This window comes from Cynocephalus volans, chromosome 4 (assembly GCF_027409185.1).
Source record: "Cynocephalus volans isolate mCynVol1 chromosome 4, mCynVol1.pri, whole genome shotgun sequence".
Lineage (NCBI taxonomy): Eukaryota > Metazoa > Chordata > Mammalia > Dermoptera > Cynocephalidae > Cynocephalus > Cynocephalus volans.
Genome location: NC_084463.1, coordinates 106,316,402 through 106,388,490, shown reverse-complemented (window position 1 = coordinate 106,388,490; position 72,089 = coordinate 106,316,402). Strand labels below are relative to the sequence as shown.

Here is a 72,089-nt window from a genome sequence, read left to right as displayed (position 1 = left end):
GCAGGAGGAATTATACCTTCTCATCAGGTCGGTTCTAGGTCTAGGACTTCTACTCTGTCAAGTTACCCTGGTAACCCTGAGCTATGGTGTATCACATATGTTGGGAAACAACTTTCTTGACCCTAGAGGTACTTTGTTTTGTAGGCTGTAAATGGAAGTGGTTTGCTCTCTCTTATCATTTATACCATTTGCTGATGCTTGGAATGTGGATATGAAGTTGGGATCTGAAGCAGCTTTCTTTGAGAATGAGGTGGAAATGTGAATTGAAAATGGCAGAGCAATAATATGGAAGAGCTGTCTTCCTCATACTGTCTGGGCACCAACCCTGACTTGAACCTGAAACAGAAATAAATTTGTATCTGGATTGAGCCACTGTATTTTTAGAAATCTGTGTTGCAGCAGACTAACCCATAGCTTAAAATGTATAAATTTTTCATCTCAGATCTTCCAAGTGGGATATGTGTTCTTCTGCCTGAAGTTTATCTTTTAAAATTTCCTTTTGCAAACATTTGCAGTTTTTTTCCGATAGAAAAATGTCTTTATTTTACATTTTATATTATTTGCTTTAAATTTTATTCAGATTTACTGTCAGAAATTTTTTCATATTATTTTATGATTATATTTTATTTTCTACTGTGTCTGTAGTCTATTCCTATTTCATTCCTAGCATTGTTTGCTTGTGCTTTCTCCATTTTCCTTGATCGCCTATGCTAAATGTTCATCAATATATAAAAATATTTCAGTATTATACTGTAAAGACATTCAGCTAAGTGGTAGCAATAGACCTTTGAATTAACTGTTTCTTGTCTTTCATGGTGACTTACATTCCTGTACATTTTGCCACTTCAAAGATGCATTAAAAAGGACATTTCTAAAATTTTATTTCACATTTTATAATTTTTTTTTATACATTCACTCTTTTCTCTAAAGGATTAATTTTTCTGCTTGTTTAACCTGGTCCTTCATTTCTTAAATGTCTGTAGATTCTGACTGTTATCTACCTGTCCACAGATGAGGATTAATCAGTTTGGGTAGTTGGTGTCAGTTTCCTCAGAGGCAGTGAAGGTCACTTTTCCTGTGCTCCAACTGTAGGAGCCTGTAGGTCACTGTGTAGGGATTTGCTAAGAGGCATAATCCTCCTCAGGCTGTCAAGGGTAAAATGGAAAGTTGAGGTGGGTTGCCTTTTCTTTTGCTAGGATAGAGAAACTTTTATACATGGAGCCAGAGATGCTACAGTATATTTTGCTTATCTATGGAGCTGTCTTTCCATACTTTTTCTTTATTTCTAACTTGGAGAACTGAAATTACTTTGAATTGCCTCTGATTCTCTTTATCTGACCCCACTTCAATTACCTGATTTGGAGATAAAGATTCACCATCTTCATTTTATATAGGGAGCAAGTTACATTGTCACTTTGTGTGCACAGAATACTAAAGTGACCCAGCTATTCTGGCAATACGAGAATAGTTATCAATTCACTAATTTATTGCTTTCAATTTCTGTTACCATTTCTATTGATTTCAAGCTTGGAGTATTCCCTGGATCTCTTAATGAGAATATTTCCCATCTCTGCATCAAGCTTTAACTTTTCCAATTCCTCTTTCCCTAGCTAATAATTTCTGTCCTCCACATGTACATACCTAAACATTGGTTTGCAGATTTTTTTCCTTCTAGTTTTTCTATAAATCTGATCCAAAATGATTTATAAATTTCATAAATGACTCAAAGTATGTGATTCAATCTAGTACAGTATCTCTTATTCAAGTACTGATTTAGAATTATTCTTATTTTAATATTTCTCTAGCCATTTAATGAGCACTTAGAGGGAGTAAATCATGTTACAGTTCAACATCTTGAATCAGAATCATTACCATTTTAGTTTAATTTAGTGACACTGCTTGTGTTGGATACATCTTCCATACTAGACCATAGGGTCCAGGAAGGCAGGAGTCTTATGTGTTCCATATAGTTTTCAATAACAAGTGCCAGTCATACTTCCCAACACAACAATATCCTCAATGATTATTTGCGATACAGAGGTCAATGAAGATGCTAAGTTGATACCTCTGCAGCGAGTGGTTTTTTTTTCCTTTTGTAATTTTTAGTGTGATTTTCTGTGTAGGACTAGGAGGACAGATCTCCCATTCTAGAGTTAGATGATCCTCAACCTGGCAGGGACACGGCATCTCTTGAAACAAGAAAGCCCAGCAGTGCTGTTAAAGATTGAAAGTGCAAATTTCTCACTTTCTATCCCATCTATGCTTGTAGCAGTAGAGAATGCCCATAGGATCTTAGCAGGAAACAGCACAAGGAAAGGGTTTCACTGAAAGGAGTTTAATAAAGGGAATATTTATGGAGGTGTTGGCAGGGTCAAGGGAACCAGCAAGAAGCACCCAGGAACTAGTAAGAGCAGGAAGCCACTACCACCCCCAGGCCTGAAGGGGCAAGGGGAGGCAGCAATATTGCTCAAACCAGGGGAGCACTGGAGCTGTGGAAGAGAGGCCCCAGTAGGATCTCTGGTTACAGAGAAACAAAGCCACTGACAAAACTGTATCAAAGTAAAGGGTGGATGTAGAAACGAGTATCTGTGTTTTTCTGTATTTTGATCTCCTGCAGGTGTTTCCTATTGTCTGAACTGCAAGGCAGAGAGTCAGGTCAGATAGCCCAGTTGAAACACCATAAAGATAAGCACCACCCCCTGCCCCCGGGCACAGACAGGTCAAGGAAGGAAATGGATTTGTGGTCAAACAGAGAATAAACAGCACACTAGGTAGAACCCAACTATTTGCCTTCTCTATGCTTGGACCTAGGGGGTAAAGTAAAAAACAAACAAAAAATCACAGAATGAAACTGACGGTTTCACTTTGGCTTCATAATCACAAACACCAAAGAAACATTCAACAACAACGATGGCAGCAATTGTCACTCACTGAAAAAAGCAGTTCTAAATACATTGGAGAGATAAAAAGGAGGTAGATTAAGTAAGATCTTGGATTAATTAATTACATAAAAAGTTTTTATTCTACTACATTCTATGCACTGTGCTACACAACATGTTAATGGACAACAAAATTAACATGGTTCTAATCCTCATTAAAGTTACAGTCTAAGTCATTTGTAGTTTTGGGTGGTCCATATTAAGAAAGTTGGTTTTATTTTATGAACAATGGGAAGCTACTGATACTATAATGCAGTGTAATTACTGTAATGGAATCTTGATGAGGGCAGAGACCATACTACTTTCATCACCTTTTTATCCTGATCACTAAATCTAGTTGTGGACATATAGTTGATAATAACAAGGAAATGAAGGACCGACATACATAGAATAATTTACATAGAGCAAATTAGCTTCCCAAATTCATGCAGATATAAAATAGCAGAATTGAATTCAAGAGAGTATAAAAAGTAGGAAATCATGTAGTTTTGTTAAGAAATTCTAGGCCATGGGCAGCCCCCACTGCCTGGCAGAAGGCAGGAGCATGACTGGAGTCTTAGGCAGGAGCCATATGCAACACCTCCTGCCTGGCAGAAGGCAGAAAAATGCTGAAAACACCACTTCTGTGTGGGAGGTCCCATAGCCACTGCCACAGCCATTGCCACTGCAAGGGCAGATTGCCACAGTAGCAGCCACAACCATTGTGAAGGCAGCCCACCACCCACCTAATTGCATTAACACAAAGAGAATCACCAGCACAGATTAGAAAGAGGAAGTCTCTCTCCTCAAAGCCCATTCCAGAGTAATTGAAGAAGGAACTACCAGATGACCAGACATCAATATAGAGATACTAGAAATATGAAAAACCAAGAAAATATGACATCACCAAAGGAATACAATAATTCTCAAGTACCAGACTCTATAGAGAAGGAAACCCTTGAAATGACTGAAAAGGAATTCTTAGCAACAATCTTAAGGAAACTCAATGAGATGATTCAGGTAGACAACATAGTGAAATGAGAAAAAAATCCAGGATACAAAGGAGGAAATTTACAAAGAGACTGATACCTTGAAAAAGAATGTAGCAGAACTCATGGAATGAAAGGATTCATTCAACGAAATAAAAAACACAACTGAGAACTTAAGCAGCAGGTTAGAACAAGCAGAAGGAAGAATTTCTGATATTGAAGATAGACTTTTAGAAATAACCCAGGTGGACCAAAAAAAAAAAAAATTTAAAAAAGAAGAAAATCTAAGAGAGCTAGCAGACAACCTTAACCATGCAAATATCTGAATCATGGGTGTTCCAGAAAGAGAAGAGAATGGAAAAGGCATTGAGAACTTATTCAATAGAACAATAATGGAAAACTTCTCAGGTATAGGGAGAGACATGGACCTTCGGATCCAAGAAGTTCAAAGCTCCCCAAACAGATGCAACCCCAAAAAGATCCTCTCCAAGACACATTGTAGTCAAAGTGAGAAAGCTCAAACACAAAGAGAGAATCCTAAAAAGAAGCAAGAGAAAAGCATCAAGTCACCTATATGGGAGTCCCATCAGACTAACAGCAGACTTCTCAATGGAAACTCTACAGGTCAGAAGAAAATGGGATGATATAATCAAAACATTAAAAGAAAAAAACTGTCATCGAAAAATACTATAACTAGCATGGGTATCCTTCAGAAATGTGGGAGAAAAGGTGGATTTTCCAAGCAAACAAAAACTGCAGAAGATCACCACCACACAACCAGCCCAGGAAGAAATCCTCAAGGGAGTCCTCCATCCGGTATCTCAAAAATGATAATCACTACCATGAATACACAAGAAAGAACAAAACCCAGTGGTAGAACAAAAATACAAATGAGAAAGAGAAAGAAACTAAATCTTACCACCTCACGATACCAACAAACATCAAAGACAAACAATAAAAGGGAAAGAAAGGAGAAAAAGATATTCAAAACATCCAAAAGAAAACTGATTAAATGTTAAGAGTAAGACAATACCTCTTAATAACAACCCTAAATATAAATGGATTAAACTTCCCACTCAAAAGAAAGACTGACTCATTGGATGAAAAAGCTAAACCCAAATATATGCTGTCTTCAAGAGACTCACCTCACCTGTAAAGATAAACACAGACTAATAGTGAAGGGATAGAAAAAGATATACCATGCAAATGGAAGCAAATAATGAGCAAGAGTAGTTATTCTTATATCAGATAGAATACACTTTAAACCAAAAACCATAAAAACAGACAAAGAAGGCCACTATATAGTGATAAAGGGATTTATCCAACAAGAATATAGAACAATCATAAATATTTATGCACCCAACACTGGAGCACCCAGATATATCAAGCAAACACTATTAGCCCTAAAGAAAGAGCTAGAACCCTATACAGTAATAGTAAGGGACCTGAACACCCCTCTCCCAGCACTGAAATGATCATTTAGGAAAAAAATCAACAGAGGAACACAGGAGTTAAACCATACTTTAGACCAATCGCACCTGGCATTTATCTACAGAACACTTCATCTAACAACTAAGAATATACATTTTTCTCATCAGTACATGGAACATTTTCCAGGACAGACAACACATTAGCTCACAATTCAAGTCTCAACAAATTAAAAAAAAGTTCAAATCATTTCTAGCATCTCTTCAGAACACAATGGATTAAAAGTAGAAATCAATAACAAGCAAAACCCTGGAAAATGTGGAAATACATGGAAATTAAACAACATGCTCCTGAATGACCTATGGGTCCAAGAAGAAATTAAACAGGAAATCAAAAAAATTTCTGAAACTAATGAAAATAAAGAAACATCATACTAAAACCTGTGGGATACTGCACAAGCAGTACTGAGAAGTTTATTGCATCAAAACTTACATCAAAAGAATGGAAAGATTTCAAATAAACAATCTAATGCTATACATCAAATAACTAGGAAAACAAGAACAATCCAATTCCAAAATTAGGAGATGATATAATTAAGATCAGAGCAGAACTAAATTAAATAGAGACCCCCCAAAACGATATAAAAGGTGAATGAGACAAAAAGTTGGTTTTTTGAGAAGATAAACAAGATAAACAAGCCATTAGCAAGGCTAACTAAAAAATAAAGGAAGATGACCCAAGTAACAAAAGTCAGAAATGAAAAATCAGACATTACAACCAATACCATAAAAATACAAAGAATCATTAGAGGTTATTATAAACAGCTATATGCTGACAGAGTTGGAAACCTGGAGGAAATGGATCAATTTTTGGACATATACAAACTACCAAGACTGAACCAAAAAGAAACAGAAAACCTGAACAGAACAATAACAAGCAACACCACTGAAGCAGTATTCAACAGTCTTCCAACAAATAAAAGCCCAGGACCAGACGGCTTTAATGCTGAATTCTACCAAAACTTTAAAGAGGAATTAATACCAACTCTCTTCAAACTATTTGAAAAAATTGAAACAGAGTCTGTTCTCCCAAACTCATTCTATGGGGCCACATCACCTTGATATCAAAACCAGACAAAGATACAACAAAAAAAGAAAACTACAAGCCAATATCTCTGATGAACATAGAAGCAAAAACCTCAACAAAATATGAGAAATGAGAATACAGCAACACATCAAAAAAAGTATACACCACGATCAAGTGGGATTCATCCCAGGGATGCAAGGATGATTCAACATACACAAGTCAATAAATGTGATACATCACATCAACAAAATCAAGTACAAAAATCATATGATTATCTCAATAGATACAGAAAAAGCATTTGACAAAATTCAACATCCTTTCATGATAAAGACTCTCAGAAAATTAGGTATAGAAAGAAAGTATCTAAACACAATAAAAGCCATATACAACAATTCTACTGCCAATATCATCCTGAATGGGGAAAAGCTGAAAGCCTTTCCCTTAAGAACAGGAACAAGACAAGATGACCATTCTCACTACTCCTGTTTAACATGGTATTGGAAACACTACCCAGTGCAATTGGAAAAGAGAAAGAAATAAAGGTCAATCAGATTGGAAAAGATGAAATCAAATTGTCTTTTTTTGCAGATAACATGATCCTATACATAGAAAAACCTAAAGATTCTACGAAAAAACTCTTAGAGCTGATAAAGAATTTCAGTAAAGCTGCAGGATACAAAATCAACACACAAATACCAGTTGTGTTTTTATACTGCAATAACGAACTAGCAGAAAAACAAATCAAAAAGAAATTGCACTTATGATAGTCACCAAACAAATAAAATACCTAGGCATTGATTTTACCAAGAAGGTGGAAGATCTCTACAATGAGAACTAAAAATCACTGCTGAAAGAAATTAAAGAGGACACAAAAAGATGGAAAGACATTCTATGCTTGGATTTGAAGAATTACCATGTGAAAATGTCCATACTATCCAAAGTGATCTACAGATTTAATGCAATCCTCATCAAAATTCCAATGACGTTCTTCACAGAAATAGAAAAAAACAATCCCAAAATTTATATGGAACATCAAAAGACCCCAAATAGCCAAAGCAATCCTGAGCAAAAAAAAAAAAAAAAAAAAAAAAGAAAGCTGGAGGCATTACGCCACCTGACTTCAAATTATACATCAAAGTTATAGTAACCAAAACAGTATGGCACTGGCATAAAAACAGACACTCAGACCCCTGGAATAGAATAGAGAAACCAGAAATCAACCCTCATACTTATAGCCAACTGATATTTCACAAGGGCAACAGCAGCATACATTGGGGAAAGGACTGCTCTTCTATAAATGGTGCTGGGAAAACTGGACAGCCATATGCAGAGGAATGAAACTAGATTTGTACCTCTTACCATACACCAAAATCAACTCAAAATGGATTAAAGACTTATATATAAGACCCCAAACTATAAAACTTCTTAAAGAAAATAGGAGAAACACTGCAAGGAGTAAGACTGTGCAAAGACTTTATAAACAAGACCCCAAAAGCACAGGCAACAACAACAAGAAGAAGAAATGTGATTATATCAAACTAAAAAGCTTCTGCACAGCAAAAACAAACAAACAAACAAACAAACAAACAAACAACAGAAAGAAATGACAATCTACAGGATGGGAGAAATATTCACACCTTATGCATCTGCCAAGGGGTTATTATCCAGAACATACAAGGAACTCAAACAACTTAACAGTAAAAGAATAAGTAACCTGATTAAAAAATGGGCAAAGGAGCTGAACAGGCATTTCTCAAAGAATGACAAACAAATGAAAAAATGCTCAGCATCACTGAGCATCTGGGAAATGCAAATCAAAACCTCACTGAGATATCATCTCGCCCCAGCTAGACTGGCCATTATCAAAAAGATAGAGAACAACAAATGCTGGTGAGGATGCAAAGAAAGGGGAATGCTCCCACACTATTGGCAGGACTATAAATTTGTGCAGCTATTGTGGAAAATAGTGTGGAGGTTCCTCAAACAACTACGTGTAGAACTGCCATAGAATCCAGCAATCCCTCTGCTGGGTGTATACCCAAAGGGATGTAAATTATCATGTTGAAGGGATACCTGTATTCCTATGTTTATTGCAGCTCTGTTTGTGATAGCCAAAAGTTGGAACCAACCTAAATGTCCATTGATGGATAACTGGATAAGGAAAATGTGGTATATGTCCACAATGAAATATTTCTCTGCCATAAAAAGGAATGAAATTCTGCCATTCCCAGCAACATGGATGAACTTAGGTAAAATTATGTTAAGTGAGTTAGCCAAGTACAGAAAGAAATACTGCATGTTTTCACTCATAAGTGGGAGCTGAAAAAAATAAAAAGAAAAAAGAAAAAAGGATGATAGAACAATCACAATGATTCCTTGAATTTTCAAATGGAGAGAATGTACCTGAGTCCAGCAGAGGTGAGAAAGGGGGAGGATGAGCGGGGGTTAGGTAGAAATTGGTAAAGGGCCACAATGTTAACATTGTGTAATGATTAAAAAAAAAAACAGGATTAAAAAAACTATCAGTATGACATATCAGGATGTTGAAAGTAGAATAAAAGAATGTGTAACAGAATGGTCAGTGTAGTCAAGCAGATAGATACAGATTTTAGTTTCAACTCAGTTTCAAATTCTTTTACCCGCATCTCAACACTGGCATCATAAAATAAAGTACGACGGGTCCCCAAGAGATCCAGCTCATTGGTTGCCGGGTCCCAGTATCCCAAACTACTGCTGTTCCCAACTGGCTTAGAGAAGGGGGTGAGATAGTGTTAGAAATTGACTGTAGATCATAAATACCTCCAAATTTTTTAAAAAAATCAGAACTAAGGAAGCAATTCCAGCTCTGGATACTGGATGCAGGCAGCTGACTTCTTATGTGGGACCTAATTTGTTGCATCCTCTGTGAGTTCAAAGGCTAAGGGAGGGGAGCAATGCTGTGCTGGGTCAATAGTACCTGCGTCACCAGAAGACTCAGAATAGGAGACTTTCTCCTTATTTCTATACTGACTTTCCTGGAAAAGAGGAAAAAGGCCATGGGCTACGATACTGGATGCATGGTTATTGAGAAATCATGTTCCTCTTGGAAGGGACTCTTCTATAGTCTCAGCAATCTCACATCATTGAATATAAGGGATACCAGGTGTTCTGTGACTGAGAACGTCATGCAATCTATCCAGAAAATCAGTCTAAGGGTTTCAGAGAGGGAAAGGAGAGAACCAGGACAGGTACAGCGTTTTGAATTTAATACGATCCTGGGAACCCAAGTACCTGAGGCTCAGGGAAAGAGCTGGTAAGGAAATGTGGTCATTGCCGTCTCTCAGTATTAAACAGGAGAGAAATCTTCTTCTTATTAGACAGGATTCATATCCGAAGAAGCAGGCTTCCCTGTGATTTTCTTCTAATCCTAGCTTTTTTCTCTTTCCCTTTGAAGTCAGTCATGTATTTGGAAGGTATCACATAGTTAAAATAATTACACTTTCCTAAAATATTCCTCATAATCAGTTTTTAACATTCTCTATACTGGACACCTTTTTCTAGGTGGTACAGTCTCAAAAATGTTCCTTAAATCAAGGTGCACTGAATTGGACACGATATTCTAAGCATGGTTGAACTGCAGCAAAGCAGAAAAGGAGTTGTCACTTTTCTCTGATCACACTACTTCTGTTAGTACAGCGTAAAGTCTCTACTGCTTCTTAATAACTGAATATACCAAAAGATCAACTCATATTCATGTCTGCACTTTCACCTAACAATACATTCAGGTATCTAATCACTTTTTCTCTATACCTATTCCTTTTTATCCCCTCCTTTCTTATCCTTTATATTTAAAGTACACTCAGTGAAATCCAGGTAGCAGAAGGATGAGCTTAATTAGAATAGTTCCTTACAATGAGAGGAAGGAATGAAGACTGGGAGGTGAAAGAACCAGAATTGGGAATTGTGAAATATGGTCATAGATGGAGACAACACATAAGGGGCAGGAAAAAGAACAAAGAGTCAAGAAAGGGATCTTTCAGAGATAGCAGAATAAGACAGGAAAAGAGAACAGGCAGAGGGTGAGAAGTAAGACTAATGCAGGATGATGGGATATTATTTGCAATGGGGTATTGTATGTAAAGCAATTCTCTTTCATACAAGATGAGCCACCAGGTTGTTTGATGCTGGTGTATGTATGAAGGCAAAAGATCTAGTAGGTCAGAGGACCAAATCAGGGGTTTCCCACCCACCAAAGGTCAGGATTTTGGGATCACAGAGCCCTTAATGGAATGACTTGTTTAAGATCCCTAAGCTCCAACAAGAACTTCGTGCCATCACTGTCTTTAACTCTAGTCCGTAGCTCTCTCAGTTCCTATTCATCCTTTGAGCTGCTTCCTGTAGCTTGCCTTAATTTCTCCATCAGTTTTCTTGGGCCCATTGGTTAACATTTTTGCTTATATTTTCTTTATTGAATCTTTAAACTGAAATTCAAAATTCCCCAAATTAAAACATTCATCTCACAAGCATTTATTAAAAAGATGGAAAATACATTTTATGTACTTCAGATTTTTACAGTAGATCAGGGAAAGAGAGGAGAGAAAGTCAGAGTGATGTGTTTCAACGAGTATTTAAATAGTAATAGCATTTTTCCCCCCCAAGGACCTCTGCCTTTAATTATCTCCCTTTTCTCTTTATCATCAATATTTTTCTTTCTGCAGTCTTTTGCCCCTTAGTTTAAATATATTCAATTTTTTTCATTACAAAAACCCTCTCAAAACAAAATCTCTGCTTTAACTAATGCCCTCCTACCTGTGAATTCAGTGTTTCCTTCATGTAAAACTGTTTCCTGAAGCAATGGTTTCTGACAAAATAATCAGTCTTTCCTGCCTCCGTTTACTCCAGTCTTACTGGCTATTTGTTATTCTGCATTTTATTTCTTTTCCCACTGAACTGTTCTTGCTAGGATCCCCATTGATTATCTAATTGCCAAATGCAATGGATACTTTCTTTCCCAAATTATTGAAATTCTTCATGTGGACACATCTGGCAACCACATTTGATTTTCAGTTATATCTTTGGTCATTCCTTTTAGGTTTCCTTTGCAATCTCTTTACCTCTTCTGGTCCCAAGCTTAAGGGTGAGTGGTTCTTAACTGAATACTTATTTACTTAACTATATCTTTAAATTGATTAAGTTCTGTGGTTTGAATGTACACTATACGTTACTGATTTCCAATTCTCTATCTTGTGAGCTTTCAAGTGAATTCAAGCTTCTTTCTCCAACATTTCATGAAGTGTATATTTTGATAGCTAATAGATGCTATAACTTATCAAAATTGGATCCTTACTCTCTGCCTCTACAACATACATCAAATCTTTTCAAATCTTTTGTTTAGTCATCTAAGTCAGGACAGTACGATTTTAGAATTCCTACTTTCTTCTTCCATACAACTAGTCAGCCTAATCTCTGTGCCATCATATTTATACCTCTAAAAGATGCCCCTTTTCAACATCCTCAGAGTTATCTTAGAGCCATTCGTTCACATACTAATTGGACTACTGAAGCCAACAGTTATTTGTTTCTTTTTAGATGTCCTTTGCTTCTTTTTCCCTTAAATTTAGGTGTGAAAGAGGAAGAAGAAAGAGATTTAGTATATTTGCTGAAAAATGAAATCATGGTCTTTACACTAACAAAATGGGGATGTGGGATAGATGAATAAATTTGTTAAGATATGAGAGACTTGAACATTTTGAATATCCATGGGAAGGATCTAAGAAAGATTAAATTCTTTGGGAATTGACTGATAACTAATAGGTCAAAGTTCCTAAGAAGGACCTTTGTGGATAGAATCCACAGCAGAGGTGGAGGGATTGCCATTAGGAGGAGGCATAGATTCTTGACTCCACTGCATGCAAAGAGAAGAACAGGGTATAGATATCGATGGGTTTATGAGTCTATAATGGGACATTGAGGAACTTGCATCTGATCTTTCTGCTGTCTTGGTGAGGCAGTTGTAGAGGTTATCTGAGAGAGGAGGAGGGGATTTAGCATTTGAAAAGAATTTTTAAATTTTGAAAAACTGCATGAAATAGGTGGATGAATAAATTAATTAGAGAAGGTTATTGTAATGAACACATATAAGTGCTCATTTGAGATTGGTGGTTATAAATTTAAACAAAAATAGCCTGCCTTTGAGCATTAATTTCTATAGTGACATTAAATTGCTCCCGTGCAGGCTTGGATTAAGTACCGTATGTCCAGGATGGGTTGTGCCAGAAATGCAATAAGTTAGAATAATAGGTTTGGGGGATCCTTTTTATATTTAATCAATGTTTACTTTTATTTTCCTTTAATCTATGATAGAATTGGGAGTGTGTTATAAAGTTTTCCATCTTAAATTTATTTTGATGTATGACAAAAAGTGAGGAAAAACTAATTTTTTACACTATCTAACAAATTACATCAGCAACACTTACTAAAAAGACCCTATAGTTAAATATGATTTCATAATACATCAGCACCGCACTCTCCCGAGTGAGCCATGGGCCGGCCCCTGATTTCATAACACATTTGTTAATTCTAGATTACTCTGTAAACTAGTGAGTATTTCTGGACTATAAGATATAAAATTGGTCAATTTGCTGTGTCATTATCACTTGGAAAATCTTTTGTAGCTTTATAGTATGTTTTAATGATGTAATTCGTCTCATCACTTAGTCTAAACCTTTGGTCTAGTCTGTCTTATCTGTTTTCCAAATTAACTTCAGAGATAATTTGCCAAACCTTCCATCATCCGTACTCATATTGAGTGAACTTTGTCTTCATTTTGGATTGGTCTTCTATATTGCATACATTTTCTGGATGAGAAAGTTTAGCACATATTTTGACAGCTTTGTTTTCTATTTATCTAATTCCCGTGTCTTATATATAAACCCAGGTGAAATCTCCATTTAGGATTTAGCTCATGACGTTACCCAACAACTACTCCACTGCTCCAGTCACTGAATTCCTCCTCATCTGCTTCCCTAACTTCCAGAGCTGGCAGCACTGGCTGTCCCTGCCCCTCAGCCTCCTCTTCCTCCTGGCCATGGGGGCCAATGCCACCCTCCTGATCACCATACAGCTGGAGTCCTCTCTGCACCAGCCCATGTACTACCTGCTCAGCCTTCTCTCCATGCTGGACATGGTGCTGTGTCTCACTGTCATCCCCAAGGTCCTGGCCATCTTTTGGTTTAACAGCAAATCCATCAGCTTCTCTGCCTGCTTCCTCCAGATGTTCATCATGAACAGTTTCCTGACTATGGAGTCCTGCACATTCATGGTCATGGCCTATGATCGCTATGTGGCCATCTGCCACCCCCTGCAGTACTCATCCATCATCACTGACCAGTTTGTGGTCAAGGCCAGTATCTTCATTGTGACACGAAATGCTTTGCTGCTTTCACCTGTCCCCATTCTCTCTGCCCGGCTCCATTATTGTGGGAGAAATGTCATTGAGAACTGCATCTGTGCCAACCTATCTGTGTCCAGACTATCCTGTGACAATTTCACCCTTAATAGAATCTACCAATTTGTGGCTGGTTGGACCTTGCTGGGCTCGGATTTCATCCTCATCTTCCTCTCCTACACCTGCATTCTAAGAGCTGTGCTTAGGTTCAAGTCCGAGGGGGCTGCAGTGAAGGCTCTGAGCACGTGTGGCTCCCACTTCATCCTCATCCTCTTCTTCAGCACCATCCTGCTGGTTGTGGTGATGACAAATGTGGCCAGAAAGAGAGTCCCCATGGACATCCTGATTCTGTTCAATGTCCTTCATCATCTAATTCCTCCTGCCTTGAACCCCATTGTATATGGGTTTCGAACCAAAGAGTTAAAGGAGGGGTTTCAAAAGTTACTACGGAGGGGGCTTTGAGTACACAGAAGGAACTCTCTATAGAAACACCTATTACTATTTTCTCTGTTTCTATTTCAGGATGTGTTATTCCAGACAATAAACTAATATATAGGTAGTGAGTATTTCATACCCACTCTCTATCTTTCCAGTATCAGGAATTAGTATGGACCTCTTAGTACCTAACTAAAGTTCCTTTGCCTAGTTCTTATAACTAACATTCTTAGGTACCTATCTTTGTGTCTAGATATTTACATATTTAAATATTTCATCCTCACAATTCTTTAGGGTAGAATTATTATTCCACTTTCTATGTTAGAAATGAAAATTTAGGTAGAAATGCTGACAAGGTCACACCTGGTGAGTGGGGGAGTATCAGTGGCAGTACAGGTCTGTCTGACACTGGGTCCTTTTTGAGACTTGGCACTCCTTCCTCAGATGCAGTTGAAGCTCTAGCTCCGTGTTCAGGCCATGATCTCTGTGTAATTTCTGTGAATCTACTACTGACAATAGGTGTCTTCTGTCTAGACCATTCTTCAGAGTCAGAAAGAACCAAGCAGAAGCATAGAACCCAGGATGTCATCGCTATCTTTTTTTTGACCATGACTGTTCAGGGTTCTGGTACAAAGGGACGTTAATCATAATAATACTAGCCTATGCCTAGCAAAAGCCTCACACACCTTCAAACACTTTATGGAAAGGCCAGGACACTGAGGACCCAAGTGGACGTAGAGGTGAGAAATGAGAAGACCATCAGTATGGGCAGAGATAAAACTGACTGTGATGGTCGAAGAGACATTCTGTGTACTCAAAACCATGCCCCGTATGCTCTGGTGCTCAAGAGCCTTGAGTGAGGGGAGTATAAGTATGGTATATGGTTAAGCTTCTGGACATTACAATCTGATGAAAATGATTGTGGAAACATAACATATTACTAGTATTGGTAGGCAGTGATGTCATTATTTACATGGGTAGTAGGGAACTGAGGGTTCAGGCTCATCTAAGAACCTCACCCAAAGATCAGACATAATTCTTACATGCAAAATTCCATAGGGCAGAAGAAAGGGCCACTTTATTAAGAGGTCTTCAAACATTGTTTCTGGTGAGTAGACTTTAAAATTATTAAATTGAGGGCATTTAAAATGTAAAGGCTACTAATCCCTTCTTTTCATCAAATATGTTCTTTGTTCTGTAAAATATCTCTTGAATGGCAAATTGCAAATATTGGGTAAAAAATATATCTTTAATATATATGTGTGTGTGTATATATATGTATGATACCTTTAATTGGAAAAGAAACAAAAAAGTGGTTAAACATCTTTAAAGAAATTTCTTTAAAGAATGAGCAGAACTTGATTATCAGTTGGATGTGTGGAGTATGTGAGAAGGAGAGAAAGATGGCTACATCTTTAAATTTATATGTTGACACTTTTATAGGTTTTGTCAAGCTCCACTCTTTTGGATATCCAAGGAATATCAGCATAAGCTTCTCTGTTTATAAATGAAGAAGGAGATTAAGTTCCCCAGAGCTAAACACAATTGACCTGGAGGTCTGGTCATGATTCATTCTTGCTTAACCCTGTGATAAAAAGTTCTTAGTTACGTGGTCTTCCTTTAGACACTTATTTTAATTTGGGGCACACATCTGATTGTTTGCACACACAAGAAAGAAAGTTTTGGTAGACTCTTCACTTAAAAATAAATAAATGCCGTTATTAATCCTGAAGGTTCTGAATTAGTCACATCTCACTTGATTTTCCATTTCTGGACACCACTGTCCTTTCTCCCACCCTAAAATCTATTTTCTTTGACTTTTTAGATACCTTTTGGAATCCTCAAATTCCCCGGCCTCAAGTTCCCTCAGGATTTTATTCCCCTTCATTGTGGTGCAGAGTCCTCCTAAGATACTAAAGCTTCAGCTACGAAAAAGATCTCTCCTGACTGTGGGGAGGGATGAGGCTTATGCAGCCACAAATCTAACCACGAGCACAGGAACAGAGAGGAGCTGGATGGCACTTTCATCTGCTTGTACAGCATGATTTTATATACTCAAGAGGAACATTAGTTTGTCAAGATGGAGCAACAGGGATTAGATTTACCCTCTCACTTGAAACAACTAAAAAACTAAACACAATATGTGAAATAATGGTTTTCAAGGTATTGAACATCATGCAGTGGAGAACAGAGATCCCTGAGAGATAATAAACAAACAGGGTCAGTCCTATTTACTAGAGAGAGATTGTTCCAGCTCATTGGAGAGAGATTCTAGGCTATGTCAAAAAGAGGACAAAGTAAGGTGTAACCTGGCAATCTTCCTGTGTCGAGGAGAAAGAGATGAGAGTCAGGGGAGACCAAGGCAGTTCACAGGGCAGTGTTCTGGAGAACAGAGAACTGCATAGAAAGAGAATCCCAAAGATATACAGAGAACCCCCAACCCTGAGCATTTAGAAGAGTACCGATCAGCATTTACATGTGAGGAAACTATCAAAAAAACTTGAAAAAACAAGACAAAAAGGACTCACACAATACCACAGGGAGCTCTGGAAGGACCTTTTATTAGTTATCTAAATTGAGGCTGTATGCCAGACTTTTCTTCTTTTTCATCAAGTAGTCATTGAATGGGGGTTGCCCCAGGCAAGATCCCTTTTCCACGTGCAATGAACCAAGATAAACATAGCTGAAAGCTGTCAGCAGCCAGCTCTCTCACAGCTGGGAAGAGGGCCTAGGTCCTCAAGGGACTTCCTGGTTGTGTATAGTATTCACAACAGGATTTGACTTGTCATGATTCTCTCTCATAGGTTAAGAGGAAACTTATTTCATAGCATTTTTTTTTTTTTTTAAAGATAACCGGTAAGGGGATCTTAACCCTTGCCTTGGTATTGTCAGCACCAGGCTCTCCCAAGCGAGCTAACCGGCCATCCCTATATGGGATCCGAACCCGTGGCCTTGGTGTTATCAGCACCACACTCTCCCGAGTGAGCCTTGGGCCGGCCCTTATTTCATAGCATTGAAGCAATAAATATCTTAAAGAAATTAGATATCCTCTATCAAGGAAGAAATGGATAGGGATGGTGGCGAGATGGAAATGGGTGTCAGATAGACAACTAACAGGGTCTAAAAAATAAGAAAATAATAGTCATACATAATATTCTGAGCAATTTTTATGCCAATGATTTTGTAAAAATTTAAAAGTATCAGTAACTTCAAGTAATAAAGCCCCAATATACTGATAACTATTTAAAAGTTTAAATATTAATTAAAGACTCTTCCCTCCAAAAGCTCCAGTACACTATAGGTTTGCAGATGAGGTCCACTAAAATTTCAAGAAATAGATAATCTCTGTCCTGTGCACACTCTTCAAGATAAAAGAAAAAGAGGGAGATTTTTACCAACTTATTTTGCAAAGCTAGAGAGATCTTGTCTCTAAAACTAGAGAATGACAGTTCAAGAAAATATTGGTTCTTTTCATTCACAAATATTAAAATCCTAATAAAACATTCATTGATAGAATCAAAGAGAATAATCAATCAATGATACATTTTGATGAATATGTTTTAGTCTAATAAGACAGTAGTAGTTTTAACATCAGATAATTTATCAATATAATTTACAATATTAATGCACTGATGCAGACTAATTACATAATAATCTCTGACAGTGGAGAAAAATTGATAAACTGCATCACCTATTTATAATTTTAAATATTTTTGAAAATTAAGGGAAAACCCCTAACCTGGTGTGGCCATTTATCAAATACCTCATAGTTATCGTAATGAAGAAACTTCGGAGGCACGTATTTTAAGATCACGAACAATTTAAGTATGCCCAGATTACTGCTACTGTTCAAAGTAAAGGAGGACATCCTGACCAACACCGTAAGACAAGGAAGGAAAAAGTTTTAAGGATCTGAATAAAAGTGGGTAGGAGTGACATCCACAAAATGGCAGAATGAGAGATCCCTGGCTTTGGTCCCCTGCAAAGAAAATCCATCTAGCAACTATCTACAGACAAGAACATCTTTATAAAAATCCCAGAAGCTGGGGATGAGGATGAGACACCCACTTTGGACCACAAAAAACAAGAAAAACTGCATTAGAAGGATAAGGGGGACAGTTTCACTTTGACTGTGTCATACCCCTCCCTCAAGCAAGCACTGCATTAAGCTAAGAGGGTTCCCCTGGGATGGTTTCTCCAGTGGTGAAAAGATAGCCCAAGGAGGACATTCAACTTCTCTAGCATTCCGAAGTGCATCCTGGGAGTCTCACTCCTGTCTCACTGCATGAAAAACACTGGGAGAATTGGCAGTAATAGATCACCTGGGGTTTGCCAGAAACAAAAAAGGAAGAAGTAAAATGGTTCCTTTTCACAGATGATGTGATCTTAAAGACTCCACCAAAAATACTGTTAGAACTAATAAACAAATTCAGTAAAGTTTCAGAAAGCAAAGTCAACATAAAAACATCAGTTTTATTTTTATGTACTAACAATAAACTATCTGAAAAAGTAAGGACAGCAATTCCATTTACAATAGCATCAAAAACAATGAAGTACTTAGAAGTAAATCTGAGAAATAAGGTGAAAGATCTGTTTGCTGAAAACTATGAGATATTGATGAAAGAAGTTGAAGACACGAATAAATGGAAAGATATTTTGTATTTGTGAATTGGAAGACTTTATATTACTAAAATGTTCTTACTACCCAAGCTATGCCAGATTTAATAAAATCTCTATCAAAACATCAATGGAATTTTCACAGGAATTGAACAAAAATACTAAAATTTAATCAAACCTCAAAAGACCATGGATACCCCAAAAAATCTTGAGAAAGACAACAAAGATGGAAGTACTTCCTGATTTCAAATTATACTACAAAGGCATAATAATCAAACAGTATGGTGCTGGCATAACAACAGACATATAGACCAAGGAAACAGAATTGAGAGTCCAGGAGTGAACCCACACATATATGCTCAACTGATATTTGACGAGTGTGCCAAGAATATATTATGGGGAAAGGATAGTCTCTTTATTAAGCGATGTTGGGAAAACTGGATATTCACATGCCAAAGAATAAACTTGGGCTCCTATCTTGCAGAACTCACAAAAATTAACTCAAAATGGATTAGAATTAAATGTAAGACCTGAGACCATAAAACTCCTAGAAGAAAGCACAGGAAAAATGCGCCTTGACATTAGTCTTGGCAATAATTTTTTCTTGGATATGACACCAAAAGCACTAACAACAAGTGCAAAAATAAATAAATGGGACTATATCAAACTTAAAATCTTCTGCACAGCAAAAAAATAATCAACAAAATGAAAAGCCAACCTACAGAATGAGAGAAAATATTTGCAAACTTTATGTCTCATAAGAGGTTAATATCCCTTAAAAATATATAAAGAACTCATAAAACTCAACAACAGAAAACAAGAAAACAAACAAAAACAACAAATAGCCCAATTTAAAAATGGGCAAAGGACTTGAATAGACATTTTTCCAAAGAAGACATACAGATGGCCAACATGTAGATGAAAAGGTGCTCAACACCACTAATAATCAGGGAAATGCAAATCAAAACCACCGTGAGCTATCACCTCACACCAGCTAGGACACTGTTATCAAAAAAAGATAAATGTTAAAAAGGAGGAGGAGAAATGGATCACCCTGTACACTGTTGGGAATGTAAATTAGTACAGCCATTATGGAAAAGGATATGGAGTTTCTCAAAAATTAAACATATCTGTTTGACATATTTTTTAAGTTTTTGAGAAACCTCCATACATTAATTATCCTGACCCAATCATTATACAACATATATATGTATCAAAACATCAGATTGTATCCCATAAGTATGTACAATTATGATGTGTCAATTAAAATAAATAAATAAATTTAACAAAAAGCTTTTTAAAAAGTTAAAAATAGAATGATGATATTATCCAGCAATTCCAATACTGGGTATATATTTGAAGGAAAAGAAATCACCGCCTGGTAGAGATACCTGCACTTTTGTTTTAATTGCCGCATTATTCACAATGGCCAAGACATGAGAACAACCTAAGTGTCTGTCAACAAATGAATGAATAAAGAAATTTTGGTGACAGATGAATGGATAAAGAATGGATATTAATGGCACAATTTTTAAATACTTTTTTTTTTTTTTTTTTTTTTTGTCTTTTTCGTGATCGGCACTCAGCCAGTGAGTGCACCGGCCATTCCTATACAGGATCCGAACCTGCGGCGGGAGCGTTGCTGCGCTCCCAGCGCTGCACTCTCCCGAGTGTGCCACGGGCTCGGCCCTTTAAATACATTTTTCTGTCACCACAACTTCTTTATCTATTTATCTTCCAGCAGTCACTTCAGTTGTTTCCATGTCATCTCCATGTCATCTCCATGTCATGACACTTAGGTTGTTTCCATAAATATATGCATAATGGAATATTAGTCAGCCATAAAAAAGAAGAAAATCTTGCCATTAGCAACAACCTGAGTCCAAGTTTTATAATTGGTACTGCCTTGGATTGAATGTCGCCCCCCAAAATTTAATTCCCACTGTAACTTGAGGGTGGGAAATCCTATTATGGTAATTGAAAGGTGGGGCTTTGAAGAGGTAATTAAGTTGTAGGACCATGCCTAGTGAATGGATTAAAAATGGTGGTCAGGGGCATTAGGAACTCTCTCTCTGCTTTGCCACTTTCTGCAATGTGAGACCACTGAGTCAACTGTTGACACCACCAAGACCCTCATCAGATGTGTTCCCTGCACTGTGGACTTCCCGGCCTCTGAAACTATAAGCAATAAATTTCATTTTCTTATAAATTACCCAGTTCCAGGCATTTTGTTATAAGCAACAGAAATGGACTAATATGTGTACTATAGTAAGAATGAACCTGCAGTACATTATGTTAAGTTAAATAAGCCAGACACTGCATGATATCACTTTTCTGTGGAATCTAAAAAAGTCAGATTCAGAAATAGAGAGTAAAATGGTGGTTGCCAGGAAATAGGGGTGGAGGAAATTGGGCGATGTTGGTTAAAGGATACGAACTTTCAGTTATAAGATAAATAAGTTCTGTGGATGTAATGTACAGCATGGTGGCTGTAGTTAACAATACTGTATCGTATACTTGAAATTTGCTAAGAAAATAGATTTTAAATATTTTCACTACACACACACACACACACACACACACACAGACACACACACACGATAGTTAGGTGAGGTGATAGACGTGTTCGCTAACTTGATTGTAGTAATTATTTCACAATTTATAGGTATATAAAATTTTCACTTGTTACACCTTATATTTATAAAATTTATTTTCAACTGTACCTCAGTAAAGCTGGAAAAAGAGGTTAAACTATAATTATTTAAAATGATATAAGAATTAAAAATAGTAAACATTTTCAGAATTAATTACAAGTTCAGTGAGACATCTGGATATAAGATAAACTAAAAAGATCAGGTTTTTTTTATATCAGCAAAAACCATCTAAAAATACTAGATGTATTATTTACCATAGAAAGAAATATATTAATATCTAGAAATTGGCATCATCATAAGTATACAAGACCTTTTAGGGCACTATTTTAAAATTATGTTTAAAGTATGTAAGATCTGATTATATGTTAGAAATAAACCATGTACATGGAAAGGACACATTAATATTTTAAAGATGTCAATTCTTCCCAAACTAATTGATAAATTCAATGTGATTTTAAGAAACATTTCAGCAAGATTTTCAGAGGAATGTTTATTAAAGTTACTCTATAGTGTATATAGAAGGTGAAATTTTCTCCAAAATAGTTTTAAAAGAAAGATTCAAGTCACACCTTACCAGATAATAAAACATTCTACAAAACCATACAATATAGAGTGGTTGGACCTAGTGTAAAATCCTGTGATGTAATAGTTTATATCAGATCCATTTATGCAGGTGAAATTGATATAATACCATTTACCAAAAATTATATACATATTTATAACCTCAATATATACATAGAAAAGCATAGATGAAAATACTCTACAGACTGTTTATAAAAGTAGTTTCTGATAGATAGGAATTTGCTTGATGTTTAATATACGATATGATATAATTTGAATTTTGAAATGCTGATGCATTTTGTAATGAGGACAAAATTTAAAACTGCTATTGTTCAGAGTGAGAATTCAAAGGATGAATATCGGATTCACACAAATGCATCAGTGTTTGTAAGTAAACAAATATAAAAAGTCAATGAATTCATGGACACATTTAAAGGCTACCAGTTAGGATCGAACAGAAAAAATAAGAATGGGAGGGCTGGGAACTACAAAGCAGCCCTTTCACTTTATATTGGCTTGATTGTACCATGTCTTTTGAAATTTCAGTTCTGGCTATCAGTCTGTTCCGGTGCTATCTTTCCACAGCCTCTTGGGCGCCAGGTGCATACCTCCCAGCACAAGAGAATAGGGCTGTGTTACTAAGTTCCCAGCAGAAACAGCTTATGCGCTGCCTGCCCATCCAGTTAGTTATCTTTTTGTTCTCCTTACTGTATTGATGACGAATAGGCCCAATCCTCCTGCACAATAGGAACGACAGGGAGTACTGTCTAAGCAGCAGGCTGCTACAATTACGCCATTCTCAAGCAAACTTACAAAGGGTGCTGGAGAATAGGTTTCTGCCTATTTTCTAGTTCAAATACCTTCCAGGCAATAATGTCTACAGGTTTATCAGATGAGACAAGGAAATTGTATAACATAAATACCTGAAACTAGATGATTTATAAAGAAAACAAAATTTATCGCTTATAGTTTTGGAGGCTGAGAAATCCAGGGAACACATGTGGTGAGGTGACTCTACAGCAATGCAGGGTGTCACATGGTGAGAACGGCAGAGCAGAGATGGAGAGGTGCTCATGTGCTCTCCTTTAGAAGTCCTCAGAACCACATCCCAACCACCATTATTAATCCAGTCACTATGGCATGGTTCAACAATCTAATCACCTCTTCAAGGCCCCCACCTTTCAATTACCATAATAGGATTTCCCACTCTCAACAGTTACAATGGGGATTAATCTTTCATATGTGGCCTTTGGGGGACACAATTTAATTGACAGCAGAAATTAAATAAATTGCTTATTACCTAACTAAATTATTTGTCTAAAATCAATGGGAGATACTATAGGCTAAAAATTAAAATACAACTTAAGTGATTTCTTTCTTGAACATATTCTTTGAAGTCTAACTCTCCCAATTCTAAATCTCTCAGATTTGCCCTAAATTAAGTAATTATACCATATATAGCTCCTCTTATGATTATTAATTACTTCACTTATATGCATTTATTTTTCCTCAGAATGTTATTTGGTGAAATGATAATGCAGTGGGAGTCCCATCGCTGGGAAGACTGGAAATGGTTGTGTGCTTAGTTCAACCCGTATCCAAAACTTAATCTTTCTTATTTAAACTCCCAATTTTTGATTTACCTAAATTGTGTGGTTTGTCCACTTCTAAAATTTAGATTTGAAACACCCTACTCTCTCTGCTCTCTATCACCTTTTAACTTCATACTCAATTTTTCAAGTATCCTTAATACAGTCATAGTTGTTGGACATCAAGACCACTAAGACATTGACATAATCCTCTTCATCTCTTTATCTCTCCTTTGTCGTGACTTTGTTCCTTGTCTAGTTTAGATTATATGGCCCGTCGTTTAATTACTCTCTTGGAAATAACCTAATCCTTTTCTCTCCCTTCACTGTAGTTACTTGAAAACCCAAACTCTGTTTACATACAAATACCTGTCTCCTCTGTGAGAATTTGAAACTTGTTAGAAAAAAATAGTCCCATATATAAACTTATTTTTTCACATTAAACTTATCATCACAAACTTCAAATGTAAACTGAATGCTACCTGGAAAGCTTACTGTGTGATGCCATTACAGTAAATGGACCCATTTTCACCAAGTTGCGCAAGACAGAATCCTGTGAATCATCACTGGTTTCTAGATTGAATACTTTATTTCAACTTCTTATATATATGTGGGGTCTTTAAAAAGTCCATGGAAAGATTTGTATTATCTTTTTATTTTACTTTTCTACGAAAATTTTTGATGTACCCTCATACCTACTTGACTATTTTCCCAAAATGTGTCCATTCATATTCATTTCCTCTGCCACTGACCTGGTCCAGGCCATCTCTTTCTTGGACCGTATAATAATCTTCCAGCTGCTTGCTCTACTTCTACTCTTGTTTTCCCTCCTATTCATCTCTCTCTCTATTAAGGTTTTTTTGACCCACCTTATGTAAAGTAATCCTCCCATACTAATGCTCTGTAATGTAAATAACAGGATTTTGTATATTTTCTTTTGTACAATTACCAAAGCTTTCTACATTTATTTGTTTTGCCTTTTTATTTATATTATCTAAAGAATAAATTTTAAAAAAATATGCACAGGTTCAAAATTTAAGAAGTTAAAAATAGTATTCTTTAAAAGTAATTTATTGTCTGTATCAGCTAATATTATTTTTGATTACATACAAGTATAGTAGAAAATCTGGTAGTGATGATTTAAACAAATTAGAATCTTTTTCCTCCATGTAAAAGAAGTTCAGAGTTGGACATCCAGAGCTGAAAATGAAGATTCACAAGGATATCAATGCACCAGTTTCTCTCTTTCTGCTTTACTATGTTTAGAATCTGATTTTCATCCTCAGTCACTGATAATTCAAGGTGGTTGCTGGAAATCTAGGAATCATTACTGTGCCTGTCCCATATGGAAGGAGTCGGGGGCGGTGGGGCATATAACCTTAATTTCTAAGCTGAGTTAGTTCACATAAAGGGTCTTCTTGGAAGCCCTACCAAATGACATCTACTAACATTTGGAATCTGTGAAATGTTGTATTTTGGCAGTATATATGGGTACCCAAATAAAAACATCGTTTTTGTTATTAAGAAAGAATAAGCGACATTGGGTAAACAATTAGCCATCTCTAATATACCATCTATTCCTGTCAAGGGCACATTTGTCCTTCCCAGAGGCAACTACTCTTACACTTTTCTTTTGTATCCTTTGGGAAGTAATTTGATTATATATAAAAATATAAGAAAGTTTATATATATATGCACACATATTTATATGTATTGGTATATGTATATGTATGTATATATACACACTCTAGGATCTTCAAAAAATTCATGGGAAGATTCATATTCCTTGTATAGCATTACAAAATTATTTTATGTAGCATTCTATGCACTGTTTTTCCTTTTCCTTCTTATAAGAATGCCAAATGCCTCTTATTCAAATAAATACATTTAGAGATGCCTGTTTTCTTTAAATGGTAACATAATAACAATTAAATCTTCTTGAGGGCAGGACCCATGCTTGTATTATTCATCATTGTATACAGTGTCTAACAGTTTATGGAGTTTAGTAATTTCAGAGCTGGGATTTAAATCCACATGTGATTTGAATGATTTTATTCTCATGTTTTTATTCACAACTTTGATGTGATAAACTAGGTCAGCAGATTTGCCTATGTTGAATTCTCTTTGCATTCTTTAGGAGATAAATATATTTGTCAGTTTAAAAAAGGTTAATAGTTTGCTGGACTTGATTTGCTATGATTTTATTTATAATATCAATATTTATGTCACCTTTATCAGTGTAGTAGAGATAGTAGAGGAGTCATTCAGAGCACAGACACTGGAATCAGATAGATGTGGCTACGAAAGTAGGATGTGTGATTTTGGGTGAGCTTCATCTCTTTATTTGTCCCCTACACATTTGGGATAATAGTTCCTACCTCAAAGAGTTGCTCTTTCATATCTATGGGAGACAATTCAATGAGAAAAAAAATATATAAAGAACTTAAGTAATTTAGTTTGTTCAGAAAGCACTCAAAACATTGGAGTTATTATTATTATAAAGGAGGTTGCTCTACAGTCTCTTTTCCTGCATTTTCATCCATGTTTGTGTGTTAGACTTATGCCCATATCCCTGGCTTCTGGGTTCCAGGCAATTTCTTACTTCAGTTTTAAACCACTCCATCCTTCACATCTCAACTCCCTGACTGTAGGAGCTCCACGTGACAGGCTTCCCAAAGGACTCAGTTCCTCACCCTGCAAGCCTCTGCTTCCCAAGCCACCTTTTCCCATCTGGGTCTAAGAAGGGAGGTAAGAAAGGAATAAAGAGCCCACAAAACTCTCAAGATCTATTCACCAAAATTCCAGCGTGGCTACCACTACAGCAGACACGTCATAAAGGACTCATCCTTTTGCATCCTCTGTAAGTTCCAGGGAGAAGAGAAGGGAGCACAGACTGTAATGGACGTAGATAGGAAGGGTGACCAGGAGTGTAGAAGACAGGCAGGGATCCTTTTCTTACATCCGCTGAATAGGAAGAAAAATGCAATGAGATGGCAGGAAGTGTGGTGACTATGGATTCGGTGGCATCCAGATATACTGAGCACCTGGGTAAGAAGCCTCCTAGATGCTCTGTCTTCCATCTGCCTTAGTACAAGAGGGTTTCATTTCCTTGCTTGGTTAGGAGATGCAGTGCAAGTAGAGAACTGGGCTTTATCTTGCCTGACCAGAAACAGGAGGTCTATAAATCTTACAATGGGCTAAAGAGTATAGGGATAGAACAAGGCCAGGAATTCTGGGTCTAGTATCTCATTGGATGATTGGCACATGGTTTCAGAGAAAGTATTGATGAGGAAGCTGATCAATTTTCTGTCCAACTCTGTCTCAGAAGTGCAGTTTAAAATAGAAAGAAAGAACTTCACTTGGACTGTTAAAAGTGTTCTGTTATATTTAACAAAGATCAGTTTCTCTGATATCTCTCTGGTAGTCCCAGTTTTGTACTTTTCTCCCAAATAGCCATTCATATATTTTGAAATTATCACTGATATTCTTGTTGTCTGCAGGCCATACACCTACAATGTGTAAAAATGACCTCCCACAGCCAGATAGAGATCAATGCCTTTTATCATTCTGCAATTCTCTATGGCTGTGTCTCAATTTGGTGAGATATTTCCTAATACATAGTGTCCTGTATTGGATAGTATACTCCAGGAGGATTTAAACTGGAACAGAGTTGAGAAAAATTCTCAACTACTTTGCTCTTGGCACAGCACTTCTGTGAAATAAATTAGTACATGCAAAACACTTAGAAGACTGCCTGGAACATATTACACACTTAGTACATGTCAGTATCGTCAATCCAGTTTTAGAATCCATAAATTAATTTTTACTCTGTAGACCATATTATTGTCTTATTGTTCATGTATGCACTTCCATATTCCAGAACATCTAGGAGTCTACTCCCTTTTCCTTCTCTTCTGTTCCAGATTTTCCCACCCTCCACAACCGTTCTTCAATGTTAAGTACTAAAGAAATAGACTTTAATAGGTTTAGAGCCTGAGTGATAACACTAGGTGGATGAAGGTAAGTGTCCCGAGCTTGATGAACTTCAGGCAATAGACGTTTGGCCTTTCCACAAGTGAATGGCTAACACATGATGAATGGAAGAAGATAAATAGGTTGATTGATTAGCAAGTGCACTTGGTGACCATGAACAGGTATGAAAATTATATAAAACAATGCTAGAAAAGAACAAAGTGTTAAGGAGAGCATACATCAGGGATGAGAAAGTAGAATATGAGGAAGATAAAGTTCAAAGGGGAGAGGGATGACTTGTATAGGGAGATGACATTTTGCATGGATAAATTGGTAGTTATTTAGGCTGGATAAAATTTAAGAAAATTCTTACCAACATGTTAGGAGCAATGGGGTTGTTTTTTGTTTGTATCAGGACAAGGAAAAAGACACATTAAGTCAGAAACCTAGCCCAGGGTTTTACCATCAACCAAGTGGGCAGGCTCTTGGAGAGCACCTGCAAGCAGTGGCATGAATAAACCCCAAAGTTTCATCATGTATTTTGTGTCATGCCCCATCCCCCTGTAGTCCACTACACAAACCCCATTGGCTACCATTCATCCTATTAATCAGAACATTCCCTTTCCCCTCCTCGGTGCCCCCTCCAGTGAGTGCACTGAAACTCTGGTTAGTTCCCCTCTCTCTTCCCTCCTTGAAATTTACCATCCATGTATATCGCAAAGGCCCAGTTATTCAAAAATCTTTTTCAATGGACTTTTATTAAGACTCTATCAGGTGTTAGAGAATGTAGGTGTGTGTAAATGGAAAAGGGCACTTTAACTGTTCTCAGGCATTTCATGGTAGGGTGGAAGGAGATAGAGAGGTACAAAAAGTATGTGCTAAGGGTTACAGAGAAAATTCTAATAAGAGAGTTGCTTCCTCGATGAACTAACTACTTCAATTATCTTTCTTTCTGAGTCTTCAACCTTTCCCTGAGCATGTAAGCATGCTGTGGTATCTTTCATTCCTGTCTTGAGTTCTTTTCAATTACAAGGTTTTAATGGAGTTCTTTAGACACACAGTCAACCCTTCCTGTCTGCACTTCCTCACCTACTATCTCTCCAGTTCTGATTTCTATTGCCACCAGTCCAATGAATCTCTCTCGTCCAGGTCACTAATGATACGCTTATTATAAAATGTAGTGGACACTCATTTGTTTTCATGTTATTGATCTTCTGATTAACTGACAAGTTGGTCATATCCTTCTTGAAATTTTACCCTCAAGTTCTTTCTAGGGCACTACTTCTGATTTTCTCATACCTTTCCAGACTCTACATTTATGCCTCTTACCTCCTACAGTGTTGCTATTTTCTAGGGTTCCAATCTCAGGCTTATGCTATTCTGTCTCACAGGCTATGTGCTAATGCTTTCTGAGTTTATATACTATGATTACTCTAATTTGTTCAAACTCCTCAATTCCAACAGCCTAGGATAAATCTCTATCTGGAGATTATATACACCTCAGCATCGATGTAACCCAATGCACACTAACCTTACTCATTTGCCTGTGTTTCTGATCTTGGTGATCCTACTTATTTACTCCAGACAGAAAATGGGTGCCATTCTGGGATTCTCACCTATCCTCTCTTTGACAACGAATCTGTCAATAACTTCCGTTTACGTTACTCCTGGAAGATGCCTTTCTTCCCATCGTCAGTGCTTTAGCCTTTGTTCAGACACACATCCGTTGTCATTCGCACTATCACAGACTTTTCTGCTCTCTCACTTACCCAAATCTGTTTGTAACAATGTGTCCAGAGTGATCTTCCTGTACCCCATATCTAGTCGTCTCTCTCCCAATGGAGATACTTCCTTGTTTTTTCTTTATCCCTGTCATTAATTCTAAAATCCTTAGCACAGAAAAGATCCTTCACCATCTGGCTTTCTCCTTTTGCAACTCTATTTTCTGTTCTTTCTTTTGACTCCTCAACTGTTGGTTCGTCATATTAAATATTATGCAGAGTTTTCTTCCAAAGTTTCTCTTAGACTCATCTCTATGCTTTTCATAATTAATTTCCTATGCCTGAAATACACTACCCACAGTTTTAGTGCATGTCAGTCCTTCACATCCATCAAAACTCAACTAAGGCATTAGCAACTTTAGGAAGGCTTCTCTTTTCCTTTCAGTTTGAGTTAGGGAATTTTTATTTGTGCCTTTCTATCACTCTGCTCATAAACCTAATAATTAATTAACTCTACAAATAATTTTGGGCACTATTTCAGGTCAAGCACTGTGCCAATTGTTGATCATGGTCCTTATTTTCATGGTATGAAATGTCTAATTGAAGGTGTGGGGAAAGAGTATTTAAACAAATTATCATACAAATGTATAACTATAAACAATAAGGATGAGACAAAGTGCTATGAGAACATAAAATAGGAGGCCTTGATCTTGTCTGGAGGGGGTTAGAGGAAACCTTCCATAGAGGGGAGTATTTGAATTGAGATGTAAAGGATAAGTAGGAAGCAAGTGGATGTCATGTGAACGCGTAAGATGCTCAGCCTTCCAAGAGAAGTAAAGTTCGAAGTTTAAAAAGAATAAACACATTTTTTCTAGAGGAGAAAATTGACCAGGAAAAATTTTCAGAATGGAAGGGAAATACTGAGGGCCCGTTTAAAGTGGGTGATCATAAATTTATAGTAAAAAAGCCTTTTCTCTTGTTTTAGGCTTATTCTAAGAGCACTGAGATGCTCAGGCACAGGCACTGGAAAATGACTAGCTATATTCACATAGGATGAGGGTTTTAACAAAGAGCTGATCTGATCAATTTACATTCTGTTTTCTTCTAGTATACCATGACTTTGGATAAGAGCTGCAACAAAAATATCCATCCCAAATTACTTTGGTATATAGTAGAAAGTAAAGACCAAATTAAAGTTTCTTTTCTCCCCTGTCAAGTGAATAAACAATTTTCTCAAAAACACTTATTAAAGGCACTTCTTTTCACTGTTGCTTTTCTTACACTGGTACCACAGTGGCCTACTTTGTTGCACATTTTAATATGTTTTAATGTATAGTGAGGTTACTGCCTTTATTACCCTCTTTTCAAAACTTCTTAGTTTTTTTTTTACTGATTCATTTTTCTTCATGGACCATGGCATTATTTGTCAAGTCCCACTAGTCAATCTTTAGGATGCTGACTGGAATTTGCTTTACTTAGCAAGAGGATCCTACATATTATTAGTTTCTTGAACAGTAAGTGAAAGTGCTACTTTTGAAAGCAATTTAAAAATTACCTCTTGTATCTACCCATACATGTAGTCAAGAGAAGCCTACTCAGCTCAAGATTCAGCCCATGACATCACTCAGCAACTACTCCACTGCTCCAGTCTCTGAATTCCTCCTCATCTGCTTCCCTAGCTTCCAGAGCTGGCAGCACTGGCTGTCCCTGCCCCTCAGCCTCCTCTTCCTCCTGGCCATGGGGGCCAATGCCACCCTCCTGATCACCATCCGGCTGGAGGCCTCTCTGCACCAGCCCATGTACTACCTGCTCAGCCTCCTCTCCCTGCTGGACATGGTGCTGTGTCTCACCGTCATCCCCAAGGTCCTGGCCATCTTCTGGTTTAACAACAAATCCATCAGCTTCTCTGCCTGCTTCCTCCAGATGTTCATCATGAACAGTTTCCTGACTATGGAGTCCTGCACATTCATGGTCATGGCCTATGATCGCTATGTGGCCATCTGCCACCCCCTGCAGTATCCCTCCATTATCACCGACCAGTTTGTGGCTAAGGCTGTCCTCTTTGTTGTGGTTCGGAATGGCTTTCTTACTATGCCTATCCCTATCTTTTGTTCCCGTCTCAGATACTGTACAAGAAACATTATCCAGAATTGTATCTGTACTAACGTATCTGTTTCCAAACTCTCTTGTGATGACGTCACTTTCAATGAGCTCTACCAGTTTGTTATAGGTTGGACCCTCCTAGGTTCTGACCTCATCCTTATTGTTCTCTCTTACTCTTTTATCCTGAAAGTTGTGCTAAGGATCAAGGCTGAGGGAGCTGTGGCCAGAGCTCTAGGCACATGTGGTTCCCACTTCATCCTCATCCTCTTCTTCAGCACGGTTCTGCTGGTTCTGGTCATCACCAACTTGGCCAGGAAGAGAATTCCCCCAGACGTCCCCATCCTGCTGAACATCCTGCACCACCTCATCCCTCCAGCTCTGAACCCCGTTGTTTATGGTGTGAGAACCAAGGAGATCAAGCAGGGAATCCAGAAACTGCTGAGGAGGTTGTAAAAGGTAGAAAGGACAATAATTTTAGAGTTATTAGTAAAGATAGAGAAATAGAAACTTATTTTTATGTTGGAAAGGAAATTTAACTTTTTAATTCTGGATTGAGTTCTGATTCTACTTTCTTTCATTATCTTAGGCAACAATGAAGGCATTCATTTATGAATCTTTGTTTTCTGTTACTTCGAAAGAAATCTCCCATTTCTGAATTCTGTGGTTACCTGGGGGTTTTCCCTGACCTAGGGCCAAGGCTTAGTCACGTGGTGCTGGATTAGAATGGGAGTGTTTGACCACTAAAGAAACATACTTTATGCAATGTCCTTGAAAAGATCTGCCTGTCTTCTGATTTGCAAGGACATAGGATCCTTTCCTGTCTCCGATTCATCTGGCAGAGTTCTGCCTGGCTTTTGTGTCAGGAATGTAGTGCTTGGGGTGAAGTACAGATGTTGACCCCAGAACTTTGGCTCCTGGGGTTGAATGATTTCCTCTGAACATCCGACTCTCTCCTTTGGCTCCTGTGGCAGATGTACCATTCGCTGGCTCCTTAGATCCTTCTAGACCCTGTCAAAATTTTCAGTCTGTGTTACCTCCCTGCATGCATTTCCTATTCTTTCTTTCTGCTAGGATATTCTTTGTTCAGTTTTTTGTTTGTAAAGGAAGTTGATGACTTTTTAGTTTTGTGGAGTTAGGGAGGAGTTGCATTGTTTGAAGTGTTCTTTTATTAACTATCTTCATCTTCATAGCTTTACAATATTAATTTCACCCACCTTACCTGACTGTAAGGAGCTTAGAACTTTCAATCGGATTTTAGGGGTCCCATCCCTATCCCACTCTGATCTGCCCATCCTAGGCATAAATGAGCTGTCCTCTTCATTCCCTCCATTGCCCTTTTGGCCTCAGCCTCCATTCTGAGCTGTGGCTGGTAAAGCTGCCCACAGTTTTCCAGGATTCCAGGAATTAAAACTCCAGAGTTTGTTATTCACAGAAAAGGGAGTTCCTTTATTTTTCAGTTTCCTTCTTAATGATGCCAAACATTAATATCTGCAAGGAATATTTTGCAGTAGTAACCTCTCTCTTTTGGAGATGAAAATGAAGATTTCAAGTTCATTATTTTTCCAAGAATCATTTTGCAGCTTTGTCAATTGGACTGTCTTATTTTCTTTTGTAATGAAGTTTATCTTTGCTGAATGACTTGTATCAAAATTTAATATTTCTATAGCATTTAAAATTAATTTTAAGTCAACATTATTTTATCATGGTCAAATATATTTAACATAATATTTACCATTTTAACCATTTTTAAGTGTACAGCTTTATGGCATTAAGTACATTCACACTGTTGTACAACCATCACCATCATCCATCTCTGGAACATTTTTGTCTTCACCAACTGAAACTCTGTACCCTTAAAACACTAAGTCCCCATTTTGCATCCCCAGACTGACACTACCATTCCATTTTCTGTCTATGATTTTGACTACTCTAACTACCACATATAACTGTAATCATAAAATATTTATTTTCTTCTGATTGACTTATACCACCTCGCACAATGTTCTTAAGTTTCATGCATGTTGTAGCATGTGTCAATTCCTTTCTAAGCTGAATAATATTTCATTGAATCTTTATGCCACATGTTGTTTATTCATTCATCCATCAGTGAACACTTGAGTTATTTCCACGTTTGGCTCTTGTGAATAATGCTGCTATAAACATGGGTGTACAAATATCTCTTCGAGTCCCTGCTTTCATTTTTTTGGTGTGTGTAGTCATAAGTAGAATTACTGAATTATATGGTAATTTTATTCTTAATTTTTTGAGAAATCATCAAACCATTTTCTGCAGTGGCTGTATTATTTTACCAGAAATGCATGAGTTCCAATTTTTCTTCATCCTTGCCAACACTCGTTATTATTTTTTGTAATAACCTTCCTAATGGGTATAAAGTGGAATCTCATTGTGGTTTTGATTTGCACTTTCTTAATAATTAGTGATGTCAAACTTGTTTTCATGCGTTTATTAGTCATTTGTGTATATTCTTTAGGGAAATGTCTATTCAAGTCCTTTGCCCATGTTTTAATTGATTTTTTTTTGTTTTGTTTTTGGTTTAATAAAACCTCTATCAAAATTCCAATAAATTTTTTGCAGGAATAGAATAATCCTTCCTAAATTTCATATGGAACCTTAAGAAACCCTGAATAGCCAAAACAATCTTAACATAGAAGAACAAGGCTGGAGCTCTCACACTTCCTGATTTCAAAAATTACTACAAATCTACAGTAAACAAAACTGTGGTACTGGCATAAAGACAGACACATAGACCAATGGAATAGAATAGAGGGCCCAGAAATAAACTATCATATATGCTCAAATGGTTTTTGAGAAGGATACAAAGTCTGTTCAATGGGGAAATGAGAGTCCTTTTAACATATGATGTTGGGAAAACCAGATATTCACATGCCCCCCCCCAAAAACAAACAAACAAAACCCTTATCTTAATTCATATATAAAAATTAACTCAAAATAAATCAAAGACCTAAATGTAAGAGTTAAAACTATAAAACTATTAGAAGAAAACACAGGGGAAAATCCTCCTGACATTGGATTTGGCAACAATTTCTTGAATATGACACAAAATACACAGATAAAAAAAGAGAAATAGATCAGTTGTATTTCATCAAAATTAAATGTCTTCTGTGCATCAAAAGATACTGTCAACAGAGAGAGAAGGCAACCCATGAAAAGAGAGAAAATATTTGCAAATCATATATCTGGTAAGGGATTGATATCAGAATGTATAGAGATCCTACAACTCAACTACAATGAATATTTTTATATGTTATAGCATTTCCTACTACAGACCTTCTGTGTTCTGGACCTAACATACTTTAGACTGATCTCAAACTTTCTTTTTTTCCCCTTTTTTATTCGTAGCTAAACAAACTGCTCATTATATCCTGAATAATCCCCACACACGTTTTGCTCTGTCTCTTTAATCATTTAACCATTTCCATATCAGCCTTCTTTTACTAATATCATCACTTGCCAAACCCCATCTTTCATACTAGGTTTAATTCAAATGTTGCATTCTATAGGAAGTCTTTCTTTCTGGATCCTTCCAAGTGGAATGATTACTCTAACATCTCAAGTAGCTGTATGTCTTTCTCTGACATTGTCATAAGCTTCTTTGAGGTTGAGAGAATATTTTATTCATCTTATTAATTCTGCATGTCTACTTTTACTGTTTCTTATATAGAGAAATTTAAAATAAAAACATGTTAAGCAAGATGGAACTTTTTCTAAGTGCACACCTTATTTCTCCCTTCCTTTGAAAACTACTTGGAAACAATGATCAAACCTTATACTGCTAAGTGTCCTTATAGTACTTACCACAGAGTCTTATTTTTATCTAGCACTGAATGAAATTTTATACAGCGAAGAATACTAGGATTGGGATAGTCTGGATAATTGGAATATAAATTTCAGATAAGCCAATTTAGCTAAATTTGTCTAGTCATCATGTCAAAGGGTTACCTGCATTCATGTTCATTGCAGCTCTGTTCACAGTAGCCAAGACGTGCAGCCAACCTAAATGTCCATCGATGGATGATTGCATAAGGAAACTGTGGTATGTATACACCATGGAATTCTACTCTACCATAAAAAAGAATGAAATTCTCCCATTTGCAACAACATGGATGAGCCTGGAGAAACTTATGTTGGGTGAAATAAGCAAAGCACAGAGGGATAAATACTGCATGTGCTCACTCTTAAGGGGGAGTTAAGAGAAAGAATGAAGGAAAGAAAGACCACAGTGGTGCGTTGGACTTGCAGAAGGAGAGAATATTCCTTGGGCTACAAAGTGGAGTGTGGAGGAAAAGGGGAGGGAGAGAGAGGTTGGGGATAATTGGGTGTGGGACATGGGGTACAAATGCAATTTTTGGTAATGGGTATGCTGCCAGTATGAACTTGGCTCTCATATCATGGGCATGAGGGGTGACAATCAACTTTGTATCTCATGAATATTCATAATCAATAAAAAAACCATAAATTTGTCTAGTCAGACTTTGCGAATGTTTGCTAAACTAATGGAGTCTTGCAAATGGTGATAATGATCTTAATCCATATTGTTGTTTTGAAGACTGAATAAGCTATTTATGAACATTTTTGTATAGCACTTTAAATGTATGCACATTAGATGAGATACTATTCTTATTCTTCTTATTCTCCTAAGCACACTGCTTCCCTCTGAATAGGAGGCAGACCATTACCCCATTCACCCTGGAGTAGGAGGTGTTCAAGTCATTTGAGTTCTCCTGCATTTCTACATGCATTTTCATTAATAGTTCATTTTCTTTTTCTTTTTTTTTGGTTGGTTATGAATATTCATGAGATACAAAGTTGATTGTCACCCCTCATGCCCATGATGTGAGGGCCAGATACATACTGGCAACATACCCATTACCAGAAATTGTAATTGTACCCCATGTCCACCATCCAATTATCCCTAACCTCCCTCTCCCACCCTCTTTCCCCCACACTCCACATTGTAGCCCTAGGAATGCTCTCTCCCTCTGCAAGTCCAATGCACTACTGTGGTCTTTCTTTCCTTCCTTCTTTCTCTCTAAGCTCCCACATATGAGTGAGTACATGTGGTATTTATCCCTCTGTGCTTTGCTTATTTCACTCAACATAAGTTTCTTCAGGTTCATCTATGTTGTTGCAAATGGGAGTATTTCATTCTTTTTTATAGATGAGTAGTATTCCATGGTGTATACACAGTTTCCTTATCCAATCATCCATCCATGGACATTTAGGCTGGTTCCATGTCTTGGCTATTGTAAACAGAGCTGCGATGAACATGGGAGTGCAGGTATCCCTTCGACATGATGATTTCCATTCCTCTGGTTATACCCAGAAGTGGGACTGCTGGATTGTATGGAAGATCTATCTGTAGTTGTTTGAGAAGTCTCCATACTGTTTTCCATAGTGGTTGTACTAATTTACAGTCCCACCAACAGTATAGGAGTGTTCCCTTCTCTCCACACCCTCACCAGCATTTGTTATTCACCATCTTTTTGATTATAGGCAGTCTAACTGGGGTGAGGTGGTATCTCAATGTGGTTTTAATTTGAATTTCCCTGATGACTATTGATGTTGAGCATTTTTTCATGTACCTGTTGGCCATTTGTATGTCTTCCTTTGAGAAATGTCTATTCAGCTCCTTTGCCTATTTTTAATTGGGTTATTTGTTTTTTTTTACTGTATAATTGCTTGAGTTCCTTGTATATTATGGATATTAATCCCTTGTTGGATGTATAGTCAGCCAAAATTTTGTCCCACTCGGTAGGTTTTCATTTCACTCTGTTGTTTGTTTCCTTTGCTGTGCAGAGGCTTTTTAGTTTGATATAGTCCCATTTGTTTATATTTTCTTTTGCTGCTTGTGCTTTCGGGCTCATGTTCATAAAGTCTGTGCCCCAACCTAGTTGTTGAAGTGTTTCACCTATATTTTCCCTTAGTAATTTTACCGTTTCAGGTCTTATACTTAAGTCTTTAATCCATTTTGAGTTGATTTTAGTGTATGGTGAGAGATGCATATCTAGTTTCATTCTTCTGCATATGGATATCTGGTTTCCCCAGCAGCATACGTTGAAGAGGAGTCTTTTCCCCAGTGTAGATTTTTGTTGCCTTTGTCCAATATCAGATGGCTGTAAGCGTGAGGGGTGATTTATGGTTTCTCAATTCTACTCCACTGGTCTGAAATAAAAATCATTTATGACAAGCCCACTGCCAGTATCATTCTGAATGTGGAAAAATTGAAGGCCTTTCCCTTAAGGACAGGAACAAAACAAGGATGCTCACTCTCACCACTTCTATTTAACATAGTACTGGAGGTACTGGCCAGAACAATCAGGCAAGAGAAAGAAATAAACAGAACCCAAACTGGAAAAAACGAAGTCAAACTTTCCCTATTTGCAGATGACATGATACTATATAGATATATAGAAAAACCTAAATACTCTATCAAAATACTCCTAGAGCTGATTAATACCTTCAGTAACATTGCATGATCCAAAATAAATGCCCCCAAATCAGTTGCATTTATATACTCAAATAATGAACTAACAGAAAGAGAAATAAAGTAAGCACATTTATAATTGTCACGAAAAATATAAAATATCTAGGGATCAATTTAACAAGGAGGTGAAAGACCTATATAATGAGAACTACAAACCACTTCTGAAAGAAATTAAAGAAGACACAAAATGAAGGAAAGACATTCCATGCTCTTGGATTGGAAGATTTAACATTGTGAAAATGTTTATACTACCCAAGGTAATCTACAAATTCAATGCAACCCCTATCAAAATACCAATGACATTCTTCATAGAAATGGAAAAATACAATCTTACCCTTCATTTGGAACAACAAAAGACCCTCAATAGCCAAAGAAACCCTGAGGGAAAAAAAAAAAAAAAGCCAGAGGCATAACACTGCCTGACTTCAAATTATACTACAAAGCTATTGTAACCAAAACAGAATAGTTTATTTTCTTGAGAAATCCTCTTGCTTATGTGAGTTAAGAACCCAAAATTTTGTGTGCCCTGTAAAACTGTCAATGAGGAATGTTCTATTTATATCCAGTATAGTCAGGGTATGCTGTGAGGCTTCCATAGATATCCCTCTTGAAATGTCAAAAGAAAACCATCAGTGACATGAAGCTACAAGACCACCCCAGTGCTCATGTCCTTTGAGACTACCTGGTTTCCAATGCCACTTGCCCCTACCTCTCCCAAATTCTCTGTGTAGTCTGGTGTGGTATGGTTGAGGGAGTTAAACAGGTTCTGTTGTACTAATTACGAAACAACAATCTGCTTTCACCACATTCAAGCAGCTGCCTTGATAAATTATCTTCTTGATTCATGGCCACACACCGTGTAAATGCATGATTACTTTGCAGCCCCTGCCTAGGTACTACAAAGAATTGTTACTATCTGGTTACCTGTAAAATAACAAAAGAAGTAAACATAACCCAGAGATGCTGTTATCATATTTTTTCTCCAGATAATCTCATTGAGTTCTTGCTTTAATCCAACTCTCCTTCTTGGCGTAGAACAGCTCCTGCAACTTCTCTCAGAATCAGCTATGACTTGGCCCTTCATCTGAGAAAAGACACTAAGTTATCATTCTCTGTTTCTGAAGCATTCTCAGTAGAAAAGAGTGATAACATATTTCCCTGATGTCATCATTTTCGTCTGTCTCTCTCCCTTCTATTATAATTTTCCCTTTCTTTGTTTTATTATTCTTCCTCATTTGGAATCCTCTTGAGTGAGAGCCTCTCTTTCAGGCACACTAACAATACATAAACCAGGCAGGAGCAGGTGCCTCCCTGGGATCTCCCTTATGTCCAGGAAGAAGTGACAGGGTTGGAAGGGTAAAGTGTAATAGGACCATCTCTATTCCCAGGCATTATTTGCGGTCACTCCTGGCCTGACCCAATGAGGTCAGGCTGATACTGAACCCAAGGTTCCCTTTGAAAGACAGAGAGACAAGTTCAAAATGACCTAGGTTGTATCTTGCCCAGTTATGCCCATTGTCTGAAACACAACTGTTGTCCCAGTCATGCAACTCAGACCTGGTGAGGTGGGAGAGAGAGAGGATGTGTCAGCATCGTCTCCAGCTCCCTCATTCCTCCTGCTGGTACCTGGAGGCTTTTAAAGGCATTTCCCCTTTAGTACCTCATGTATTCAGATGAAGCCTGTACTTACCCAGTGAGTGAGCCAGTTTCATGCTCTTATGATGCCCTATCTTTAATAATAAACATTTCCCTTGCCCATTCCAGTTTTCAATTACCCACTGCCCTGTGGGTAATAAGGGAAATGATATATATACATATATATGTAAAACATGTTATGCTTTCTGGCTCATTTTTGTGCACTGGCCATAATGAAATGACCTCAGTTTAAGTATACTACTAAATTCTTATTTAAATATGATTTTTTCATGAGTGTACGTAACATCTGAAATGAAGTTCTCTCGGTCTTAAGTCTAGAAATATTTGTTTCTCAAATGTAAATGACCCATATTTGGAATCCTATCTCTCTGATTTTTCTTGACTCTTTCCCTCTTCACCATTACCCCCATGTTGAATTTTGTCTTTTGTTTTTTTTTCTCTCTCCCCTTTCCCAGCCCCTTGAAAATGGGCCTTAAGTTCCAGGGTTAGATGTCTAAAATGGCCTTAGCCTCTGTGGGCTGGACGGAAGGGAAAGAGGAGCTTAGGGCATGAAAATAGCCTCTGGAGCCTCTGAAGGTACCTCTGGAGACTCTGAATGGCAGATGGTTCGGCAAACAGTCATAAATAACATTTAAAGTACAGCCTCCTTGAGCTGCTAGAACTGGTTTAAAGCCAGAAAAATTATGAGGAGGGGAATGATGAGGCACACAGAGACCCAGGGGTCCAATATAGGCAGGGAGAGGAAATTCTTCTGGTAGGACTTTAGCAGGTCTAGCTTGCAGATTGAGATTCTGCCAATTTCTTCAAATTTGGTGCATTCCTGCTTTCCTATGGGGGCAAAGTTTTTCTAATGTGAGCTGTACACTACACATTTAGAAAAGCTCAGATTTTCCAGGGTAAGAGTTTTTGAACTAAGTGTATATCTTCATTATTGTCTGTGGCAGTTGGAGACCAGGAGATTCTCAATTAGTTAATGTTCTCATCTGCAATTCAGTCCCCCTGGAGAAGATTGCCCTGGAAGCACCACATGAGATAGGACCAGTAATCCCAGCTGCCTTGATTACTCCCTTCTGAGTTTCCCATCTCATTCTTCCTTGTCTCTCAGTGCTATTTTCTGTTTCTCTGGCTGGGATCGAGTACCTTTCCCATTGCTCAAGACACCACACTCCCTAGAAGACTCCAGATTGGGTACAGAGTCAATTTTTTATCTTTGGTTCATTGAACCCAGGAAAAAGAGCATCATAACCAACTGGAAATAAAGCAGATGACTTTAGAGAAATAGATTTATTTCTTTAAGACACTAGGAATCTGTCCACAGGTAACTTTGTATGATCTGACTAGCAAGAAAGATAGATTTTATCTGGATCTATATCTAATACTATATTGTTTTTCAATTCCAATTCTAACTTTTGAACCTTACCTCTTTTGCCTTCCTTTGTTAATGATGTCTAGTTCTAGTCTCCAAATATATCTTATGTGAAGGAATCGTGTTCCTATTGCCCCATTTTGTTGTTCTTTACTGCATAGTAACATTGATTGTAACAACAACAACAACAAAATAACTTCACTGGTTTAAGATAAGAATGAAGGAAGAATGAAATCTAGTCTGAGTCTAGGGGATTGGGTTGCTGGGAACTGCTCGTCTCTGGTAGGGGTTTCTGTGTTGACCTAAGCTGGGAACACTGGATATGTTGGCTATCTCTGTCCTTAATGAAGTATTCCCATTCTGATGCCTGAAGATCAATTTACTAAGAAATTCATAATGAAACATCAATGTGTAGTGCTGAAAAAGCAAATGAAAACTGTAATTTTGAGCTGACCCTGAAATGGAACCAAATGAAAGAAATTCCCATATACCACCCAAGATTCTTAGATGCCATGTGTCAAAAACCAAGATTAAACTCATACGTTAAGCAAAATACAAGGAGAAATGTTTAGTTTCCCATAATTATAGATGTGCTTTCAAATACAGTAGTCAGTAGCCTGGGAACCTGCTGATTCTGGTCTGTGACTGATGGAGCATTCAATGGACTCAGATGAAGACAGCAGTTGCTGTATCCCTCACTCTTGGGATAGTACCGGTGGACCCAAATTGCTGGCTCCTGAAATTTCTTGTTTTTATCTCAACTGCTTGCCTGAGACATTAGAAGATTTGTTACATATCTTCTTATCTCAAAGTCTATTCTTTTTTTAGACCTAAGGTTCTATTTCCTATGCAGATGACAGTCATAAGTCTAGTAAAGTCTTCAAATACTCTCTGGGTGTGTACTTAGATCTACTTTCTCCTTTGCCTGTGATTTCTGCTTTTGGAGGAAAAACAGGTATTTGTGTGGGGCCTATGGCTGATCTACTTTAGCAGCAGGGCCTGCACAAGTATTTTTGTCTATAGAGGCAGAAAAAAGGAGTGATTCAAACTTCAGCTGTAGTTTGACTTCATGGTTTCAGGTCATGGCATCACCACTGTGATTTTGATAAAATGAATTTACTTACCATTACCTTTGTTTCTTCATCTTAAAAGTGGAATAACACTGGTTTTTGTCTTATAAGGACAGTCATATAATTGATCAACCAAGTTTAAACATAAACAGGTTAAAAGTGGCAAACATGGGAATTATCCAGGGCAAACCACAAAATACAGCCTTTCTGTCATTCTACTTATAGGGCTTTTAACAGAATGGATGGGTTTATAACTACAAAACACTTAGCATGGTGCTACACACTATTAATATTTTTCAGTGGTTCTTTAGAAAATGAGTCACTTCCCCACAGCTATTCACATTGTCTGGATGGATCTATTTCTGTTTTGCCCACTAGGGTTTTCTGAAGTGTCAGTGCTGATCAGGATACAGGACATGGCATCACAAAGCAACAGCTCCTTTATTCCAATCTCTGAATTCCTCCTCATCTGCTTCCCTAACTTCCAGAGCTGGCAGCACTGGCTGTCCCTGCCCCTCAGCCTCCTCTTCCTCCTGGCCATGGGGGCCAATGCCACCCTCCTGATCACCATCCAGCTAGAGGCCTCTCTGCACCAGCCCATGTACTACCTGCTCAGCCTCCTCTCCATGCTGGACATGGTGCTGTGTCTCACTGTCATCCCCAAGGTCCTGGCCATCTTCTGGTTTGACCTCAGGTCCATCAGCTTCTCTACCTGCTTTCTCCAGATGTTCATCATGAACAGTTTCCTCCCCATGGAGTCCTGCACATTCATGGTCATGGCCTATGATCGTTATGTGGCCATCTGCCACCCCCTGCGGTACCCATCCATCATCACGGACCAGTTTGTGGTCAAGGCTAGTGTCTTCATTGTGGCACGAAATGCCTTTCTCACTGCACCCATTCCTATCCTCACTGCCCGGCTCCATTATTGTGGGAGAAATGTCATTGAGAACTGCATCTGTGCCAACCTATCTGTGTCCAGACTCTCCTGTGATAATTTCACCCTTAATAGAATCTACCAATTTGTGGCTGGTTGGACCTTGCTGGGCTCGGATTTCATCCTCATCTTCCTCTCCTACACCTACATTCTAAGAGCTGTGCTTAGGTTCAAGGCTGAGGGGGCTGCAATGAAGGCTCTGAGCACATGTGGCTCCCACTTCATCCTCATTCTTTTCTTTAGCACCATCCTGCTCGTTGTGGTGATGACAAATGTGGCCAGAAAGAGAGTCCCCATGGACATCCTGATTCTGTTCAATGTCCTTCATCATCTAATTCCTCCTGCCTTGAACCCCATTGTATATGGGGTTCAAACCAAAGAGATAAAACATGGAATTCAGAAATTGCTGCAGAGAAGCATGTGAATATGTAAAATAGATTTCTAATTTCTCATCTCCTTCCTCTTCAGTGATTTCACCTCAGCAGTGAGACAGGAAAATGTGCAGTGAGTGAGTCTTATACACACTGAGGCTCGCTTCATAACTGAACCAGATTTCTTCCTTTATGCTCCTTGCTTGGTTCAGGTGGAGCTGGGCATGAGGAAGAAATGCATATTTCTTGAGTAACTACTTTGAGCCTCAGCAATTATATGTAAGTAATTTAATCTTCAAAATGTTCCTGCTTAAAAGAAATGTTCCTGCAGGTATTAGTAGTTTCATTTCACGTAGTAGAATGAGAGCTGCTTTTAAGAAGGGAAACTCCAAAGATCACACATCTGGGAAGCAAAGGAGTACAGATTAAAATCCAGACTCTAGAACCCAGGCTCTTCCTACAAGAATGCCTCTTCCACTACAATCGAAGCTGGAGACCATGCCTCTACCCCTCTTTCCTGTGTTTTGTCTTTCTGGGTGTCCACAGGAATTTCCTGCCTATAATGACTTCTTTGAGAGCCAAGGGGTTCTCAGAGAAGGCAAATTCCTTCCTGACAAAGGTTCTGCAGGACAGAAGAAGAGCGTCATATTAATATTAAGCTATGTCAGCTTCCTATTCTGTCCTACACAGCCTCATTACCTTTAGAGAAAGCCTTAAAAATGAGGATACGAGTGGAGTGAGGGGTGGGCAGTGCACACCAATGGGGTAACAGGGAAACTGACTAGGACAGTGGCTTTTCCACTTCCCCTATATGTTTAAGCTCCATATACAGTGAAATGAACATCAAGTCTTATTTAATCTTTTGACTCTTCCCAGAGGCTCTAGTTGAAGGTAAGAAGAAATTGCATATTGTTAGGTTTCTGGTTACCAGTGGGTCCAGTCAAGAGAAAAGAAACCACACTGGTTACTTGTAGAGAATTTAATGTGACCAATTGAAGAAACTTCCACTCAGAAAGGGCTTGTGTCATTAGAACCTAAAAGGTTGAGAGGGTTCCCGTAAAAGTGGGTCTCAGATCTGTGAGGCATGGTGCTGCCCCTAACTGGTACTTGTGCTGTAGGAGCTCAGAGGAGGTGCCCCTTAGCGCTGGGACTAAAACCTTTGAGGATGGGAGGCTACCCCGCTGTTGCTGGTGCTTTTGAGAGAATTTAGTGAGGCTGATTCTGGGAGTTAAGCCAAAACTCAAAGCAACCAACAAACTAACCAACAAACAAATCTGGAGGCTAGAATCAACCCCCCTGCCAGGATGAAGAGTCAATTGCTGAGGGATACTGACAAGAACAAACAGGAAGGAGCAAGTATCCCCTCCCCTGCTTCACCCTTCTAGTCTTTCTGTTATTCTTCACAGGTGGCAACTAACGTGGAGACAGCTGACAAAGAAAAGTCCCAGAGTCTCAGTCCCAGCATCACGAAACCCTAGGCCACAGTATGGATGGGCTAGTTTGGCACTGAGAGACAAGGGTTAATAACCGGCATAGCTTATGACTGCTGAGGGGCCGCTATAACATCACCCCTCAGTGCTCCTAGGGAACAAGAGACAGAACCAAGTACCCCAGTGCAGGTGGGTGAAGAGACCTGACATAATGTTAAAGGAGCAGCATTCATAGCTTTGAAAGCACTTGGCATTAAGCCAGCAGCTAGAACAGAGATCGACTACCCCACATGGTGGGAATTAGATAGAATAACTGCAACCCAACGCTTGTATAGGCTCTAGGGGAAATAGTTTCTTCCAAAGTCACTCAGTAAAGAAAAATGACACCCATTGACCTACAAGAAGGGGCTCTTACTACCCCCAGGCTTAGATCTCACTGCCTCAAGCCGGAACTGCAGATGTGATTCAGTGTTTGTTATTTTTTAGAAGGGAATTCCCTGATAGGGCTTCTCTCCCCGTCATGGTGGCTATGAGTGTTTTATCCACGACTACTTTCCTACTATCCCTCAGAGGACATTATGGCCAACTTCAGCACTGATTGCCTAAAACGAGACTAATCATGTCAATATCCTAATATACAGATAAAAATGATAGTAATAATAATGAAAACTAAGGCTCACATGTTCTGAGCCCTTGCAATGTACCAGTGTCTATGCATGAGAATATTTATCGTTCATAAGAGCCTTCTGTAGATGATTATAAAAGTGAGTTAAAAAAAATAATCCAACAGGATGTAATCCATAGGAATATGACACATCTGTAATCAGATGGTATTTTCAAACATTTCGTCCCCTCTGTTGGTCTCTCCAGGCATGCTTTCTCTACCTCTGTCATAATCTCACTAGATGCAGACCCAGAAGGAACTCAGAGAGGAGTCTCTGTTAGCTGGTGAAAATTCAGATCTTAATTCTTGAACCAGGCTTCTCTAGACCAATGCAATTGGCCTGTGTAATTAGAAGAATCTTGAACCAAACTGGGTGTATGCAGAGATAAAAACTATCAGCTTATTGTAGGGATTTGTAAAGGAGGTAGGGACCGAGGCACCTGTGGTCATCTCTCACAGTAACTAGCGCAACTTTTGCACATCAAAGGGCTCGGTATACATTTTCTTACTTATGATATTGAAGTGGCTACATGAACAGTTGGCAAATCATGCGTATATTAACTTGTTAGTTTCTTAGTAGATCCCTAAAAATAAGGAATGGACAAGTTACATACTTAGGGTTGGGTCTCTGCTCTGGTTCTAAGGAGAGAGGTTAAGAGGACCACAGATTTCCCACAGAATTGTCAAGCCCAGTGCAGGTGGTTGAAGAAAGTTGGCACAATTCTCCTTGATAGGCTTTGAAGGGAATCTACATGCAGGTAAGAATGATGAGGGTGAAAGAGAATTCCAAGAGCCAGAGCTTGAGGGGCAGACACAACTCTGCTGTGAAGTTCCCATAGCATAAAAAATGTCCTCTTACTAGAAGTCTTTCAACACAGTCTCAGGTGGATAAAAGTCATAAGTTAAAGGCATTTGAAACTGGTGGGGTACAGATGTTTTGTCAGTTTGTTTTAACTGAGAAAATCTGTGAAGGGGCACTTTGTTAACACAGGCTGACTGTGTTCCTGTACTGACCTTATCGTACTGGAAGACAATTCCTACAAACTGTACTGGAAGAGGGCATATTCGGAACATGAGAAGGGGGAGAGGAGGGACTTTCCAGCAAGCACTCATCCCACCCCCTGGTTTGCAGGTTAGTGACATTCGCAGGGAGAATTTGTGTGAAGAGCACAGAGTCTTTTGAGAAGGAAGGGCTGATACCACTGAAAGCTGCTATTCAGCATCACAGCAGATTTAAATTAAGACCCAATGGCAAGAAAGAGTATCAAGTTCTTGGAATGAAATTGTCTGGAGGAAAAAGGGAGTCTACACTGGTGACCAATTCTCAAAAGCAAGACCTAAGTATTGTTAAGGGAACAATAGTACACCTTCCACATGTCATAGAAAGCTTCTTAGTAAAAGCCATTCTGATCCTCTATTGTGCTTTGGGGTATGTTCTAAGCATTTGGGGTTTACCAATGAGAGCTCTGACTTCAGGGACCTGGTTTGGGACATCAAGGTTGTATAGCTACGGGTCTAAACAGCAATGGCATTATTGCCAGGAGTAAAGTATATTCTTTATTGTTTGCAAGTCAACAGTGCCTCCTTGTGGCTTTCCTCAGGAATAACAATATCGAAATAAATTCCAATTCTAAACTTCTGTTTGGTGTTTGGAAGAGGACTGACAGCTCTGTATTCAGAAAACTCCCTCTAACACTTCGGTGATTGGGTAGTAGGTAGCCTGGAGAAGAAGATACTGTACTTCCTGCTCATTGGGCACATGGGGATTTGAGTGTTCAGTTAAAAAATAAAAGAGACACAATAATTTATGCTCTAATTTTCTTTTCTCCAGTGATATTTAAACGTCAATATTAAATCAGTGACATGAGTCAGGTATTCATAAGAGTAGCATACATCCTTGGTATTTCATAATATATCACACTATCAATATTTGTCTAAGAATGTATGTAATAATAATATTTATTCATTTCTTCACCTGTTCAACCAAAAACTAGTTATTGAGTTTCTTATGTGTGATTAGTACTCTGATAGTCTACAGGTAAACTGTTTTCAGAAAAATTATAGTTAAAATAGCCTGTGCATTATTCTTATTCCCATTTTTACAGGTGAAACAACTGAGCAAAAAGATAAATTACAAATGGTCACTCAACTAACAGGGACCGGAGTCAGAAGTGAGAAATTAGGCATGGTGGCTACCTGAATCCATTTTTCCTACTACATTGTCTAAAGATTGAACTATATTTTTAGACTTTGACTGGTTAGATTTGTAGTTTTCTGAAGTTTTTCATGCTTTAGGTTACAGATAACAAAAGCAGAGCTCACCAAAAACCATGCATTGAACTAGACAATGCAGGTAAATTTAGTTACTATAACAAAAGATATCACTGTAGCTTAACACAATAAAAGTATGCTTCTCGTCCACATCCCATTCCAATGTATGGAGATTTGTTCCACATCAACATTGAGGGACCTGTGCTTCTTCTGTTACATGAATCCTCCATGTTCTCAGCCCTTGAGAGAAGTCCACCGGTGCTTCTGAATCTAGCTGTCAGGCAAGCACAGAGAGAGAATGTGCAGGATCTTGTAGGAGGCTTTAGGAGCCCACACTAGGAGAGACTTACATCATTTTCTCTACCATTCCATTGGCCAGACTCCTCACATAGATCCAGTTGCCTGCAGGAGAGGCTAGGCCACAAATATTCATTTCTCTTACCCACACATATAAAATATACTTCCCTGCTTCCCAAGAGAGACCACCCAAACTCTCTTCTGATCACTGTATGCAGCACAAAGTGCAAGAGCTCCAGGTGCACGTGGCCTTCTCCATCAGGTGCAGGCGTGATTTGCTCTTGGACTGGTGATATTCCCCCTCCTTCACATATTTAATGGTGAAGCAGAACAGGGTACCGACACTAAAGATTCCCAGTTGGAAGTGAAGCATGGAATTTATTTAGCAGTAACTTGTCAATCACAATGCTGGAATACTTTAGGAGCATGTGTATTGTGATATTTTTATGTCCTGACAGTGGGGGAAGCTCCCTGACTGGACACTAGTTATTTTCTAAGTGAGGAACTTTCCTGATGATTGTTTTTATGTCTTAACCATTGTTTTTTGTTTCTGTTTTTTGTTGTTTGTTTAATGTCGTTCTGCCTTTGGTGGATGATAGTGCTTTTTTCAATGTTCCTTATGAACTTATATGACGCAGGCATTGGAGAGTGTGACTTTTTTTTTGAGGGACACTACATTTGAGCCTATCTCCTGTTTGTGGAATGTTAGGGTTAATAATTTTTTAAATTCTAAATTGAAAGCTTCCTTTACAAGCCAAGCTCATGTTTCTTTGGCAATAACCCCCTCAAAAAATATAACAGGTTTCTATTTGTATCAGGTAAGTTTCATGGGCTAGTAATCACACCCCAAAGAATTTTTTAGGCATAATTTAAAATTTTTCTTTCTTTTCTTTATTGTCTTCTCCCTTTCCCCATGCCAGTTTTTTTTTCTACCTAGTGGTGTTTATTGTAGGGCTATCAGGCTGGAATAGGACAGCTATACGTGTAATTTCATCTCCTCTTAGGGCTGATTTCTATGGGGCATGGTTACTCAAAGTCATGCTAAAACTTCCTTTTAGCTTTTGACCTCCAAAAATAGTATAATAATTCTTCAAGACTCCATATTTATGTACGCTGTCTATCATTAATTTCTGCTTGAAAACCAGCGAATTTTCTGCTAAAGCAATCTATTTCTCATAATAACTTGTCAAATGAAATTAACAGTGGCAAACATACACTATTCTCTTAAATTTTTCCAACCATTTCTCCTAGAGTTAACATTCAGGTATATCTTTCCTTGTTATGTGATCTTTCTAGCATGGGATGTCAGTTTTTCTACTATCTACAGGCTTAGCCAGAATAACTTGCCAGCTGTTGAAACAAGCAATTCTAATCTGTCAGTGGTTTAATACAGCATAACTCTAATGCATGTGGAGGAAGCTCTCTTCCATGCAGTCATTCAGGGACTTAGCCCCCTTCCCTCGTGTGGCTCCACCATTTTCCAAAGCTTCCATATCTTCCAGTGGATTATCCGCATCTGGCCAGAGGTGGGGGAATAGAGTGTAGCAGACATTGGGGAGGTTGTAAAGGCCATGCTTGAAAGAGTTGCATGCCATTTTATTGCCCAGACTTAGTCGTATACACCATCTAACTACAGGTGAGGATGGAAAATGTAATTTATCTGCGTGATTAGGAGGAAAAAGAATGCTTTATGGTAAACTTAGGTTTGTCTCTGTCATTTACATACATTGTTCAACTGACATCCAAATTGTGATGTGGAATAGGGAGAAGTGCTAGGAGAACCTCTGGTTATTTTTGCGGCTCTCCTTGTCTCTGTGAGACATTGTCATCCCTAGAGGACAGTCTGTTTCTTGTTTGCCTCCTCCAAATGCCTTCTTCGGTACATCGTCAGACTTTATTTTGGAGTTATGAGAGAGGCAAAGAGATCCATTTAGATCTGTTCCACCTTTCCTAATCATTCCCATCATCTTTGGTAAGAAGGAAGAGAGGGCCACTTTGTAAGCTGCCCCTCAAGAATAGAAGTTTAATGGATGGGGTGCAGGGATTGGAACCCCTTCCCAAACTCAACACCTAGCCTGGGACTGTACAAACATATTTCTGAAATCTGCCTTGACAGTCTGCTATGAGGATGCCAGGAGCCTGGTATCTGATTCAAACAAACAATGCCTTTTCAGCTCAGACTTTGAGTTTCTGCAGAGTTCTTGTGGTCTGTCAAGAAATACAGCTGTTAGGACATAGTGGGGGAGATGAACTAGATGAGTCAATGCTCTAGGGAAGAATAGACCTTGGCAGATTTACTCAACGAAGTCACTGGATTTATTTGATTTACTTGGATGCTTACAATAGAATTAAGTACTGTGTCGGTTTGAGAAAGAGGCTGAGAATTTCCTTAGATCTACACTTACTTCTCTAAAAGTAAATGATGATTTGCTTGTAGATTGAGCCGAGAGAGATATTTATGGGTCCAGGTATTTTCTCTCCTCACTGCCCCAGAGAGAACAGTCTCCTTGAGTTTTCAGGTATATCACTGACTTAACAGAAGTCCGAGGAGCTCTGTATACTACATTTATACAACCAAGTAATATCAGCTAGAATATATTTCTGAGACTATCAGATTGCTTTTTTCTTCATTTCTTTTTTCTGCAGTGGGGTGAATACTACCTTTCTTTGTCTCATTAACTTCACTTTCCCCTTGCACCAAAGTCTTTTTTCCCCCTTAGATATATGGATTGCACAGCTTACCAAGAAAGTAAACATGTTATAAAGATGACCAGGTCTCATGTTTCCTCATTTCCACAGAGTGATGGATGTGTCTAAACGCTCTTGAGAAAAAGCCCTCTGACATTCACTTCTGGCACAATGAGACTTGGGTTTAAGTTTGGAAATCAGGTTTAGTGTCTTGACTATGTTACTGCCCATTGTTTGAATTGGAAAGATGATTTAACCTTTCCAATTATGTCTATAAAAACAGCAGCTACAATTACTCAATATCTCTGTCCTTTTTTGTTCCTTATTTCCCTTCTTCTTCTCTCCCTTACGCCTTCTTTTTCCTTCCTTTTCTTTCTCTTCTTTTTTCTATCTCACCTATGGCCTCTTCCATTCTGTTCTTCCTTCTATTCTTTTTACTAGAAGCTTAGCTAAGTTATTCTGATTTTTTTTTTTGTGACCCCAGACTTTTTGTTTGTCTTTTCATAATCCCTTCCTCCAAAGTGAGTCATCAATATCACATACTTTCAGGATGAATTGATGGCTTTGGATAATCTCAGGACAAGTTTGAACTCAGGCAGATAAAGTACAGGTATCTAGATTAATTACTTGTCTAGCTGGATCAAATGGGAGAGAGAAAATTACATGAACAGAACTAACAAGTGTTTAGAATGCAAACATTTATTAATATGAGCGTTTTCTAATGTCTCACATTGAAAGTTTGTTCCCTACTAGTATGTGAGTAAATGACATGTCTGACTTCCATTTCATGGCAGACTATGCAATCTAAGAATTCCTTTGCTGATTAATAACAAACTAAAATATAATAAACCTCCACCCAAATGCATAGTTATGGACACTGTACCAGCCAGCCACCAAAAACAAAACCACAAAAAACGAAAAAACCCTCCTCAAATGCATAGTAATGTTTGAAAGAAAGTAAGAAAATTTACCAGTGGTCAAAGGGGAATGGGAGATAAAACAAGACTGATAAATAGACCTTGAATCTGTGGCTATGTTGGGAACATTTATTAGTTTATACAATTAAGGAGTTTGCATTTTAAAGGATCATACAAATGCAGAATATGAATGTGGATACTCACAGGGGAGGAGATAAAATTAAGACTCCCAGACTCACGTAGTGCCAGGGATCTTGAAGGGCTATAACCTCACTGAAGGAGCAGACAAGAGAAAGGCCCATGCATGCATGCACACATGTACATTTTCTGTTTTGAACTAGGCTTTAGAGAGAATAGAACAAGTTTACCTTAGGTAAGTTTGATTTAGAATTTATGTTACCAGGGCCATTCGAGTTCAGCTGTCTGCCCCAAACAAAGACCCTGCTTTGACTCACCAAAATATATTATCCCAGGGCATTCAGCTCCTGGCTTAGGTTCTGCAAAATCTGCTACTGAACCCAACTCTGGCTGCCTGCCCCCAAATAAAAATAAATAAGCCCAAAAGTCAGATGTTGGTAAAAATGGAAGTCAGCTTTTATTCAGGAATACCAGTGACACGAGGAGAGATGTTAGGCTAATCCACCTGTCTGGTAAACCTGAAGGAGAGTGGCCAGACTAAAGCCATCTTAAAGACTAAGATTTACTGAGGGGTTTTTTAAAGAGGAGTCTGAGGGAATGGAACTTGGGAAGTGACAAGCAAGAGGTGGGGGGACGTGAGCTCCAGGGCCTACATGCAAGGATCCAGGTGCAAGTTCTCATCAAAGGTCCATATGGTTTCTGTTTCCATCCTTGTTGTTATCTCAGGGTCCTGATGGAGGGGGGAAATCAGCATAGTTTTACTGATGTCTTCCTTGTCTTTTCAGAGTCTGGATAGTACATGTCTTCTAGCAAGTCCATAGCTGCAGGCTGACTAGAAACCAACTTTACATTTTTATAATGTCATCTTACCCCATAACCCAGGTTCAAAATATCAAATAGCCAGAGAAAAGAGAGAACTCAGAGAAATGTATGCTAAGCCAAAAACTGTATCTTTAAAAAATCTTTTAGAGCCCTTGTGCTTTTAGGTCTCAACATGGTTTCAGTCCTGCTCGCTCTAACAGTTTCCCCACTGTCAATTGTTCCTTCCATTCTATGGAATGAACAGACTACACATCTTACTGTTTCGAGCTGAGTCAGGATGGAGAAAGGGTTAATTTGGAATGGAACTATTTGACATGATGGGAGTCATAGCTTTTGGTACAGCTGGAGTAGCAGAGGGATCAAGGGCATTTAATTTTTTTTATTATCTTAACAGTTGATTGACAACAGGTGGCTTACTCAGAGTTAGCAAGCTATACATTAATTGGTACATCAACAATTTTAAGAACATACGTGAATCTTTTGTTTAGGAACAGAATGTCTCATCCAAGCCATGAGTCCCCCCTGTAAGTCTGTGAATACGTTTAGGGAACTGCTTGTGGAGACAACACATTACTTTTCCCTTTTTGATCAAAACATTTTTCATGAAAGCTTTGATCAATTTTTTAATTGAAAAGGTCTTACTTTTTTTTTTTTTTTTATATTGATCCCTTGGTGCTGGGAAGGCTCATTCCCAGTTGGACATGTCCCACATTGGAGGGAAAGATGAAACAGAATTTAGGCAAAATTAGGGCAACATGAAGTGGGTGAGGAACTTAGAAGAGACATGCCATTTTAAAACGAATGTTTCCAATTGTATCATATCGAAGAGAGAACAAATTCTTTGTGAACTTATGTAAATAACCATAGTGTCAAAAAATCATAAGGATACTCACAAAAAGCTTTTAAATCTTGGAGGAATCAAATAAGGAAAAAAAGCAAATGTTCCCACCTCTTTTTATAAAAGTATATTTTACTAAATTGCTGTAAGTTATAGATAGCTTAAGAAAGTTTCCTTAAATCTGGAAAACAAAACATTAACGTAAAGAATCAACAAGGAAAGTTACAAAATATTTTTCTTAGTTATTTAAACTTAGTATTTGTTTTGCTCAATTTTGATTAGCAGTTTTATAAACCCATCAGATGTCTTACTACAGTTCTGAAAAACTTTTATTTTGTCCATTGATTTTAAAGTTATTTGAAACCTGTGCTTAAGAGTATTTGTCCTAGTCTTTTTCATAAATCTTATTACAGATATCTTTAGAGAAAAATCCAAACATTTTTTAATTCTACCAAGAGCAGATCAATACTTTAAGAAAACCTTGTTTTAATGAAGGGGAAATTTAGTTTTGTATTAGTGTCCTTTTAATACCAAATTTAATCTTTCGAAATACTTAGAAATAATTCCCTTTTAATGATAGCTAACTTAATCACACACACATTTTTAGAAAATAAATTTACCCTTTACGAACCATTATTATGACTGACTTAGACATTTTTATGACTTTTAGATGTTTTGTTTTTTGTCATATGTATATTTTAAACAACTAGTTATTTTGTTTTAGAACAAAATTTTACTACTTAAGATTTTTTTCATTTGAAAGTATTTTTAAACCTGTGTAATCATAACTACCTCTTCATATCCATAGTTTTTTTACATCTCTCTTTTTTTATTTACTAGTTTTTTTTCTATCAACTTACTAAATAAGACTTATTTATTTAAAAATTGTATGATCAAAAATCATTCTGTTTTAGGTTGGGTTTATAACTTTAACTTCAAAACCTCTAGCAGAAACAAATATAATCCTGTTTGACTAGTAAATCCAGGCGAAAACGTATGTTGATAATTTGAAGACTTTCTTTTATAGTAGTTTGATTTCTAAAGAAAAGCCTTTTTACTCTTTTTTTTTAGTTTTAATTTTAAATGAATTTTGGGTTCAGTTTTCCAGTATTTACATTTAGTTAAGACTGGCTGAATTGTATAAGAAAAACAAAATCTTTACGTGGTCTTGATTTTTTCCAGCAGGCTCACTCTTTTTTTTTTTTTTAATCTTGGCTGAAATACCATAAACACTGAGTTTTTGTTTCAACTAGTAGAGCTATATGTACAGATAGCCAAATTTTGTCCAGACACTTAAACAATCATAAATTTTTAAATTAGTTTTTGTTTTTCAAGCTTGTCAGGAGAAACTTAGAAAAAAATTTTTTCTTTTTGGTCATTGGGTCTTTAATAACGAAAAGGCATAAATTTAGTTACTCAAACCCAAACAGACCGAGTTCTCCCAAACAAGCAAACATTGCCTTTTATGTCCTTGAGTCATTTTTTAATATTGAAATAGTACCTTTTAACAAAAAAATGGCATCTTTCATACCTAAATGGTAACTTTAATAAGCAAATGGTATGGAAAGAGGACTCCCAGAGGGATTTACCAGCTTGGAGCTTATCAAAGCCCTCACTGACATGCTCTTCCTTCACTAACCAAAAGGCAAGGAATTGGTGGTTAATGCTGCTACTAGGAAATCAGGGAAAGTCCCCAAAATCCCAGCCATGGGGCTGGCCTACCACAGACAGCTGGCAACTACAGGAGGACGCAGATTTGCTCCTATAGAAATCGGGGGGCTAATCTGTCCAAGGTGCTCAGCTCCTTGGACAGATCAAAATCTGATATGGGGGGCACGTGGCCACCGGCTGAGGCTTGCCAGAATCTTGTCACTGAGCTTAGGTCTGGCTGCCTGCTCTCAATTAAAAACAGACAACTCACAAGTCAAATGTTGGTGAAAAAGGAAGTCAGCTTTTATTCAGGAATGCCAGTGACCTGAGGAGAGATGTTAGGTTAATCTATCTCTCCGGTAAACCTGAAAGAGAATGGTTAGACCAAAGCCATCTCCCCAGTAAACTCAAAGGAGAATGACCGGAATAAAGCCATCTCCTTCAGGTTTACTAGGGAGATGGCTTTAGTCTGGCCATTCTCTTTCAGGTTTGCTGGAGAGATAGATTAGTCTAACATCTCTTCTTAGGTCACTGGTATTCCTGAATAAAAGCTGACTTACATTTTCACCAACATTTGACTTTGAGTTCTTCGTTTTTATTTGGGGGCATGAAATCAGACCTGGATTTGGTAACAAGATTTTGGCAAACCTCAGCCAGTAGCTGTGTGCCCCCTTGGGAATCTCAAGGGGAGAATTTAATATAAAGTATCTGTCTTAGTTTATCTATGCTACTATAACAAATACTTGATGTTAAATCATTTATAAAGAATAAAACTTTATTTCTTATAGATCTGGAATCTGAGAAGTTCAAGATCTAAGCACTGGCAGGCTCCATGTCTGGTGAAGGCTTGTTCTCTATTTTCAAGATGGTGCCTTGAATACTGTGGCCTCACATGGCAGAAGGGATGGAAGGACAAAAAGGGGCAAAAGAAATCTAACTAGTTTCCTCCTGCCCTTCTGTAAGAGCACTAATCCATGCATAAGGACCATGCCCTCACAACCTATTCACCACCCAAAGGCCAAACCTCTTAATACTATTGCATTGGGGACTAAGTTTCAGCATGAATTTTGTAGGGGACACAAATATTCAAATTAGAGCAATTGTCCTTAGGTTGACTTAAGAGGTCCAACAAAAATAGCTCTGTTGATCATGAGTCGACACTCAAAAATTACAAAGTTAGTATGAGCAAGAGTCAAAAAAATTAGGTATCAGAGCTTTGAAAAATGAATTATCAGGCACAAGTTTTAACACAGCTATGTCTGAAATGGTTAAAGAAATAAAAAGTGGAGTCAAATGAACATGAGAAAGAATCCTTAAGTTACTGTAAAACCAGATACAGTTGAAAAAAAAAAACTCACACAAAAAATACTATACTTTCCAGAAAATCTAAAATATATAGTCACTTAGATAAAAAGGAATAACAGATTACAAAAGGTTGATATATCTGAGTTGAGAATTGGCAAAATGGGGCTAAAGTTGAAGAGTTTAATGTGAAAGTGATATAATGTGAAAGGGAATGGAATATGAAATAGAGGTTGAAAGATAAAGAGAATTGAAAAAGATCCATTATACACCAAACTGGATTTGCACAGAAGAATCTAGAAAATAGGGAGGAGAAGAAATATTCCAAGAAATAATGGTTGAATTATCTTTAGATTCCAGAAGATTAATTGTTTATAAGCAGAATAATTTTTAAAACAAATCTGGGCTTATGTACCAACATTCCAAGACTCCAAAGACAAAAAGTTCTGAATAGAGCCAGGGAGATAATATTCTACCTACAAAAGAACAGAAATTTGATGAACAATATACTTTTTAACAGCAAAAATAGATGTCAGAAAACTGAGGAAATATCTAATATGTATATATATTTATATACAAAATTTATACGTTTCATTTAATCTTCAAAAAAACCTAATGAGATACATATTATTATAATTCACAATTTACTGATGAGGAATTGAAGTAATACATGTGTTGGAAATAATACATGCTGAAAAATCAAGTACACACATATGTATAGTGAACTGAATACTGCGATCAAGCAAATTAACATATTCATCTTTTCACATAGCATTTTTTCATGTGTGTGGTGAGAGCACAAGATCTACTGTCTTAGCAAATTTTAAGTGTACAATACAATATTATTGACCATAGGCACCATGCTGCATATTAGATCTCTAAAACTTATTCATCCTTTCATCCTTTATAACCGAAACTTTGTACCCTTTGACCAACATCTCTTCATTTCCACTATTCCCCACCCCTTGGTAACAACCATTCTACTCTCTGCTTTTACAAATTTTGACATTTTTGGATTCCATACATAAAATGGGACGGTGCGATATTTTTCTTTGTGTCTGGCTTATTTCACATAATGATTGTTTTTCTTTATTTAGACTCTCCAAGTGCCTTTGATATCTACTTCTCTCACTCTACCCCCAATGCTGATTATACTTATTACAATATACTCTCCTGGGAACTGAGCCATAGGGCTCCTGGTACCAGGTGCCTGACGAGGGCACTAACTCCATGTGCAGTAGGGAGGGAAGGAACATAGAGAAGCCAGTGTCCATATAATCAGCATCCAGAGTCCCTGCTGGGGGCAGTCTAGTTTTTGCATCTAACAGTCAGAAACAGTAGCGGCACAGCCTTCTGAAGCTGGTGAGTCTAAACTTAGGTCCAGGAAAATTATGAAAAACGAGATACTGAGGTGGGAGGAGTCCAGAAGGTTGGTATAAAAAGGAGGTAGAGCTAATTCGAGAGGGTCTGGTGTAGTAGATGCCACCCCTGCCAAGGTACTTAGATCTTCATACAAGGGTCACTGACCTAAGACTGATTTCTTTTAGAGGTGAGGTTGAGTTATTCTGTGGCTTCTGGACCCCAAACTTCTGTAGGCTCAGAGACCTCTACCCATATCGTGACTAAGAGGCCAAGGCTCTGTGCCTGTGTGGGTCAGAATCTTCCTTTCTTCCCTAGTTTAAATACACCTATGAGCCAGGGTGACTGCTCCTTCTAGACAATTATAGAAGGGCTTGCATCTTCCACTACCATCTTGGTTAGTTAGTTCAAGACCTGTCTGATCTTTCCAGACTGTCGATAATTCATGGTCAGAGACCATGTTTTGTTCATTGATATCTAGAACAAGGAATCTCTTTGTGAATACCAGTCTATGAGTATGAAGTGATGGGCTTAGAGTAGTGAATATTGAAGCAATGTCCTAGATTGCCAACAACGCCTCATTTCTCAAATTAGGAAGCCTCAGTTTTACTAACGAAAATACAGAAAGGAAAAATGGTCCCAGGTCTTCAGGAATTTGAAAGGGACTATAAAACAAAGCTGATAGTACATTACTACCTGGATTAATCTGTCAGTGATATAGGATGTTTGAAAAGGACATATTTTTCCCCAACATTAGTTAAAAGATCCTTGGAGACATTTGTGACTCCGGTCTTTCTCTGCCTCTTCAGTCTTTCTAGCACTGAAGTTTATTATAGTTCTTCCCATTCCTCAAATATATTCTTTCTTCTCCATTTGCATGACTACTACCTTTGATATTAATCACTTTTTGTTTGGACTATTCAGGATTCTCCAAAAAGAGTCCATACCTTCTGTCATTCTCCTTTGACCCATATGCTGTGGTCTAAATGTCTGCTTCTCCACAAAATACATATGTTCAAATCCAAACCCCCAAGGTGATGGTATTAGAAAGCGAGATTTTTTGGGAGGTGATTGGATCATGATGACTCATGATTGGAATTAGTGCCTTTATAAAAGAGGCCACAGAAAGCTAGCTAGCTTCTTCTACCATGTGAGGACCAGTGAGAGGACACCATCTATGAACCAGGAAATGGGCCCTCACCAGAAGCTAAATCTGCTGGCACCTTGATCTTGTACTTTCCAGCCTCCAGAACTTTGAAAAGTAAATGTTTGCTGTTTACAAGCTACCCAGTTTATGGAATTTTGTTATATCCTCCCAAATGAACTAAGATACCATCTACTGCATATTATTTCCCTTTTTCAAATATTCTGTGATTCCCTACAGAGTACATGAGAATGCCGTCTCTGAAGATGCTCACAAAGCTGCCACTTCCTACCCTTAAACATTGTCTCCTGACACTCTACTCTACTATCTCCTCCCCCCAAAGAATTTAGGATTTACTATCTCATAATGCCTCATTAGTTAACATCTACCTAGGCAAGTGTTTCTGCTATTAGCATTGCTGAAAAAGAATAGTCCTCATTCACCCCCAGGGCAATGTTCTGTTTTCTGTACCCTTCTCTGCTGCTCTTAGCTTGCTGAGTTTCTGGCCCTGGTAGGACTTCAGGAAATGATAGTTGCTTTCCCTTTCCACAATAAAATCTAAAGTTAAGTATCATTTATTCTATTTCATAAATGAGAAAACTGGGCACCATAGAGTATAAATAGCTTTCAGGGTCACACAAAGATTATAAGAGATAAAATTGGAATTCATTTGTCTGAGGCCAGCTTTTAAAGCATATCACACTGCTTCATTCATCTGTAATTTTATCTCTTTCCCACTGTTTTATGATTGCCATTATTAGAGCCACAGCTATACTGCGTTATAAATGGTTTCACACAATTTCCTCTATTAATTAAGTTCTCAGAAGATAATCCTTTTTGCTTAATCTATGCTATACACTACTATGCTTAGCGTTAAGACTAGGTACCGAGAAAGCACTGACTGTTTTCTCACTCGTTCAAATAGATCAAGTCACACCGAGGAGTCATACATGAGGCTGTAGAAAAGAAGAAGCCTTATTCAGAAAAGGTATGTTTTCCATCTTATTTCTCAGATTCACACTGAGGGTCATTTTCCTCATCACATACGGAACACTGGATAGAAGTATACGTAACTGTCCCTACTCCAGTTTTAATTCTTGAATCCTTGGTTTATCTTAAAGCTCTACAACAGGGAAAAAGTGAGTATTGTATAAACTATGTTTGGAAAGTCTGAAATATTAAAAGCGAATGTCCTTCAAGCAATTAAACACTTTCCTTATCTTCTTTGGCAGTTAGAGTCTGATACCTTCTCATACAGGAGAGACTTGCCAGATGAGACAGGGCGGCAGGATCAGTAATTCCAGCTACACTGATTATGTGCCTCCAGGGCTTCCTCTTGCATCCTGCCGTGACTCCCTAGCTCTTTCCTTCTTCTTTGGCTGTGACAGCCTTTACTGTTACCCTTCTTAATACTTGACATCTTTCTTTTTGTTCAGTAGTGAAGAAAAACAGATGGTACCCCCACAAACACACAAAAAACAATTGGAATCAAAGCAGATGAATTTGCAGAATGTAGACCCCATATGCTAGGATAATTGGATTTTGGCCTCAAGGAAGCATAGACAATTTTATTCACCAGATAGATGGGTTCCTTTGCAGGTTTATTTGCCTGAAACTCACACACTAACTAGCTTCTATTCTGCCTTTGGTGACCCTCAGTTGAAAGTATTTGATTACTTTTCTTAAAGGCACCTAGTTCTAAGCCTCAAAGATTTTTTTTGTGTGTGTGTGTGTGTGTGTGTGAGAGTTATGGTCTCTTTAGAATCTTTGGGATGCTCTATCTCTACTCAGAATCTGTTATGAAGTTGTGAAATCAGCTCTAAAAAACAATTTTGTTAGCTCAAGATAAATACGGGTGAAAGGGAGAGTTTGACTTGGGATAAGGGGATGGTCTGATAGTTACCTGAACTTCTAGCAGAGTCTTCTATTGGATACCTGATACCTAAGCTGGGAGCCCTAGATTTGTCAAATATCTTTGCTTTATATATTTCTACCCTAAGTATAAAAAACCAAATCTTTGGAAGATTTCTATGATAAAACATGCTTCGGGGGGTGGGGAGATGGCATGAAGTAGAAAAACTACAATTTTGGGCCATTGTTAAAAGGAAACAGAAAGAATCACATCCAGGATGCTACCCAACAACATTGGCTGCATGTTACTAATAGCAAGATTGATCGCTGTTATGAGACAAAACGCAAAGAGAAAATGTTCAGGTTTCTAAGGAATAGGCTATCTGAAAAGTAACTATATTTAGTTCAAAACAGAACACAGAGAACTTTTCTCTCACCTCCCAAAGTGTCCATGAACACAGGTAATTTCCTCCAACCTCAGGGGAAAAGGCATTTCGACTCCAGGCATCTGAACACTTGCTTTCATCCTGCAACTTGAAAATGATGCTGAAGCTGAGGGCCCAACATGGCTGTTTATTTTTCACGTGAGAGATCCAACTTCATATTTTTATTATTTATTTATTTATTTTAATTTAAAAAAATTTTAACATTCACTTGTACATATTTGTGGTGTTCAGGGAGTTAATACATGTATATATTGCACAATGATTCACTTACAGTAGATAGCACAGTTTTGTGCCATTACCAAAGTACCTAACACAAGGACTACAGGTTTTGACATGTGCATAGTACTCACTCCTGGTTTCCATATAAAAATTTTCTTTTGTGAAAAGGAGTGGAGGCAAGCTAGATACTTTGTTCATGTCACCTTTTTACTCAAGAGCCCTCACTGATAGTATTGAATTCATTTCCTCCTATCCTCTCTAGAACTTTATTCCATCATATATTTCCTTTTCCTCCTATTTTTATTTATTTATTTATTTTTATTTTTTATTTTTTGTCTTTTGTCTTTTTCGTGACCGGCACTCAGCCAGTGAGTGCACCGGCCATATAGGATCCGAACCCGCGGCGGAAGCGTCGCTGCGCTCCCAGTGCCGCACTCTCCCGAGTGCGCCACGGGATCGGTCCTCCTTTTCCTCCTAAATCAGCAACTACCATCCCCACCTGAAAATCCTTAGTCTCAACTTTATTTTTTATTTTATTTCATTTTCTTTCTTTTTTAAAAAATCTAAATTCATTTATTTTTTATTGTACAGTTTAAGGGTACAGTTTGTTGTCACAATACATGCATATATTGTATAATGATCTAATCAGAACAATTAGTATATTTATCACAAACATTTATCATTTCTTTGGGGTTATAACGTTCAAGATCCTCTTTTCTGGCTATCTTGAACTATGCAATACAATTTTATTAGCTGTTGTCACCGAAGGGCATCAAAACTTATTCTTTCTGTCTAGCTGTAGCTTTGTAACTTAAATCTTTCTTTTGAACAGAGATAAGCTTGTACTAGAATTCCCCCCATTAGCAGAAGTTACTAATTTTCTTAGAATTTATTTATTTTGTATTTTTATTTTTAATTTAATTTAATTTAATTTTACTTCTCAAAATACATTGTACTTGATTTTCATGCTCCTTTACCCATTCCTCTCCATCCCCTCCCCGCCTGCCCCCCACATTGTATCTGTGCACTTGGCTTAAATAGTTCAAGGAATTTTTGTGGCTATTCTGTCTTCTTCCCCCAACCTTTATTTGTTTTTGTGTTTATTTATTTATTAATTTTTAGCTCCCACAGATAAGTGAGAACATGTGGTATATCTCTTCTTGTGCCTGACTTGTTTCACTTAATATAATTTTCTCTAAGTCCACCCATGTTGTTGCAAATGGTAGAATTTCATTCTTTTTTTTATAGCAGAGTAGTATTCCATTGTGCAGATGTACCACAGTTTCCTTATCCAGTTATCAGATGATGGACATTTTGGCTGGTTCCAGCTCTTGGCTATTGTATATAGAGCTGCAATAAACATCGGAGTACAGGTATCTCATTGGCATGATGATTTCCATTCTCCGGGGTATATTCCCAGCAGTGGGATTGCTGGGTCATGTGGTAGATCTATCTGTAATTGTTTGAGGAACCTCCATATCATTTTCCATAAAGGCTGCACCATTTTGCAGCCCCACCAACAGTGATTAAGAGTTCCTTTTTCTCCACAAGCTCTCCAGCACTTATCGTTCTCAGTCTTTTGGATGTTAGCTATCCTAACTGGAGTGAGATGGTATCTCAGTGTGGTTTTCATTTGCATTTCCCGGATGCTGAGTGATACTGAGCACTTCTTAATGTGTCTGTTGGCCATTTGTGTATCTTCCTTTGAGAAATGTCTGTTCAACTCCTTTGCCCCTTTTTAGTTGGGTTATTTTTTTGTTGTTGTAAAGTTGTTTGAGTTCCTTGTATATTCTGGATATTAATCCTTTGTCAGATGTATATTTAGCACATATTTTCTCCTACTCTGTTGGTTGTTTTTTTACTCGGTTGATCGCTCCTTTTGCTGTGCAGAAGCTTTTTAGTTTGATATAATCCCATTTATTTATTTTACCTTTAGTTGCCTGTGCTTTTCGGGTCCTATTCATAAATTCTGTACCCACTCCTATTTCCTGGAGGGTTTCCCCTATGTTTTCTTTAAGGATTTTTATTGTTTCAGGGTGTATATTTAATTCTTTAATCCATTTTGAGTTGATTTTGGTATATTGTAAAAGATATGGGTCTAGTTTCATTCTCCCAGATATGATTATCCAGTTTCCCAGCACCATTTGTTGAAAAGGCAGTCTCTTCCCCAGTATGTATACTTGCTGCCTTTGTCAAAGATCAGATGGCTGTAGGCATATAGGTTAATTTCTGGTTTCTCTATTCTGTTCCATTGATCCATGTGTCTGTTTTTGTGCCAGTACCATGCTGTTTTGGTTATTATAGCTTTGTAATATAGTTTAAAGTCAGGTAGTGTTATACCACCAGTTTTATTTTTTTTGCTTGGGATTGCTTTGGCTATGCATGGTCTTTTGTTATTCCATATAAATATCTGGATAGCTTTTTCCATCTTAGAGAAAAATGTCATTGGAATTTTGATGGGGATTGCATTGAATTTGTAGATCACTTTGGGTAATATGGACATTTTCACAATGTTAATTCTTCCAATCCAAGAGCATGGGATATTTTTCCATCTTCTTGTGTCCTCTTTAATTTCTCACAACAGTGTTTTGTAATTCTCTTCATAGAGATTGTTCACATCCTTGGTCAGCTTTATTCCTAAATATTTTATTTTTTTGGTGGCTATTGTAAATGGGCTAGCTTTCTTGATTTCTTTTTCTGCATGTTCACTCATGGAGTATAGAAATGCTACTGATTTTTGTGTGTTGATTTTGTATCCTGCACTTTGCTGAAATTGTTTATCAAATCTAGGAGTTTTTTTTATAGAAGCTTTAGGCTGTTCAATATATAGGATCATGTCATCTGCAAACAGGGACAGTTTGACTTCATCCTTTCCAATTTGGAGGCCCTTTATTTCTTACTCTTCTCTGATTGCTCTGGCTAGTACTTCCAGAACCATGTTGAATAGGAGTGGTGAGAGTGGGCATCCTTGTCTAGGTCCTGTTTTGAAGGATGATATGGGCAGTGGGCTTATTGTATATGGCTTTAATTACGTTGAGATACTTTCTATCTATGCCTAACTTGTGAAGAGTCTTTATCATGAAAGAATGTTGAATTTTGTCAAATGCTTTTTCAGGGTCAATAGAAAAGATCATGTGGTTTTTGTCTTTGCTTTTATTAATGTGGTGTATCACATTTATTGATTTGCATATGTTGAACCAACCTTGCATCCCTGGGATGAGTACCACTTGATCATGGAGTATAATTTTCAGTATATGTTGCTGTATTCTGTTAGCTAGTATTTTATTGAGGATTTTTGCATCTATATTCATCAAGAATATTGGACTGTAGTTTTCTATTTTTGATGCATCTTTGTCTGGTTTTGGTATCAAGGTAATATTTGCCTCTTAGAATGATTTTGGGAGAATGGCCTCTGTTTCAATCTTTTGGAACAGTTTGTAAAGAATTGGTATCAGTTCCTCTTTGAAGATTTGGTAGAATTCTGCAGTGAACCCATCCAGTCCTGGGCTTTTCTTTGTTGGGAGCCTTCTGATAACAGCTTCAATGTCTTTTATTGTTATTGGTCTGTTCAGATTTTCTATATCTTCTTGGCTCAGTTTTGGTAATTTGTATGCATCCAGAAATTTATCCATTTCCTCCAGATTTTCAAATTTGTTGGCATATAGATGTTTATAGTAGTCTTTAATGATTCCTTGTATTTCAGAGGTGTCAGTTGTAATATCACCTTTTTCGTTTCTAATTTTTCTTATTTGGGTCTTCTTTCTTCTTTTCTTAGTTAGTCTTGCTAAAGGTTTGTCAATTTTATTAATCTTTTCAAAGAACCAACTTTTTGTTTCATTGATCTTTTGTATTGTTCTTCATTTTTCTATTTCATTTAGTTCTGTTCTGATCTTAATTATTTCTTTCCATCTGCTAACTTTAGGTTTGGATTGTTCTTGTTTTTCTAGATCTTTAAGGTGAAGTGTTAGGTTATTTATTTGCCATCTTTCCATTCTTCTGAAGTAAGCATTTAATGCAATAAATTTCCCCCTTAAAACTGCTTTTGCAGTATCCCACAGGTTTTGGTATGATGCGTCATTATTTTCATTAGTTTCAAGAATTTTTTTGATTTCTTGTTTAATTTCTTCTTGGACCCACATGTCATTAAGTAGAATGTTGTTTAATTTCCATGAGTTTGTATAGTTTTCAGAATTTTGTTTATTATTGATTTCTAATTTTAATCCATTGTGATCAGAAAAAATACATGGAATAATTCCAAATTTTTTTTGAATTTTCTAAGACTTGCATGGTGACCTAACATGTGATCTATACTGGAGAATGTTCCATGTGCTGATGAGAATGAATATTCTGAGGTTGTTGGGTGGAATGTGCTGTAGATATCTGCCAAATCCAGTTGATCTAAAGCATTGTTTAGATCTTGTGTTTCTCTATTGATTTTCTGCTTAGATGATCTGTCCAATGATGAGAGTGGGGTTTCAGGTCCCCCACTATTATGGTGTTAGTGTCTATTCCTTTTTTTTTTTTTTAAGATCTAATAGTGTTTGCTTTGTAAATCTGGCTGCTCTGACAGTAGGTGTGTATATATTTACGATTGTTTTTTCTTCTTGATGGATAGATCCTGTTATCATTATATATTGGCCATCTTCATTTCTTTTAATAGTTTTTGCTTTAAAGTCTTTTTTATCTGATATAAGAATAGCTACTCCAGGTCGTTTTTCATTTCTACTTGCATGATATTTCTTTTTCTATCTTTCACTCTTAGTCTGTGTGTGTCTTTACAGGTCAAGTGAATCTCTTGGAGACAGTGTAGTGTTGGGTCCATCTTTTTAATCCAATCAGTCAGTCTGTGTCTTTTGAGTGGGAAATTTAGTCCCTTTACATTCAGAGTTATTATCGAAAGGTGTTGATTTACTCCTAGCATTATACTGATTTTTGTTTAGATGTCTTAAGTATCTTTTGTTCCTTTCTTTCAAATTTTTTGTTTGTCTTCTGTATTTGTTGGTTTCTTGGGGTGATAGATCAACTTGTTTTTCTCTCTTTTGTTAGCATTTTTGTTTTGCTGGTAGGTATTGTTCTTTCTTGTACATTCATGGTAGTGATGGTTGTTTTTGTGGTATCAAACCTAGTACTTCCTTGAGAATTTCTTGTAGGGCTGGTTGTGTGGTCGTGAACTCCCACAATTTTTGTTTGTCTGAGAAATATACTGCTTGTCTTTCATTTTGGAAGGGTAGCCTTGCTGGGTAAAGTATTCTTGGCTGGCGATTTTTGTCCTTTAGTGTTTTGAATATATCATCTCATTCTTTTCTGGCTTTTAGAGTTTCTGATGAAAAGTCTGATGTTATTCTGATTGGGGCTCCCTTATAAGTGACTTGCTGCTTCTCTCTTGCAGCTTTTAATATTCTCTCTTTGTCTTTGATTTTTGTCAGTTTGATTATCACATGTCTTCGAGAGGACCTTTTTGGGTTGAATGTGTTTGGTGATCTTTGGGCTTCCTGAATCTGGGGATCTGTGACTTTCCCTATACCTGGGAAGTTTTTTGCTATTATCTCATTGAGTATGTTTTTGAAGCCATTTGTTTTTTCCTCCCCTTCTGGAATACCCATGATTTGGATATTTGAGCACTTAAAGTTGTCAGTTGTCTCTCTTAAATTTTCTTCAATTATTTTTATTCTTTTTTCTTTTTTCTGGTCTGCCTGTGATAATTCAAACAGCCTGTCTTCGAGGTCAGAAATTCTCTCTTCTGCTTGTTCAAGTCTGCTGGTTAAACTCTCTGTTGTATTTTTTATTTTGTTGAATGAACCCTTCAGCTCCACAAGTTCAGCTACACTCTTTTTCAAGGCATTGATTTCTTTGTACATTTCTTCTTTCAGATCCTGTATGTTTTTTCTCATTTCATTGTGTTGTTTCACTGAGTTTTCTCATATCTCATTTAGTTTCCTTAGAATAGTTACTCTAAATTCCTTGTCTGTCTTTTTCCTGTTCTATAGGATCTAGCACTTGTAAGTTATTAATTTCCATTGGTGGTGATGTACTTTCTTGATTTTTCATATTTCTGGTTTCTTTCCTTTGGTGTTTTGTCATTGTGGCGGGGGGTATCCCTGTTCAATTGTTTCACCCTGATGTCTGACTTGGCTCCTGAAGGGTCTGCTGCTTCTGGACAGCAGAAACTAGCCTGGATCACCGGCTGGTCAGTTGGGGTGGTAGTCCAGAGCCTCTCAAGTTGCTCACGGAGACAGACCCTTAGTCTCAACTTTAGATTTTAAAGCATGCTTAGGTTTTCCCCAATTATTTTATATGCTGTCTTTACCTTATTCCTTTTTTTTCTTCAAATAACCATGAACATATCTTCACTTGCAGACTTAAGTTTTCTCCTCAATTTCTAGGTATATTATATTTTGAATAATTGTTGGAAAACTCTACCTAGGTATTTTGCAAATATCTCAGGCATAAAACTTCAAATACAAATTTATTTTTTTTATTCTTAAAACTCTTTCCTTTTCCCCATTCACCTCTTTAATTTCTCAGTAAAGTTTTCATTTTTTTTGTCATACAAGCAAAAAACTAGACAGTCATTTTTAACACTGTGACTTGAGATTCAGAACCCTGTTTTTTTCACCTTTCCTTAATTTTCTTCCCTTCGCCTTGCCCAATAGCAAACAGTAAGTATATGCTTGGGCAATGGTTAAATAGTGGAATTTCAAATGCCTTTCTTTAATCATGCCTTACATGCACATCTTACTGATTTCGATTTTGAAGTGCCTCTGCTATCAATTTCTTCATGTCCATCTTGAAATAAAGAAATGACTCTTGGTATAAAGAAGGGGATCACTACCTAAGGATCAGGCAGAGGATTGGTGCAGTTTCAGAGACATAGGACATTTCAGAGGACCACACTGAAGGTCCCCTCAGAGAGCAGAGCAGGAAGCAGCCTCCAGGAAGGTCCAGGAACACTCCTGACCCACTATCTTTTTCATTGTAAACAGTCCAAGGCTGGGTTTCCACAGGGCAGGAAAGGAAAGGATTAATAGTACATCAGTCAAGGCTCCCATGATAACAGTGGCTTTTCTTTGTATAGTATTCCTGTAACAGACTAGCCTGACCCTAGCAAGGGATCCCAAATTCCTTCTAGAGCAGTACATGTCAAGAAACCCACATGGGTGGGCTGAAGACAGCCAGGCTGCTTAATCCTCCAGATATGGAATTGCAATCTGAGGCCTAAACCCTTGGTATTTATAAAACCTTTAGGCCTCTCAATTTTCAGCCCAGGCTAACATAATATTTCTCTTACCTTCTAAATTTCAAAGTATATTATTGTATTTTTTTTTGACTTTTGGACCCCTCCCCCTCATAGTATGAATGTTATGACTCTTTTTCAAATGAAAAGATCCCACTTTTTTTTTGAAAAAGAGTCATAACATTCATATTCTTCCTGGTGTACTACTCAGTCTTGACTGTCTCTGTCACCAGAACTGGATATTCATAGTCCCTTCCTAAGGAACCAGATGAAAGAAAACACTTCTGAATCCTCACAAAGAGAATGGTGAACAATGGTAAATAACTTAGCAAGATAAGGATAACCGTTATGCTCAGTTAAATGTCAGCAATAATTAAGATGATGACAGTTATGGTGATTACAAAATTTTTTGAGACAAGATAAGAGCCCCAAGGAAATCCAAGTTCTACCACCTCCAGAACATATATGCTCTACATTGATATACTTCTGTCCTATATTTTAAGGTACTTTGGACTTCCAGCTTGATCAGGACACTTTACATGGCATCACCCAGCAATTACTCCACTGCTCCTGTCTCTGAATTCCTCCTCATCTGCTTCCCTAACTTCCAGAGCTGGCAGCACTGGCTGTCCCTGCCCCTAAGCCTCCTCTTCCTCCTGGCCATGGGGGCCAATGCCACCCTCCTGATCACCATACAGCTGGAGTCCTCTCTGCACCAGCCCATGTACTACCTGCTCAGCCTTCTCTCCATGCTGGACATGGTGCTATGTCTCACCGTCATCCCCAAGGTCCTGGCCATCTTCTGGTTTGATCTCAGGTCCATCAGCTTCTCTGCCTGCTTCCTCCAGATGTTCATCATGAACAGTTTCCTGACCATGGAGTCCTGCACATTTATGGTCATGGCCTATGATCGCTATGTGGCCATCTGCCACCCCCTGCAGTACCCATCCATCATCACTGACAAATTTGCGGTGAGGGCTGCCATCTTTGTTATAGCTCGGAATGCCGTATTTTCTCTTCCTGTTCCCATCCTTTCTGCCAGACTCAGATACTGTGCAGAGAACATCATCAAGAACTGCATCTGCACTAACTTGTCTGTGTCTAAGCTCTCTTGTGATGACATCACTTTTAATCGGCTCTACCAATTTGTGGCAGGCTGGACCCTGTTGGGCTCTGACCTTGTCCTTATTGCTCTATCCTACTTCTTCATCCTGAAAGTTGTGCTAAGGATCAAGGCTGAGGGATCTGTGGCCAAGGCCCTGAGCACATGTGGTTCTCACTTCATCCTCATCCTCTTCTTCAGCACAGTCCTGCTGGTTCTGGTCATCACTAACTTGGCCAGGAAGAGAATTCCCCCAGACGTCCCCATCCTGCTGAACATCCTGCACCACCTCATCCCTCCAGCTCTGAACCCCGTTGTTTATGGTGTGAGAACCAAGGAGATCAAGCAGGGAATCCAGAAACTTCTGAGGAGGTTGTAAGAGGTAAAAAGGATCAGAACTTTAGAGTTGTTAGTAAAAACAGGAAAACAGAGCATTATTTTTGTGCCACACATTAGTTCAGTATCTCAAAGTAGCAATTTTCAGTAGTAACCTGTCTCTTTTGGGGATGAAAATTAAGATTTCAGGTCCATTATTTTTATAGGCATCTTATGACAACTTTCTCAGCTCAACTATCCTACTTTCTTTTGCATTGAAGCTTATCACTGTTAATGACTTGTATTAAAATTTAATATTTTTTCAGTATTTAAAAATTTTTTCAAGTCAACTTTTTTTATTGTTGTCAAATATGCTTAACATAACATTTACCATTTTAGCCATTTTTGAGTGTACAGTTTTATGGCATTAAATACATTCACATTATTGTGCAATCATCACCTTTATCCATCTCCAGAACTTTTTCATCTTCCCCAACTGAAGCTCTGTGTCCATTAAACACTAAGTCCTCATTTTTCATACTACTGTTCCAAAAATATCATTCTATTTACTGTCTCTATGAATTTGACTACTCTAGGTACCGCATATAACTGAAATCATGCAATATTTGTCCTTTTGTTATTGGCATATTCTAATCTGCATAATCCTTAAGGTTCATCAATGTTGTAGAATATGTCAAAATTTTCTTCATTTTTAAGCTGAATAACATTCCATTGTATGTATATGCCACATTTTGTTTATTGATTCATCCATTGATGAACACTTGAGTTACTTTCTTGTTTTGGTTGTTATGAATAATGCTGCTATAAACATAGGTATACAAATATCTGTTTGAGTCCTTGCTTTCATTTCTTTTGGATATGTTCCCAAAAGTAGAATTACTGTATTATATGGTAATTCTGTTTTTACTTTGTGAGGAATCACCACACCATTTTCTACAGTGGCTGCACTATTTTTACCAGCAGGGCACATGCGTTCCAATTTCTCCATGTGCTTCCCCAAACTTATCTTCTATTTATTTTTTGGTAATACCTTTCCTAATGGGTATAAAATGGTATCTTATTGTGGTTTTGATTTACATTTCTCAGATTATTACTGACATTGAACATCTTTTCGTGCGCTCATCAGTCATTTGTATATCTTCTTTAGGGAATGTTTATTCAAGTCCTTTGCTCATCTTTTAATTGGGTTGTTTGTCTCATTTATGCTGTTGTTTAATACACTTCTATCAAATTCCCAACATTTGTGCAGAAATAGAATAATTCATCCTGAGATTCATATGGAACATTAAGAAACCCTGAATAGCCAAAGCAATCTTGACATAGAACAAAGTGAGCGCTCACACTTCCTGATTTCAAAACCAGATATTTAACATAGAAACATTCAGTTGGACACTGACCTTACAACATATATAAAAATTAACTGAAGATAAGTCAAAGACTTGAATGTAAGAGTTAAAACTGTAAAACTCAGAAGAAAAAACAGGAAAAAAGCTTTCTGACTTTGAATTTGGCAATGATTTCTTGGATGTGACACAAAAACACAGATAATAAGAGAAAAAAATACATCAGTTGAATTTCATCAAGATTAAATGTCTTTTGTGCATCTATAGACACTACCAGCAGAGTGAAAAAGCAACCCATGGAATGGGAAGAAATATTTGCAAATCATATATCTAGTAAGGGATTGATATCCAGAATATATAGAGAATTTCTATAACTCAACTACAATAAAAAATATTTGTATGTTTCAGCATTTTCTATTAAAGACCTTCTGTCTTCTGGACCTAATGTACTTTTAGTCTTATCTCAAACTTCCTTTGTTTTCTCTGCTCATTATTTCCAGAATAATCCCTATATCTGTTTTGCTGTCTCTTTTTAATTATTTAATGCTTTCCACATCAGCCTTCTTTTATTAGCATCATCATTTGCCAAACCCCGTCTTTCATACTAGGCTTA

At 37.6% G+C, this 72,089-nt stretch overlaps 4 protein-coding genes across 4 annotated transcripts; all 4 read left to right on the top strand.

The window, feature by feature from the left end:
• The first annotated feature begins 13,364 nt into the window (after positions 1-13,364).
• Positions 13,365-14,309, top strand: LOC134377126 (olfactory receptor 56A1-like). The gene has a single exon (XM_063095744.1). It carries the CDS (start codon positions 13,365-13,367, stop codon positions 14,307-14,309), a length of 945 nt encoding a protein of 314 aa, XP_062951814.1.
• A 16,698-nt stretch (positions 14,310-31,007) lies between these two features.
• Positions 31,008-31,952, top strand: LOC134377087 (olfactory receptor 56A4-like). The gene has a single exon (XM_063095702.1). It carries the CDS (start codon positions 31,011-31,013, stop codon positions 31,950-31,952), a length of 942 nt encoding a protein of 313 aa, XP_062951772.1. The 5' UTR covers positions 31,008-31,010.
• Positions 31,953-42,521: 10,569 nt separating this feature from the next.
• On the top strand, positions 42,522-43,478 carry LOC134377091 (olfactory receptor 56A1). Its single transcript, XM_063095707.1, has one exon. The coding sequence runs from the start codon at positions 42,534-42,536 to the stop codon at positions 43,476-43,478; it is 945 nt and encodes a 314-aa protein (XP_062951777.1). The 5' UTR covers positions 42,522-42,533.
• Positions 43,479-69,222: 25,744 nt separating this feature from the next.
• On the top strand, positions 69,223-70,176 carry LOC134376903 (olfactory receptor 56A4). The gene has a single exon (XM_063095479.1). The coding sequence runs from the start codon at positions 69,235-69,237 to the stop codon at positions 70,174-70,176; it is 942 nt and encodes a 313-aa protein (XP_062951549.1). The 5' UTR covers positions 69,223-69,234.
• The last annotated feature ends 1,913 nt before the right edge of the window (positions 70,177-72,089 follow it).

Bases quoted from the DNA above. Each gene is read 5' to 3' on its own strand.
- LOC134377126 (XM_063095744.1), top strand. From the start codon at position 13,365: ATGACGTTACCCAACAACTACTCCACTGCTCCAGTCACTGAATTCCTC.
- LOC134376903 (XM_063095479.1), top strand. From the start codon at position 69,235: ATGGCATCACCCAGCAATTACTCCACTGCTCCTGTCTCTGAATTCCTC.
- LOC134377087 (XM_063095702.1), top strand. From the start codon at position 31,011: ATGACATCACTCAGCAACTACTCCACTGCTCCAGTCTCTGAATTCCTC.
- LOC134377091 (XM_063095707.1), top strand. From the start codon at position 42,534: ATGGCATCACAAAGCAACAGCTCCTTTATTCCAATCTCTGAATTCCTC.